The sequence below is a fragment of the Erigeron canadensis genome, chromosome 6 (assembly GCF_010389155.1).
Source record: "Erigeron canadensis isolate Cc75 chromosome 6, C_canadensis_v1, whole genome shotgun sequence".
In the NCBI taxonomy this organism is placed as follows: Eukaryota; Viridiplantae; Streptophyta; class Magnoliopsida; order Asterales; family Asteraceae; genus Erigeron; species Erigeron canadensis.
In genome coordinates, this window is record NC_057766.1 from 32,359,036 (window position 1) to 32,409,907 (window position 50,872).

General features: G+C 33.0%; 5 protein-coding genes across 8 annotated transcripts; 2 read left to right on the forward strand and 3 right to left on the reverse strand.

Moving 5' to 3' along the window:
- Positions 1-338: 338 nt before the first annotated feature.
- On the reverse strand, positions 339-5,026 carry LOC122606092 (AUGMIN subunit 5-like). Its single transcript, XM_043779051.1, has 10 exons — positions 4,526-5,026; positions 3,682-4,191; positions 2,995-3,133; positions 2,630-2,806; positions 1,781-1,990; positions 1,429-1,614; positions 1,132-1,291; positions 840-1,035; positions 629-761; positions 339-548 (listed from the first exon to the last, which is right to left on the reverse strand). The coding sequence occupies exons 1-10, from the start codon at positions 5,017-5,019 to the stop codon at positions 411-413; spliced, it is 2,343 nt and encodes a 780-aa protein (XP_043634986.1). The 5' UTR covers positions 5,020-5,026; the 3' UTR covers positions 339-410.
- An 11,741-nt stretch (positions 5,027-16,767) lies between these two features.
- On the forward strand, positions 16,768-20,034 carry LOC122604064 (E3 ubiquitin-protein ligase At3g02290-like). 2 transcript variants are annotated; one of them, XM_043776965.1, is made up of 5 exons: positions 16,768-16,974; positions 17,560-17,823; positions 17,904-18,342; positions 18,896-19,005; positions 19,836-20,034. In XM_043776965.1, the coding sequence occupies exons 2-5, from the start codon at positions 17,707-17,709 to the stop codon at positions 19,863-19,865; spliced, it is 696 nt and encodes a 231-aa protein (XP_043632900.1). In that variant the 5' UTR covers positions 16,768-16,974; positions 17,560-17,706; the 3' UTR covers positions 19,866-20,034. The 2 variants fall into 2 exon arrangements, with proteins under 2 accessions (XP_043632900.1, XP_043632901.1); XM_043776966.1 differs by lacking the exon at positions 16,768-16,974 and having other exon boundaries at positions 17,543-17,823.
- Positions 20,035-20,603: 569 nt separating this feature from the next.
- LOC122603727 (uncharacterized protein YwbO) lies at positions 20,604-22,841 on the reverse strand. Of its 2 annotated transcripts, none has more exons than XM_043776512.1 (8): positions 22,737-22,841; positions 22,485-22,640; positions 22,264-22,386; positions 22,143-22,186; positions 21,247-21,372; positions 21,063-21,147; positions 20,915-20,971; positions 20,604-20,842 (listed from the first exon to the last, which is right to left on the reverse strand). In XM_043776512.1, exons 1-8 carry the CDS (start codon positions 22,779-22,781, stop codon positions 20,765-20,767), a joined length of 714 nt encoding a protein of 237 aa, XP_043632447.1. In that variant the 5' UTR covers positions 22,782-22,841; the 3' UTR covers positions 20,604-20,764. The 2 variants fall into 2 exon arrangements, with proteins under 2 accessions (XP_043632447.1, XP_043632448.1); XM_043776513.1 differs by having other exon boundaries at positions 22,485-22,629; positions 22,737-22,829.
- Positions 22,842-24,229: 1,388 nt separating this feature from the next.
- On the forward strand, positions 24,230-27,947 carry LOC122603171 (ultraviolet-B receptor UVR8). 2 transcript variants are annotated; one of them, XM_043775804.1, is made up of 9 exons: positions 24,230-24,429; positions 24,927-25,201; positions 25,307-25,500; positions 25,776-25,823; positions 25,919-25,991; positions 26,085-26,256; positions 26,883-27,314; positions 27,390-27,581; positions 27,702-27,947. In XM_043775804.1, the coding sequence occupies exons 2-9, from the start codon at positions 24,949-24,951 to the stop codon at positions 27,736-27,738; spliced, it is 1,401 nt and encodes a 466-aa protein (XP_043631739.1). In that variant the 5' UTR covers positions 24,230-24,429; positions 24,927-24,948; the 3' UTR covers positions 27,739-27,947. The 2 variants fall into 2 exon arrangements, with proteins under 2 accessions (XP_043631739.1, XP_043631738.1); XM_043775803.1 differs by lacking the exon at positions 24,230-24,429 and having other exon boundaries at positions 24,919-25,201.
- A 274-nt stretch (positions 27,948-28,221) lies between these two features.
- Positions 28,222-33,531, reverse strand: LOC122603186 (truncated transcription factor CAULIFLOWER A-like). Its single transcript, XM_043775825.1, has 8 exons — positions 33,347-33,531; positions 29,575-29,653; positions 29,209-29,273; positions 28,981-29,080; positions 28,859-28,900; positions 28,712-28,753; positions 28,475-28,614; positions 28,222-28,393 (listed from the first exon to the last, which is right to left on the reverse strand). Exons 1-8 carry the CDS (start codon positions 33,529-33,531, stop codon positions 28,288-28,290), a joined length of 759 nt encoding a protein of 252 aa, XP_043631760.1. The 3' UTR covers positions 28,222-28,287.
- Positions 33,532-50,872: the final 17,341 nt, after the last annotated feature.

Here is a 50,872-nt window from a genome sequence, read left to right on the forward strand (position 1 = left end):
AGGTTTTTTTTACTTTGTTTTTTGTGTGTGTCTATGACGTATTGTAAACCAGACGGTATGTCTAGCCAAACGCATCTAATGATATCTGGTTTTATTTTGAAGTGAAATTCTGTATTGTTAAGTTTGTTTGTTCATTCGAAACGCAGCATCACAAGAACAAAGTAACATTAACCTTGTTAGTAAAGTTAAGCAAATTATTAGCTTAAATCATAGTTTTTATTTTACTATGATTTCACAAAGCAAACACAAAAGCAACATGTATCTGCAAATTCGATTTCAAGTATGGCTATAACATGAGTGTTCTCCATATCTATGTTTTTGTTCTTGGTTACTTGATTGATCAGACACTTGAGACATACAGAAAATGACATTATCATACCAAAATAAAAATAATAAAAAAAAACAAAAGATTAAGAACTTTCCCGAAGCTCCTTGTCATAATATGTAAGAAGTTGCTTCACATGATTATGCCAAGCCGCAACATTTTGTCCATCTACAGTTACCCAATCAACAATTGTTGATCCTGGTTGCTCCCACCATTCATCAAGCTGCATTAGAATGACATTACCTATATGAGTTTTAAGCAAAGATAGTTTAGGCATTGAGCGTTTACAAATCTACAGATTACCAAAGCATCGACGTATTTGCAATCATTCAAAGATTTCCGAGTATTCGCAATTCCACTCTTGATCTCAGGCAACCACTTGTCCATTATTATCCGTTCTTGTTCAGAAGCTTGGTTTAGTAAGTGACTCGTGGTGCTGAAAGATATAACCACTCTATTAATAACATAAAGCGTGTGTAGTTAAAGAAACCATAGAAGAAGAAAATTTTATTACCTTTTATGTGCATTTTGAGCATCATAAGCATGAGTTAATAATGCATGACCACTATTAACAAGATCCCTTCTTATATGAACCAAATTCACAGCCTTCAATAACTCCTCCAATACGCAAGCCTCGGAACCACGCAACTTCAGACAAAATTCCATGGACCCCAACACTGATGCTAAGCTATCTTCCGAACCTTCAAATCCTACATGCACACCAAACATTAAGTTAGATCCACATAATTAAAGTTTTAGTTTACCTTTTATGATACTTGGTTTTTCATAACACAGGCTCAAGTAACCTGCAGGATACTGGAGGGTGGCAGAAATACGACATATGGAAGGAATCGCAGACGGGTCTCCAGCTCCGGCTCTCGCAGTCAGTAGGGCGGCATTCCTTTCTGCATCAGCAATTGCTTCAGATCCAGTAGAACAGCTGGGACCCATAGACTTCAATAGTCCCTAACGGAGATAAAAAAAAAATCATACATCAGTTGGAACAAGATACACTAGATAGGTTCAGAACTATTACATGGTCCCCACTTTCTTACAAAATAATATTAAAATAGTTTCCGCGAAAAGCATAGATAATTTAGGACCTGCAGTGTTGATGGAAGCACGTAAAGGCTATTGTCAGGACAGCGAGTAAAGGTCGACACTTCTTCGTCAATAAGATCTTTTACACTATTTGTTTTGTTGATAACCACTGTACATGCTGGAATGATGGTGTTTGATGCATGCTCCATTGCCGCTAATGGTTGATGACTCCAGAATGATGCAGCATCCTACAATCCCAAATAGGATGAGCCATCACAACTTTAGAACATAGATTACTAGTCACTGCATAATAATAAAATCACTACGTAAAGACTTTCCATCTGAGATCAAGGAGAATAAATGTGAAACCAAGAGCAAATTATAGAATGCCACCCGTCTACAAATATCCTTTACCGTGTTTGCTCTCATTAGAGCATCAGAAATGGACTTAAGCTCCAATCTTCGAGCATCAAATTCTTCAATTTTCTTCCGCTTCTTATTCAAAGAACTTTCAACTTCCTTCCTCTCATCACGCAACAAGTTCAAACGCTGAACTTCAGAAGTCAATATGGTCAAGCTAGCCTTTCGTCCAGCAGCTTCTCTTTCCATTGCCCAAACATCCAGCTAAGCAAACAGACAGGCATTAGTAACAGACATTGGCGAGGTTTATTGGTGTATCATAAAGCAGTTGACTTTGCTAGCTAGTGGATAACATAGTGCAAGGTTTTCTTTGGTGTATGTGATCATGAAATATGTTTAGGAGTTCTCTGAACTTGTACACATTGAATCATATGGGTAGGGGGCAATCCAAATTTGTTATACATCTGGATGAGTCAATTTGCTTGTGTCTTATCTTAAACAGTCTTACTGTATAAGAAAGAAGTTAGCAACCTCCCACACCCTGACATGGAGGATTTGAGTTTTGTTGTTGGAACACGTGAGAGACGGGTTAAGGAGGATGAAAGTGATCCAGAACCTACTTCTAACTATATAACCTCCATTATTATTCATGCATTTAGGTTATAAGAATTAAAATAATATCTTTTGTAATCATAGTTAACATGTTATAGTCATAAAAATGATCCAACGTTGACAAAAAAAAAAAAAAAAAAGGGGAATGCAGGTTAACTAAATGAGTGAATGCAACCACATCCGTCTTAATCAGCACTATGAATGACCTGTTTTGACTTGTTACCTTACCTTCCAACCCACCCATCTTGCGAACTCTACCAGTGAGTATAGTAAGTATGTAATTTATGTTACCTCCAACTGTCTGAGACTACTCATGCTCTGTGAAGTCCTTCCAAAACTGAATGACAATGAAGGATCAGCATCACTACTTCCATATAAACGCTTTAAAAGCTTTTGACATGCACTTCTAGCCTCTGCAGCTTTGTTGAGTTGATCTTCGGTAGCCACGAATTGCTGAACATGTGCTTTCTGTAAACAGAAAGATGCCTACTATTTATGTTCCCAGAATACGAAACAGGGAAAAACTGTAGTTGTACAGAACTAGGATGTGATGCAAATTTATAACATCATAAAGATAGAAAAGATAGATGAAATAGTGTAATCAAATAAGCATACACATAATAGCTAATGAGCACATATTGTGAGGGCTATAATACCTGTCTTTGAAATTGTAGGTATCGGGTTCCTTTAGATGACATGTCAATCCCATTATTACCATTACCATACAGCTGAAGCTGTAATGGTGAGCCTAAATCAGGAGAAGCATCCATTAATCTGTTATTCTCATACTTGTACCTGGACGAGTTTTAAACTAATCAACAGATTGTAATTACGATCATAGCCAGAGAGATAGATCAACTCAAAACAGAAACCCCTAATTATAACCCATATCTTCTCTAATGCCACAATAACATAAATAAGTGATTGACCATTATCACTTGCTTTAACCTAATTATAGATTTTTAGCTAAGGATGATATGAACAGACTAGCTTTATGTTATAACTTTTAGACTGACCATTATCACTTGCTTTAAATTGTATTGATAATGAGAAGTTGCTAATCACTACATAGTTTCAAGCTTACCAAATTGATCATAATCTAGCACTTTACCAAAATAAAATATAGCAAGTCAGATCCATGGGGACTTTGACCTAGCGGTATCAAGGTGGCCCAGAAACTGAAAGTTTGTAGGTTGAAGTTCCATTAGGGATAAAAGAATAATAAAGGAGCATGAGTCTTTGCCGTTTAAAGATGAAATAATGCAAAGTAACAAGAAATTAAGAAGCAAGGTGACAAAAAAGAATTGAATATAAAAATATTCCTGGTAAAGAAGATATTTAACCTTAATGTTTCTGCATCAGTTATAGCATCATTTTTCTCTGTTTCTTTAGCAATTAGATATTTCAACCGTTGAGTGTAAGCGGTTATGTCCAGAAGCAACTGATGGGGACTTTTAAGACAACTGAGAATCACATCACGAACCTCATTAGGTATATCCCCCTCAACATCAATACCTAAGTTGCCAATTTCTAGTTGCGGGTTCAAATGAATACCAACTCCTTCATATGCAGGAAATAAATTGTGAACCTTTTCAATCATTTGTACTGCAAGTGATTCACATGCCATACGAATATCCCTTTCTTTGCTCGTCTCGGAATGAAATACATCATTAGCAGCTTTCCAACCTTTCTCATTCTCCGCTTGAAAACCATTTACTGGATAATCAATCTCCAGCCCCTGAGCATCCTTTGCTTGATTAACATAGTAACAAAGATGCTTTTGATATTGCGCAAATATCCTTGCTGTTTCATCACAATGTGAATCATAAGCTTCCAGAATTACCTGCTTATGCCTACACTAGCAATAATAATACACCATTACATCCTGTATTGTAACACACATATGACATATGTATTATACTAAAAGTACAAAATTTTCCATTCGACAACACTTCTTCTAAACAACCCGAATAGCAATTAGCAAAAAAATTGACAACACTTCTTCTAAACAACCCGAATAGCAATAGCAAAAAAATTCACCAAGACACAACCTTTATCGCCTTACTAAACTAAATACCTACGATGTTTGGCCCAATAGTGAATATTATACATTATATGTTAAATACTAATCTTGAAACTAAAAGATTAAGCAACAAATCACAAAAACAGAACTTGACAGCAACAAACCTATAATTTGACCGTTCATCAAGCATCCGTTTGCGATCAGCCTCTTCACGAGAAACCTCCAACATTTTCGACTTCAGCTCCTTCCTTTTCCGTCTCACAACGTGCCTCAACCTCTCGACGTCCTTTTGCGCCGTTTCCCTCTCCTGCAAAGCCGTCTCTTTATCATTCTCATTCACAATCTCACTAATCTTTGCTTTCCTCTTCCCTCCTCTGCTCATTTTTCGACTCTCCACACTTTTCGTACCCTCTACACCACCAGCATTGTCTTTTTTTCCATGAACAAGGATATTACGGCGAATGATATCGACCGTTTTCTTGGATTTAACCCTTTTTGTTAAGAATTCAAAAACAGGAACCATGTTTCCTCTACAAACCCTACGAATTGAATCGGGTGATGGCATTGATGAGTTAATGTAGAGACCTGATGGTCTATATTCCATTTCATTTTGTAGCCAATCTATTATTGATTCTGGATGTATCACAGAGCTCTGCATTTTTGCCAGGAAAACATAAAATGAAATATGGGTTTTGAAAATGAAATAATAAAAGTTGATGTGTTTGATTTCAATTAAATAAGTACACCGGTCGTTGGTTGATACATGTATGTTTGGTTGGTTGGTTGGTATGTGAGTGTGAGTGTGACTGGGGGAAACTTTTTTATATTTTTAATTGGGAAAAAAATGAAAACTTATATATCTATTTTATCTCTTTCATCTATTACGAGTACTATGTTATTATCCAAATTGTTTAAAATGTTTGCATTTTTATTTTCAATATCATCACTTAAAATGTAAATCTGCAGACACTTTTGTTATCATATTTTTTCACTACCAAAATACTATTTAGAAGGAGAATTAAGTCGTTCTTTGATATGCAAAATAAAGATTTTTGATATGCAAAATAAAGATTGTACCATTACGCGAGTATCCTCGGATATTTGGTTTGGGCTTTGGATTGACAAACTATTTTCAATAATAATATAATTTAATAGACATGCAAAATGAGATTTTCATGGATAGATTGGAAAGGTGTAAAATATCGCTCGTAATACTTGATTCAATATGGAATTTGAATTAAAAAATGAAGTTAAGATTGTGTGTTTTTAATCAATAAATTTTATTTTTTTTACGTGGGTTCGAGTTGTTGAAGCGTTGGGTGCATCCCTGGTAAGATCTATGGCTTCTGCTATTCTACTTCTTTATTCTATCAAACCTGAAAACGAGGCCTCCGGTAAACAGACTTTTAAATCGGACAAGTCAACCTACTAACATTATATCTTTTTAAATAAAATCTTTTTTATAAGTTAAAAATAGATATACATTTCAACTTATTTATACTACTTTGTAAAACATTTGATCTTTCCCATCTTATTAAAAAAAACTTGATCTATTCAAACTACTCATTTCTTTTATTCGTTAATTTGAATATCTATACATAATGTACTTATAATAACCTTAATGAAATTAATTATAACATATTTCTCTCAACCTTTAAAATAACTATATTATTCCATTTTACGTTAATCACACTATTATCATCACTATCCGTCATCGTCACCACTGGCCGTCGCTGCCACCAACGTCACTACTATCATACTGTCGCATCGTGTGAGTACGTGACTAATCAATGTATAATATCATTCATATTCATAACACTAATTAAAACAATTGACCTTTTCCCCTTAATTTTATTAGGAATAAAAAAAAGTAAATCTACCTATTTTGAGAAATCGCTACGGGGATTCAATTATCACTGATTTGGTGGTGGTCATCGGTCATTACTGACCATGGTGACTTTTTTGTTTTATAAATTCCATTAGGTATTAGGTATCAATAAGAATAGAAAGTTTGAAAAATACAATATAAATAAAGGTAGGGTCTAATTTGATAGTTATAAAATATAATAGAATGTGATAATAAAAAATGATGCTAACATGAGTACATGATAATACTTTATCGGAAAATGATATACCTTTTTAAAAATTAGGCTAAAATTCTTTTTAAAAACATAAGACGGTGATATGTGAGTTATATTAATTAATTTTTCTTTTAAATTATATCCCTTGATTTTATCATTTGTCATCATCTTATGATTAGGAAGGTTTTTAATCTATATAGTTAAGATATTAATGTTCTGGATAGTCATATATTTACAAGGGTGATACAAAAATATGACAGCCAAATAGTTTATCGAAAAATCAACAATTAACAATTTATTTTTAATGAATGTCCTTGAGAAAACTCCGACTCGTGACTTTCATCCACTTGAATTTCATTAGCTCCATATATCGCTATATAATCTGATGTATAATTTGTCAGAAATGTTTAATACGAGTATTAGGCCCCTCCTTATACAGCGTCGGGCCGGCGTCGGATGCGCGGCGGCGAGGAGCCGCTATTAGCACGGTCGCGGCTTCGGCTACGTCTTCTCCGTTCCTTCCAATTCCAGACGCGCGGCGTTAAACGTTTTGTGGGGCCATGTGAACATTGGAGCGGATTTTAAAAAAAAAAAAAAAATTTCAAAGATTTTTTTTAAAACTAACGGCTAGTAGCCATTTTTAAATTATTTTTTTTTCTATTAATACCCCTTCCACACTACCATTTATTTTTTTAAGTGTGTTTTGTTTGTTTGAAGTGTGGACTGTCTTTTACTATTGTAATGTTCTTAAGTATTTTAATAACACAAGTCTACTTTAATAAAAATAAGTTTATTCATAATTAAAATAACATTACAAACGAAAATAAAGAAAAACGTACAACACAACATTAAAACAACTTACTTATTTCTTTTGGGCATAAACTGCTCTGGCCATGCTGATGGACTCATTCAGAGTGATGACCGCACAAGCAATTTCTTCCACAGCCTCTTGAATCTTGTCAAATTTCCCCTGCAAATAAGTAAAGTATTGACACTCAAGCTCAGTACAATGGCCCGTTTGTATATATTTGATTTACTCTTCGCACCATTTCTGTTTCGCTTGAAGTTTTTTACCAATTTGAACATGGTTGTCTTTGCACATTTGGTGGTCGAGGATATCAGTCATGATACTGTCATTCACTTGATCGACAGTCATTTGTGGTTTTAGGTTAGGGGCATCTGATGAAGAAGCCATTGCAGATGTATAAAAGTGTGAGTTTTGAAATGAGATATCTGGTAATGAGACAATATTTATAGCTGAAGTCACAGACGCTCCTCCAACGTTCAAAATTCAAAATATTTACATTTACAGTCCCTACAACGTTCAGTACAAAATATTTACAATTAAAGTCCCTCAAAAATTCAAAACTTTTCATTTAAAGTCCCTTAACGGCTGCCTACTTGTTTCATGTATAAATACCAACCCATAGCATATAACCTGTTTCATCACATTATCAATCTTCAAACTTGTTTCATCTGCTAACTCACTTACCATTCCAAATGGCTTCTTCATCATCATCATCATCAAAAAAGAACATTCACCGACCTCGTTTCACCGAAGAGGAGATGAAAGCACAAATCTTGGAACATGTCAAAGAGGACACACTCCTTCAAAATGAACTTTCTGGGGAACTGCTTTACCTACGGAAGAAGAGACACCTATGCGACCAACACGTTCAGGAAATAGAAGCGCCAGGTCGCACGGTCTCGAAACACAAAGAGACATATTCTTATTATATGCAGGCTGAGAGCAAAACGATGAAGAGGGCGATCAATCATGTTTTTAAGGCCGGTCACACATTGACCGACCAATGCACTTGGGCAGAATCGTTCCACGACAACTGCGGAGAAGGCAAATCAACGTGGGAAGTGAAATGCCCAGAACACGACCTGCGGTGGGCCAATGAAACGACTCACCGTGGAATCGGAAAAATGTCAATCAAAGACGACGAAGAGTAACCGTATCATTATTATGTATTTCTTGTTTTTTTCCAGTACTGTCTTTTTTATTATTATAATATCTTTTATTTTTAAGTAATGTAATGTGTTTTTGTTGGAACCACGTTAGTGTGACCGTCACTGATCATGTGTCATTCCTGATATGATAATTGACGATAATGAAATCCCTATGTCTAAGTAAATATTCGATGGACGTATTTACTCTTAAAGACATATTTTAGGGTTTCCCATTAGGTGATTGGACTTGAGAGGACTAATGAGGCACGAATTAAACACCAGAGGGACTTAATATGAAAATACTCTCCTTATATATAGAGAGAGTAATTAACCCTAATTTAGGGTTAATCACAACGAAATACACAGCCCCCATATCAAATAATTCGTCCATCTTCTCTGTTGAATTCATGAGATCAGAATTCATCACTCCATCCTAAATTAATCATCTTATTTTGGGAACCCGAAATCAATGGCAAATATGTTTAATGCCTTTACAGGTTCCTCTGGATCTCACGGTACGTGTATATTACGAATTGAATCATGTTATATTTTAACATCTGGTATCAGAGCAGGTTTCGAAGCTATCACTTGATTTGATTCGTTTTCGTACCCTAATTCGCGAACTGAAGAAAGCAGAAGCTTAAATTCGTATGCTTCTTACGAACTTAAAGTTCGTTAGAACTCTAACTTCGTGAGAACTTCCTTACGAACTCTAAGTTCGTAAACAAAATCACTAAGTTCGTAAGAACACTCTAAGTTCGTAAGGCTTATATGTGTACAGAACAGAACTTCTGCTCATCTTCGCACTTACTTCCTCACGAACTTACCTTATTTTCGTAAGCTATCTTCGTTGCTTATGTTCGTAAGCTATCTTCGTTGCTTATGTTCGTGAGCTATCTTCGTTGCTTATGTTCGTGAGCTATCTTCGTTGCTTATGTTCGTAAGCTATCTTCGTTTGTTACTTACGAAGATAGTTAACTACTTACGAAGTTAATCACTATTTACGAAGATAGTTAACAACTTACGAAGATAGTCAACTACTTACGAATTTAATCACTACTTACGAAGTTAATCCTTACTATGAACTTAGCTATCTTCGTACCGTGCTTATTTTCATGGATTACTGATTAACTTAGTTGATTATCATGTTTATGCTTACTAGTTTTACCTTATAATTTCGATGGCTAAATTTGTCTCTTATTTTCGAAAATAATTTTTTCTGAGGCATTTTTACCATAGCACTTCAAGGGTAAAAATTTTTGGGCAGGGGCTCTGCCCCTTGGACCCCGCTCCCAGGGGCGCTGCCCCCGGACCCCCGTAGTGTGTGGGGGCTTCACACAAATGTACATGGTTTCAACATCTGTGCCCAAAGGTCAGATGTGATTCTCATGGTGTGTTCTTTTCCTTTTAGATAATGAACACTAAGTATATTGATTCTGCCCAAAGGTGATTTAATATACTCTATGTGCTGAAAGGAACATTTTTCATGCATAAGATACACGATTCTTATTTTTGTGCCCAAAGGTCAAAAGATAAGCGTTGTGACGCATGAACCTAATGCTCATGTGTACTTAGATATTAGTTACTTCTACCCAAAGGTGATGTAAATCTAAGTAGAGCCTTATGTTAACTTATTGTTTTGGTGTTTACAATAGGTTACTTATCACTAGCTTCATTAGTGTAATGGTCTTAGTCTCATTACTTCAGGAACATTACTTTAGCCTCTTACGTAAGGAACATTATTGTTAGCCCTTAGTTAAGTTTAGGCATTACTTTAGTTCCATTAGTTTTATAGATATTACTTAGTCTGCCTTAGACAGCTAATTATGTCACTATAATCTCATTGCCCTTAGTTTTAGGCATTACATTATTAATCTTCTATAACTTGTATCCTAAATCTATATCCTCTTTATTTCCACTATAGTGCCTCCCATTGGCATTCAGCCACTTACCGGTGAAAACTATGCTTCATGGAAAGATTAGTTAGATCTTACTCTGGGGTACTATGACCTGGACTACGCCATTCGTCATGATGAACCCGCTGCCATTACTGCAACCTCTACTGCAGAGCAGATAGCGGCATTTGAGAAGTGGGACAAGGCGAATCGCTTGTCACTTATGACGGTCAAGAGCTCTATTCCTCTTGGTCTCCGAGGAGCTATTCCCGAGTCTGATAAAGTGAAAGATTACCTCAAATCTGTTGAGGATTACTTCAAGGGATCGTCTAAAGCACATGCAAGCAGCTTAATGCTAAAGATGCTTACTCTGAAATACGATGGAAAAAGCGGTGTCCGTGAACACATAATAAAATGAGCGACATGGCGAACAAGCTTAAGACTCTCGAAATGGAAGTCTCTGACAACTTTCTTGTGCATTTCATAATGACATCATTGCCTGCTCAATTTGATGCCTTCAAGATTAACTATAATGCTCAGAAGGACAAATGGAAGATGAGTGAACTGATTGCAATGTGTCAACAAGAAGAAGATCGCCTTAAGCTCGAGCAACCTGAAGCTGTTCACCTTACTACCACTGCTAATTCCAAGAAGAGGAAGGGTAACAACAGTAACAAGAATGGAAAGAAAGCTTCAAAAATAAGCCCTGGTGCAGTTGCCTCTAGCTCTAATGCCTTGAACATCAAGTGTAAGTTCTGTCGTACTCAAGGGCACATTCAGAAAGAGTGTCCTAAGTTCAAGGAATGGCTAGCTAAGAAAGGTAACGTACTTTATGTAATATTTGATTCTTTTACTACTGATGTTCCTGTTAATACATGGTGGCGTGACTCTGGTTCTATGGTCCATGTGACTAACTCAATGCAGGGATTCCATACAATCCAGAAGCTACGAAAGGGCCAAAGAAAACTTAGAGTTGGAAGTGGTGATCTTTTAGATGTCGAAGCCATGGGAACTTATGTTTTACATATGAGTACTGGAAAATGTATTAGACTATTAGATACCTTATATGTACCGAGAATTACTCGGAACCTCGTATCTATTTCTAAACTAGACATTGAAGGTTTTGTAATAATTCATGGTTTCGGCAAGATTACTATTACTCTTAATAATGAATTGCTTGGTCGTGGTTTCTTGGATGGAATGCTGTATAAATTAGAACTAGATCATAATTTCTCACAATCTTTGTTGTCTTTTAATGTTGACGATATAGCTAAGACAAAGACAAAATCACTTAAGCAACAAGAGAATTCCTCCATGTTGTGGCATAAACGTCTTGGCCACATCTCACGAGATCGCATGACACGACTCGTAAAGGATGGAATCTTACCATCTCTTGACTTTAGTGATTTTGAAACATGTATTCAATGTCTCAAAGGCAAAATGGCTAAAGGGAATAAAAAGGAGCCACAAGAAGTTCCAACTTGTTGGAAATAATTCATACTGATATTAGTGGCCCCTATCCCGCTTCCATTACAGGACATACTTCATTTATTACATTTATTGATGATTATTCACGTTATATGCACCTTTATTTGATTAAGGAAAAGTCTGAATCCTTACAAACTTTTACTGATTTTAAAACTTTGGTTGAAAACCAACTTGAACGAAAAATAAAAGTTGTAAGATCAGATAGAGGAGGTGAGTATTATGGTAGACATACTGATGTTGGTCAAGCCGCTGGTCCTTTCCATGACTTTTGTAAGGAACATGGCATAATTAACCAATACACCATGCCTGGTTCTCCTCAACAAAATGGTGTTGCTGAAAGGAGAAATAGAACCCTAATGGACATGGTGAGAAGTATGCTTGCCAACACTAACTTACCTACTTTCCTTTGGACTGAGGCCTTAAAAACAGCCGTTCATATACTCAATAGAGTTCCTTCTAAATCTGTCCCTAAAACTCCTCATGAGATCTGGACAGGGAAGAAACCGAGTCTTAGATATATGAAAGTATGGGGTTGTCCTGCCGAAGCTAAATTCTATAACCCTAACTTAAAGAAACTTGATCCTAAGACTGTTACATGTTTCTTTGTTGGTTATCCGGATAACTCAAAAGGTTATCGGTTTTACTGTCCTTCCCATATTACTCGCATCAGTGATACACAGCATGCCACTTTCCTAGAGAACTCAGAGATCAGTGGGAGCACGACAAATCATAACTTCGATTTACAAGAAGTACAAGAAGCGGGGGGAAACGATTCGTCGGTTAGTATTATTCCTCCGATAATTCCTCTTGTACAGAACGCTACTCCGAATGTCACTGATCCAACTCCTCCTAATGTTAATCATGAGACCACTAATGCTGAAAGATCTTCCGAAAATCCCGAAAATCAACTCAGGAGATCATCGAGGTCACGTAGGGCCACCAATTTTGATGACTTCATTACTTATCTCACTGAAGTTGAAGATGTTGGAAAGCTTATTGATCCTACCTCCTATAAAGAAGCCATTAATAGTGATCAGGCCACTCAGTGGAATGAAGCCATGATTGAAGAGCTTAATTCCATGCAACATAATGACGTTTGGGAATTGGTTGAACTTCCTGAAGGATCCAAAACTGTTGGTTGCAAATGGGTCTTCAAAACCAAATTAGACCCGAAAGGAAACGTCGAACGATATAAGGCCAGATTGGTTGCGAAAGGCTATACTCAGAAGGCTGGAGTCGATTATCAAGAGACCTTTTCTCCCGTGTCTCGTAAAGACTCTTTAAGGATCGTTATGACACTAGTAGCTCACTTTGATCTCGAGTTACATCAGATGGATGTCAAAACAGCTTTCTTAAATAGAGACTTGGAAGAAGACGTATATATGTGGCAACCTGAAGGATTCATTCCAAAAGGTAAAGAGCACATGGTCTGCAAGTTAAAGAAATCCATATATGGGTTGAAGCAAGCATCAAGACAATGGTACCTTAAGTTTGATGAAGTCATTAAAGAACAAGACTTCATAAAGAATCAAGTGGATCAATGCACCTATCTCAAGATCAATGGGAGTAATTTTATAATCCTTGTTTTGTATGTAGACGACATTCTACTAGCAAGTAATAACTTGGATATGTTGCATGAGTCGAAGCGGATGCTTTCGCAGAAATTCGACATGAAAGATCTTGGTGATGCCTCTTATGTTATAGGTATCGAAATACATCGAGATAGGCATAATGGTATTTTAGGTCTTTCTCAAAGGGCCTATATTGAGCGGGTTTTAGAACGCTATAGCATGCAACATTGCGCACCCACTGTAGCTCCAGTAGTTAAAGGAGATGTATTCGGCACTTTCCAAAGTCCGAACACTGAGATTGAAAAGGAGCAAATGAGGGTGATACCTTACTCATCAGTAGTTGGGAGCATTATGTACGCTCAGGTCTGTACTCGTCCAGATATCGCTTATATCGCCGGTATGCTAGGACGTTACTTATCTAATCCTGGATTAGCACACTGGAAAGCGGCTAAGAAAGTTCTACGATATCTGCAAGGGACCAAAGACTACAAACTAACGCATAGAAGAAGTGACAATCTAGAAGTAGTAGGCTATTCCGATTCTGATTTTGCCAAAAGCAAGGAAGATAAGAAATCTACTTCTGGGTATATTTTCATGTTCGCTGGCGGACCTATCTCTTGGCGGAGTCATAAGCAGAAACTGACTGCAACATCCACCATGATGGCTGAATACATTGCCGTTTATAATGCTACTTGCCATGGGATGTTAATTAGGAATCTGGTTAGTGGACTCAAAGTCGTCAACTCCATTTCTAGACCATTGAAGCTTTACTGTGATAACTCAGCTGCCGTAACTTTCTCGAACAGTAACAGTTCAACTAGCGCTGGGCTGTATCTCGATACAAAGTATCTGTTTGTACGCGAACGGGTTGAGGAAAATGTTCTTTGTATTGAGTACATAAGTACAAATGACATGCTAGCGGATCCGATGACCAAAGGTCTTCCTCCTAATGTCTTCGTAGGACACGTGTCGAAGATGGGGCTTACTAAAGACTTAGTTTAATTCAATAGCATATTGTACTTATTTGGTCATTAGTATTACTGTTTAAAATTTTCCTCCTTATTCAGATTTTGTTTGTCTATTAATCGCACTTTGAGTACTCGTATTAGTGTGTTGACATTATCGTGACAAAATTTGTCTTAGTCAATTGATCATTGCTTATTAGTTTTAAATTTGAGTCATAGTTTGACTAGTGGGGGTCCTGAGTTGATGTTCTTCTCTACGACTGTACTTATTGGCTATGATTTCAGTTTAAAACAAAATGAGTATTATTCCGGAACTTATTTGAATACTCATAGATAAATGGTCGCTCGGTCAAGTGGGAGAATGTTGGAACCACGTTAGTGTGACCGTCACTGATCATGTGTCATTCCTGATATGATAATTGACGATAATGAAATCCCTATGTCTAAGTAAATATTCGATGGACGTATTTACTCTTAAAGACATATTATAGGGTTTCCCATTAGGTGATTGGACTTGAGAGGACTAATAAGGCACGAATTAAACACCAGAGGGACTTAATATGAAAATACTCTCCTTATATATAGAGAGAGTAATTAACCCTAATTTAGGGTTAATCACAACGAAATACACAGCCCCCATATCAAATAATTCGTCCATCTTCTCTGTTGAATTCATGAGATCAGAATTCATCACTCCATCCTAAATTAATCATCTTATTTTGGGAACCCGAAATCAATGGCAAATATGTTTAATGCCTTTACAGGTTCCTCTGGATCTCAGGGTACGTGTATATTACGAATTGAATCATGTTATATTTTAACAGTTTTAATTATAATAAAATGTGTTTTAATTATAATTTTGTGTAAAAAAAAAAAGAAATAATAAAATAGTGAATGAATAGTGAAAAAGTAGGGAAGAAGTGGGTAGTATAAGGAGGGGGTGTTCTTGGGGTGTTCTTGGGGTGTTCTTTGAGAAAGAAAACTGAAGAATAGTGGAAGAAATAAGAAAGAAACAACTCCTATAACGAGAGGCCTTATACAATTTGTACGTGTGAGCAAATATTATCTTTTCATTTGAACATTCAAACATTATCTAATACAACTTACAAGTACATCTTTTTATATACATTAATTCGTCATGTATGTATTATAGTAACTACAACTATATTAAATAAATGTAATAAAATGTAATAAAATATATATTATTGGAGAGTTGTACGAGTATTATTTAAAAAGATTCTGAAAATGATTGAAAGCAACCACATTTGTTAATTACAGAAAAAGGAAATGTACCACTAAAATGAGTGCAATGTAGTCGGTGAAACTTTTAAATAAACAAACTCATTAATATTCAATTTGGCTACTAAGACCCTTTGTGTGCATTCGGTATCCTATATATGATCGTCTAACTTCTTTTATAAGATGCTTCATATTGATATTCAGTTTTTAGGTGGGTTGAAGTTGTAAAAAGCTTGGTACGTCGGATCCATAACCAATGACTCATTTGTTCGTCGGGTCATATTGAGATTAGTGAGTTAGATGAACGAGTTAAATTGTTAGCCTAAGATTAATTTTAATGTTTGGTCAACATCTTCTTTTCAAAAGTAAAATGTCTTCTCTTGGTACGTTTTGGCTGGTCTTGGGATAGTAAAAATGATACCATATATATATATAATTAAGATACATTAATAAATATTATATGAACACTGTGAAATTTTATTAACATTTTGTACCCTTAGAAGTTTAAAATTGTAGTATGAATCATGGAACACATACATGGTTAAATAATATCTGAGCAAAAAGTTATCACTTTAGCTGAAATATAACCAAAATATAAGATACCGATAGCTGAATAATTTAATGTTCTGCACACCATAACCTCATCGGGAAAAGGGGGGGTCGTTTTTCGGACATGTTGTGGTGGTCGGAATTTATTATGTTGGTAGCCGAAACATTTAACGACCTCGTAATTTGAAGAGAACAATGTGTTTTGGACGTGTTTAAATAGTCGAAAAAGAGGTCTTAGGAAAAAAAGACCCTAGTAAAAACAAAGATATAGACGAACACAAATAATAATTCAAATAATAATTCATGAAAGAAAAATGTCAGGGCTTCATTTGTCTTGCATAAAAGTGTTGTACATTTTCATATTAAAAGTCTACTTCTGAATTTTATGATAAGTGTAAAACTTATTAATGCACTCGTTTTTAAAATATAATTATTGTTAAAAAAAATATATATTTGCCATTTAATTGGCTTGATTTGAGTAATAACTTTCTTTATTAACGCAAAATTTGGCTATCCATTTATCTAATGAAAATTTTAAAATTCTTTTCTTATTTATTTTAAAGTTTTAAAAACCATACATGCACAAATTTAACACAAAGGACCCATATACTTTATTAAATACAACTTGCCACCCACCATTGACATGAACAATAATGAATGAAATGAAATGGAAGAATATTGATTGATTACCGCGTAGTCTTCTTTCTCGCCGAAAAATCCAACACAAAATTACTCTTTTAACAATTTGCCGTATTATCAAATTATATATACGCATATACAAACAATACATATACAATTCCATCACATCAAAATTTTCCAATTTTGTGGTTTTCTGTTCATAATCATTAAAACCCCTCACTCTCTTTAAGGTATCACCATAAATTCATAGTCTTTTTACGTGTTCATATCATTTATGTTGCTTTTAATTGCTTCTAATTGATTGATTCCTAAATGGGTTTTATGGTTTCTTCAAGATTTGGCAATCTGGGTAAGGGTTTGTTTTTGAATTTAAGTTGAGTTGAATTTCTTGAAATTTGGAATTGACCCTTTTGGTAGAAGATAAAAAGTTCCCAACTTTTTATGTTTTAAAATTTTTCTTTTATTTGTCAATGTTAACAATACACAGGCTAGTGAGACGTAGACAGTCTTAACCCTACCCGCAGTCTAATAGACTGTTTTCATACTGTGTGGGAGTAATCAATTTTGTTTCTTATTGGAAGTAGTATTTTTTAAAGCTATTTATATCATTTTTGAATTTCTTGACTTGGTCATTTTAGGGTTTTATGATTGAATACTATATAGATTTTGATTATTTTTATGGAATATTGAGATGGGATTATTAACATTTTAACTTATGGTTGCAGTACTAATTTTGTAACTAATATGTTATGTTCCTTGATTCTGTAATGTGGGAACCTGTTTGCTAAAAAGAAACAGTCTTTGATCAACTGCAGGTGTATAGGTGATTTGATTTAGTACCCATTTGAGTAATTCGAGTGTAGGTAGAGAGGGTGTATTTGGTTCGCAGAGCCATATCAACGTCTGCGAGCCTTGAGTACTCTCTTAGTTGATAGTAGTTGAGCTACATTAAAGTTATCATCATGGGTGGTGTTTGCTGCTGCTTGCATTATGACTGTGAAGATTATGTTAATCCCAATAGTTCGGTGTACAGGAACTGCATTTGTCTTAGATGCTTTCTTCAGAATTTCTTATATATGGTATGTAATTAGTAGTTATTCGGTGTCTCATGATATTCGTTTAGATAAGTTTAACTTATTCTATGTTTGTAATTGAATAGTACACGTCGTTATTCCAAAGAGGGGAAGAACAAACTCGGCTTCCAAGCCCTTCATCCATTCAAGGGACAGCGTCTTTTAGCTCATCAGCATCACTTGATAACTCGTTATCTGGAGTGTACCGGTCTCCTCCAAGACCATTGCCGTATGATGTTGACCCTAGGTATATTCGTCTGCAAAGAGATGGTCTGGTTTTAAGAAGGGAGAAAGGGTCAAGCCGTTCACAGGAGGAAGGTGAATCTTTAAGAGGAAGTGATAGTGATACGGAGACAGATCTGTTATGTGCTGGAAGCAAATGGAATAGCTCAACATGTGAAGACGGAACAAAAGGGTTACAAACGAAGTATTCTACCAAGCTTTCGACCCCGAAAGAGACATCTGGATTTGCACATATTTTTGCTTCATCGGAAGATGAAGATGTTTGTCCAACATGTCTTGAAGGTATTTACTAAATTATTGCTATTTGTCGAGGTGTGCTTGATACCCAAAATGACTCTTAACAATTAAGCAAAAAGATATCATTCAAGTCTTTCCTTGTTATCAGTATGCTATATCTAATCTTTTATGTGTCATTTTATCTTGTGATTTGGACCAATAATATAATCTAATATGCTTCATCAGTCTCTCACCTTGTCCTCTGAAAATTGTAACATATCTATGAATTATGACCTGTAAGTTAGGACTTAGGACTATCTATGTACGACACATGCGATAAAAATTATGTATTCGTTCTATAAGATTTCCATCACTTGTCATTACTTAAGGGTTTATATATATATATATATTTTTTTTGTTCTCACTGGTCATTATGTTTAACTATACTGTCTGCGTTTCCATGACAAGTATAAATCCTAAAAATGGGATTCTTTAACATTGGTGTACGATTACTAGATCACTATCCTGTACTAGTCAAGATTCCCAATCGTTGTTTATTAAGTATCCCATATGTATAGGGCATTGATACTCATTGCTTTTCTATTTACTATTGTTGCAGAGTATACTGTAGAAAACCCTAAGATAATTACAAAGTGCTTGCATCATTATCACCTTGGTTGTATATATGAGTGGATGGAAAGAAGTGAACGCTGCCCTGTTTGTGGCAAGGTATGGTTTCAGTATATGTTCTAATCTGCTTGATTAGGAAAGGAACATGAAATATCATTTTTTTATATGGGTTCTCTTCATCATTTACTACTGTATATGTCAAGTTAATGGATCCCATGACCAAATTACCCGCTTTGTATAATTGGGGACCCATAATATTAAAATGACTTATAGTTCACTTTTAGTTAAATTTTCTTTAGTTTTATTCCTGGAGTGCAACTTTATCTATGTGAAATGGAAGAATGCTTTTTTAGTGTTCTAGGGCATAGGGTCTTCGGGGCTTTTTGTGCTAATTAGCTGGATAGGGGACAAGATCTGGTTGATATTTTAATCAACAATTTACTAGTAAATAAACCATGACCACCGAATACTTGTAATCTCACTTATCTAGGATCTCTCTCTGATGGTTTATGGAAATGTCAAAATTTCTATATGTGGCTTTATAGATGACTCACATTGTTGATAACTTGATAAGTTTGAAAGTAGCGTAGCACATAAATCCTAATGTTAGTATAAAACGTGAAAGTTGATGTGTGCCTAGTGCATAAAATTGTCAAGAAAGTAACACTCCTTCCTAACCAGAATGTCATGGTATCTAGAATTCAATGGACGACTTTTAAAAATTTAAGAAAATACCATGTACAAGACTTTTTTCTCAGCCCTAACAAAGTCAATGAAACATGGAGTCTTAGAAAGTCAAAGATCTGTGGCTTCATGATTCCTAGTATCACATTAGATTTCAACCCTTTGGACTATAAAAATCTCTCTTGGCCTAGTTTTGCTTTACCATGTTGGTGATCTCATGGTGATTTTTTGGATGTTTGGCATAGGTGATGGCATTTGATGAGGAGACTGTTTAGGCCTAACGTGAAGTGTTCTTGCTGAAATGAGAACCGGAAAGAAATGAATACGGTAAAGAAACAAAGAAAACACATTGTAAATTCATTGTGAATACCCGCATGTTACAAGTGTTCTATCGTGTAATGGATAAGTGTTCAATATAAGCTGTCACATGCTTCATTTTTCTTATCATGAATATTGCTTCCCCCCCCCCCCCCCCCCCCCCCCCCCCCCCCCCATTGTAATATCTAATGTTTACTTCAAAGATGTTCCAAGCTACACTTATACCCGATTAATGAAGAAACTTCCTGGAGTTTTTCCGACATAGTGTGCCCATTATAGGGGGATGATCTTATACTCTTTTAGTTGTATGAATTTTGTTGTTGCATAGTGTTCCAAAAGAAAAAGGCTCTGTTTGTGATGCAGATGACTAATTTAGAACTCTTGTTAGCTAGTCCATTTTCATTCAATGTCAATCTAGGTATCTTCGTAATTTTTCATTGTGCAGTTTTATCAAAACAGATCTTGTGTAATTGTGTTAACATTGAGGTTCAATGGAGTCTACCACTTCTATTATCAGGATTGACATGGGTTCTGTAGATATCCAAGAAAAAAGATTGTTCGCTATGATGAACTTTCCAGTCAGTTTTGAAAAAAGTCGTGCCAATTTGGATATGGAAAGCACTCTGTCCCATAGGCCATAGGTCAAATGGTATTTTTCTAGATATGTTTCACACTGCACAGATCTGAAATAAGAGTAGCCAGAACAAGAGAAATTAATTCAAATGAAGTTGCCGAATTCGAAAAGATACAATGTGCCAAGTTACTACAGAGAACATTTAAGGAGCGTTATTTATTACATATGTGTATGTATGTAGGTATGAACTTTTAAGAATTAAGACAGGCTTGAGTTCACTTTTCACTTAGCAGCCACTTGAAAAGCTCTTAGAAATACTTCAGAGGGTTGCCCACCACTTAGCTGATGCTTTCCATTAATCTGCAACAAAACCATCAACTTAGCCCTGAATTCAAACAAGAACTTGCAGTAAATGTCGTCCCAAATACTTACCACATAGTGAGGGACCCCTGAAATGTTTGCAGAGTACTTCCCAAGTTCTTCATTAACCTATAAACATTAACAAACAAACCAATTCATAATCCGGCGATAGAAATGCAGTATTTTCCTTTGTAATTATTATAAAGTTGAGGGTGCATACCTCCTGAAGTCCGTTGTTTGGGTTGTCAAGATACTCAGCAGCTCCTTCTAATCCAACTTTGTTTGCACATTCCAGCAGAAAGTCCCTGGATTCAAGTTGGAATGTCACTCACTCGGTTCCAGAAAATAGTAAATACAAATCCTTCTCACTGTTTAAATCTACTATAACAAACATCTGAAATTACCTGTCACCTATAAACTTTCCCTGCGTGAAATACCCAGTAAACAACTCCTCAACAAGATTGTGCTGAATATCAGACCCTTGTTTCCCAGCAAAAAGTATGAGCCTATGGCTGTCCAGGGTACTTCCCCTGTTTGCCATGAACATCGTTAGCAAGTTTTTGAAGTAAGTTCTATCTATGTAGTGTTTGACATAAGTACCAAACTGCTTAATTTTAGAGGGTATTTGGGAGTGCATATATTCAAGTGTTTATGGGGTAAGAGCTTTATCTACTACTCCTTTATAATGATTATTCACCCTCTATTTTAGGAAAGGGTTAGAAAATAGTTAGATGTAAAATTACTAGATTGCCTTTAATAAACACCCCTTAAGGAAAGGGTTATTAGATATTACCAAAATTACCCTTAATGAATTAATTTACACTTTAAACCTTCATCTTCTAAAATATCACTATCACCATTGTATCAACTTACACGGTTAGACCACTCGACACCAATTGTCGATGTCATCGATCACCACCCGTCACCGACACCACTAAACCACCATCGCCGTCACCGCCGCCGCCTTGCGCGGGTACAATGCTAGTTCATAATAAGCAGTATTCGCCTCAGTAAAAGTAAGTGTGTTCGCTTTAAATAAGCTTTACACACCTTCTATTAGCCAAACAGTTAAAACTGCAATTTGGATTTCAAAAAGCACAAGAAGATATATGCACTCCCAAATGCCCTTATACAGTTTCACCCAAATAATCAAAACTGCTATAAAACAATCTCAAACACCCTCTTAAACTAACAAACAATCTTAAACACCCTCCTAAACTAAGATTATCGCTTAACAAAGGTAACATGTAAAAAAACAAATGGACTGAAAGCACAAAATATATGACAAAAATCGACTTACGTGAGGCCAGACATGTTATATTCCAACCCAACTCCTTTAAAAACCTGCAAATATTTATAGTGTCAATATAGTAGCTGAAAAGCAAAAGCAAATAGACGAAACTAAAGCCAGATACAGATACCTCAGTCATACGAGCAATTATTTGATTCGCTCTAGCAGTACCAAACTTTCTCTTATAAGTATCTTCCTTGCTAACCCCTTCTTTAGGTAAAGAAGGATCTAGGAAAAATGGGTGCCACTTAATCTGCCCAAAAAAAAATAAAAATACAAACTTAAAAAAAACACACAAGAAAACAATTGGAAGTGAGTAAACTTGAAAAATAGGGAGTGAATAATAAAAACCTCAAAATCATATTGATCTTTAGATTGAGCTAAAGCTTTGTCTAGATTCTTTTTGCCCACAAAACACCATGGGCAAATACTGTCTGAACTCACATCAATTGTTATAAGTTTTTTGGCAGTTGATTGAGCCATTGATTTTGTGTATCTGCAGTATATCTATACATGATCCATATATGTATTTTAAGTTGACATAAACCTATAAAAACAAAAAGTTCAAGAAAAGATGGTTAATAATATGATAACGAGACTGACCTCAAAACTTTTGGGCTTGAAAGTTGTTGAACGAAGAATGAACATTAAAACGGATATAGATATAGATATATATACATGGGTCTATATAGATTTATAGATACGTACCAAACATTTTGGTTGTTACTGTATTTGTTTTTCCAGAAGATGTTTGTTTGACTAAAGATTTGTCAACGGTTAACCTACCCCCATTTAATGATGTCATAGATGAAGTCATGTTAAAGGAGGCTTCTATTCTATTTAGAAATGCAAAAAGTAGAAGTTTCTGCGGATTCTGCCTGATCAAATATATTCATAACAAAACATTTGGGAAATATAGAATTTCTGCCTGACCAAATATATACATAACAATCTTAGCATCATAGTTCATAGGTTGAGGGCATATAACCATTAGTTTCTAGTTTCTACTCACTAATTCATAGTATTTTGATAGTTATCTTAACAACGTAAATGTTCATATAATCATATTAAATATTGATTTCTTGATAACTAATACTGTGTTTTTATAGTTTTTAACCGTACCCATAAGTATACCACCAAAGATGCATAATATGATTATACTATGCAACATGTTAAAGCATATTTGGTGTGTTTAAAAATTTTTAGTACACATATCATCCTCCTTTTACAATGAGTGATTAAGTTTTTATTGATATTAATCTTTAAAAAAATTCACTAGCTTGTTAAGATTTAATTGACCCCGCCCTATCTAAAATATTATGTTAAGTTGCTAACCTCGTTTAACAATATGAATGTTATGTACTTATGTTACATCTTTAAGAATCACCTGGACCGAAAATTTGATCAAAATTTGAAACAAATAACTGAATATCACCACGTATAACTTTTTTCTCTTTTTAAAGGTGAATTTACCTTGAAATTTCGTGTCGCGATTCGACAACAAGAGGTGTAACATACGTTATCTTAAACAGGTTCACTCTATGTAGCCCTATCAAAGTAAAAATGTCTATTTTAAATACCCGAGTGGAGAAAAACCCCTACTAATTCGTCTGAAGACACAACGATTAATAAGGGTAAACTCTTGCATTATCCAAGATTCAAACCTGAAGTTACCAGACCCAATCCTCTTCAATGGGAGACTGCTTTGTCACCGAGGTTTCACTTCAACGACATTAATCTACAGTAACTAAGTAACTTCAAAAAACGTTTTGCATACATGTCAAAAAACAAACCCATTTGAAAGTTGATAAATGCGTATTTGAATCATCGTGAATATCATCGATTGACCAAGCTAGTAATGTAAGATGATAAACTTGGCCCACAATTTAATTAAGTTATTGTGCATGATATGGGTTCTGTAAAATTTGTATATTATCGTTTATTTATCATACGGTTTAGTAGGTTCATCCAATTTTTCATGTAGTTAATTAACATTGTAGTTTGTACTTTGTACGAATACAAAGGGCTTAAATTAGTAATTTCTTTCGAGGGGTAAATTTAAATACTACACGAAACAAAAAGGGTCTAGAAGAATCTTTATATTCGAACGGCACACATTTTTTCCGATCAGTGTCAACACCACCATCCACCGAATCTATTACACCCACCATTTATCCCCCCCAAATTCCTCGGACCTTGAACAATTCTTCAAATATAATAACTCCCATTTTATTTATATTTGTTGATAATTTGATATCATATCTTATCCTTAATTGATCTTCTTCACCGGTCAAAGGTAATTTCTTCCTTGCTTACATTTTACTCATTTCTTTGATTTTATTCAATAATAAAAAGTCAAGATTCTTTATGGGTCAATATCTAATCAAAAATCCCAGATGGAAAGTTTGCAACTTTCTCAAAAAAAAAAAAAAAACTTGATTAGTTTTGGTAAAAATTTGATCATGGATTAAGAAAAGTTAAGAAATTTAAGGTGAAAACATTGAAAAGTCGTTAAATTTACCATCTTTTGGGGGATTTTTGGATGATGTTTTGATCTTTTACAAATGTTGTATTTGGGTTTTAGATCTTTATATATGTTATTGGATTTGGTTCAATAGCAATTGGTAAATAATCTTCTGTGTACATCCCATTCCCATCTAGCAGGATTTGGTATTGTTGTTATTGTAGATTTAGTAAGTTAATTTGAATACATAAATATTGAGAATGTGACTAAAAGTGAAATTATTGTGAAATGAAAGTGTATAATGGTTAATGGTTTCCTTTTATGATTAGGATAATTAGGGGTTGGGACAAAATGGCCATTGATGAGATATTTGGGGAAACTCGACCGGTGCTCTTCCCAACCAAAAGTGCACTTTACGTTTGGGGTTATAATCAGTCTGGTCAAACGGGTCGAAAGTGTAAGGAACAGAGTTTGAGGATTCCGAAACAGCTTCCGCCTGACCTTTTTGGTTGTCCAGCCGGAGCCAATTCACGGTGGTTAGACATGGCTTGTGGTCGTGAGCATACTGCAGCGGTAGCTTCTGATGGATCGCTATTTACTTGGGGTTAGATTCTTGTTTCCTCTTTCGTCTTTGGTTTGTGGTATTGGTAGCATATTTGTATTCTGTAAATATCAACCTTTACTTAACTGCTGTTTGATGGTCGGTCAGGGGCAAATGAGTTTGGTCAGTTAGGGGATGGGACTGAAACGAGTCGAAAACATCCTAAAAAGGTGAAGCTATTGCAAGATGAACTTGTGATATCCGTCTCTTGTGGAGCACATTGCACTGCTGCTATTGCTGAGCCACGCGAAAACGATGGAACAATATCTACTAGAAGACTTTGGGTTTGGGGACAAAATCAGGTTTATGTTCATTATCTGCTAGACAATTTACATGGCTTTATAACGACAAACAAACCACTTTTTTTATTTTTTGCAAAACATTTATTATGAAATTGTGTATGGGTATTCTGTGTGTAAAATCTTTTATGCTTGCTAGCTATAATGTCTTATAATAGGCGATGATGATGTTCGATAATTGAATAAGCCAAATGAGATATCTTAATAACTTGGTCTGTTTTACTTATAAATCATTCTCTTTGGTATGCTCATAATTTGGGTTCCTTTAATATTTTCAGGGATCTAACCATCCTCGAGTATTCTGGGGAGCGTTTTCTCCTAACACGGTAAGAATATACAGTATCTACTTAAGCTATAGGAGGATGTTTAACATAATACTCTTCGTGTTTTAAAAATCTTGACAAACATAATTGCTAATCAGGTTGTTCGTCAAGTATCCTGTGGGGCTGCGCATACGATAGCACTATCAGAGGATGGTCTACTGCAAGCTTGGGGTATATATGCATTATATTTTGAACTTTTAAGTATGAAATTTTTTTAATTTCCGAAATGCTCTTATTTATGAAAGTAGTTACATGATAACCTAGGCTACAATGAATACGGTCAACTTGGGAGAGGTGTTACATGTCAAGGGCTTCAGAAGGCTCGTGTTATTAGTTCATATGCTAAGTTCCTTGATGAAGCCCCTGAGCTTGTGAAGATTACTCAAGTATCATGTGGCGAGTACCACTCAGCAGCCGTATCAGAGGATGGAGAGGTGTAAGTTTAATAGAAATGGACCTTATGTTGATGAAGATAGGTTCTAGACACAAGCGGATTTTGCTTGGAGGTCACAGCCTGTATCAAGGCAACCTCACATCTAGTCATATTTTGATCGAAGCCTCCCATTTTCTTCATCAATACTATCTGCTAGTTGATTCTTAGGTGTTTGGTCTTGCGTTTTGAAAGTGATTATTGTGATATGGGAATATGGAATAATCAGAATAAGATAAACAGTAACAACTTAGGCTACCAAAGATAGTGTTTTGACTATTTAGGTATTTCAGTGTCATCGATACCCAAATTCTCCATGAGCTTGCCCCTATGGGGGAGGTGGGATGTTAACGGCCTTGCCCCTACAAGCTGGTCAGTGATCCATTGAATATCTACATATAATGTAAAATGCCTCTGTATAATCAGATGACCAGAATCAAAATTAGATACTTCTAAACTTGGTACATGGTCCCTAAGTATTCAGATAATCAAAATTAGTTACATTAACCCAGAACACTAAAACTGAACATTTGCCACTTGAAACACAATAATCTCATAGTCACTCTTATGCCACAATGCCAAACGCCCACACAGTTTCATGGTATATCACTCAGGAAATTCTCATTTTGCAGATACACTTGGGGATTAGGAAACATGGGCCAACTTGGGCACTATTCTGTTCAATCAGATGACAAAGAGTTGATACCACGGCGTGTTGTTGCTCTTAATGGGATATTGGTGAAGGATGTAGCATCAGGTGGAATGCATACATGTGCTGTGACTACAAAAGGAGCTCTATATACATGGGGTGGGGGTCAACATGGTCAACTAGGACTTGGCCCGCAGAATTTTTCCTTTTCATGTGTTGCTAGTGACGCTGGAACCATGGTTCGTAACCTGCCGGTTTTGGTCCTGCCATATGGCGTGAAACAGGTTGCTTGTGGGCATTCTCACACTCTGGTCTCCACTCAAGATGGTAGAATCCATGGATGGGGTTATAACAACTATGGTCAAGCGGCTAATCAGAAATGCACTTATGCTTGGTACCCATCCCCAGTTGACTGGTATAACTACCCCACTCCCTCCTTTGACATAAGTTTGACTTTGAAATAGTATTCTAACATGTCTTCTGTGAACAGGTGTATTGGCGAAGTAAGGAAACTGGCAGCCGGTGGAGGTCATTCTGCTGTACTTACAGATGCGTGTTCCTTGAAGGAGTTGTGCGAGTTTAGGCTTGCTGACTGCGTGACCCCAGGGAATGCTTCTATGATTGAAGATGTTGCTTATCGAACTGGCTCAGATGCTTTGGCACGCCTTTGTGAGAGGTTAAGGTATACATGTTATATTTGTCTTTAGGTTTTGTCAGGCCTGCTTGACCATAGTAGTCTTCTACCTGAGAAGAAGCTTTTTTTTTTTTTTTTTCTGAACATTTTTTCTTTTCATTAATGTAGGGAATATCCCCATGATAATGGAATCTGTGAGTGCTAAACCAACCACAAAAGGACTCATTGGCAAGCTCCAACTATTGATGAAGTCAAAAATGATGTTGTATAGCTGGCTGATGTCTTGCTGTTATATTTAGTCCATAAATGTTGTATGTTAACATTTGTAGAACATTTGTGTCTCAACTTGTACAAACATCTGTTATATGTACTTGCTAATATAGACTTGTGCAGCATGCATTATAGTTATATTCATACTATAAGCTGATTTACAGATTGATACAACATCCATATTCAATATAATTTCTTATATGATAGATAAGATCAATTGCGTCACCATTTGAAATTTCGACTTATAACACCACTATAGTTTTGTGACAAACACAAGTCGTCTAGTGATGTTGCTATATATATGGCCTTGTAGGCTGTACTTTTCAGAATGGGGTTACAAAATGGCTCAACAAGTCTTACGTAATTATGCTACAGCAATGCAAAATATATAATCATTCAAAGGCACCCAAACCTGGACAAATACATACTTTTATATCATTCTATAAATACAATCAACAGATTGAGATCAATTGCCATAAGCTCTTTATTGGTTAAGGTGGCGGATCATCCACGGTGGCATCATTGTTCCAGAAACTGGATGAGCTCGAGATAATTCCTCCTCTCTCATGGCTGATCCAATTAACACTCCACTGCAAAAAGTCACAAATCAATACAATGGTTTATGCACATACACACACACACAGACAAACAGAAAGGCAGAGAAGGAGAACCTGCTGGTTGCATATGAAGGATCCACATGTGGTTGCTGTGGTGGTGGCCGAGGTAATTGTGGCGGCTGAGATAGCTGTGGTGGCTGAGGTAACTGTAACCTTTCATTTTGTTGCTCACTACTCTTCTCATTCTCTTTCAACTGTGCCCAGCTCGAATATGTAGTTCACAAAATGTTATTCTTATACATGTTACAGTTATAATGTCTATAGACTCTACAATTTTATTAGTAAAAGTACCTTCTTTAAGAGTGTGTTGTTTCGCTCTTGCAAAGTCCTCTCCTGTCATCAAACATGGTGCATTGAATTATGTTTAGAATTGAAGTTACATCTTTCATTAGTTTAACTCTTGCTAAGAATTTGGGAACTTAAGGGTGTATAGGTTACCTTCTTATGGAGCTGGGAGATGGACTCATGCATGAGTTGGTTCTGCATAAATTAAGCGAAGTATAGTGACAAAATAATCATTTGTATACTATGAGAAAACATATTCTAAATCTAGTAATTACCTTCTTCGTACGCACTCGTTTAAGAGCTGTTTCGAGTTGTTGATCCACATTTTGAAGCTCTCGTAGGTTTAATTGCTCCAGGTCTTCCCCAACATAATGCCTGAACTTATCAAGTTCATTTATCAGCCAAAGATGAAATAACATCAACATTTAAATCCTAAATAAGTGAATTGTACCAACTTATATGCATACTTGATATTGTTGTAGAAGTTCATACAAAGATTCTACCTTATGTTCTTTTCAAGAACTTCAATCTTTGTCTTGAGTTTTGAGGATTCAAGAGTCCAACTTGCCTGTGCACATACTATTTGTAAATCACCGGTTCAACCTGATAAATCTTATCCCAATTTTGTAGCATATGGAAGTTAACATATAAACCGGATCAAAACTAGCCAGCCTACTACATTTTGTAAGAGAAAACCTCGGAGAATAGAAAATTTCCCAGTTTTCCATCTTTTTTCATTTAGTTACTAGTTATCGTCTCATAGTAGCGGGGCAGTCTTCCTAATGTGAATGTTTTAGCATATAAATACAAATTTCTTGATATAAAAGATATTTATAACAGAAATGTTTCATATTTATGATTATGCATACCTGTGTCTCAATCTCAGGAGCAGTAAGCGATTTTTCGGCATAAGAATACCTTTCATACCTCTCAAGAATAGACTCCATACTGCATGTTTCAATTTAACAGTTGTAATTAAGATTCTTTTTCTTTTCTTTTTTTTTTTTTCACTTGTGCTGTTTGTATAAATATAAAACTTTAGCAATGCTAGAAAAAGTACTACAAGGTACAAATAAACATAATAGGGGGATTCTCCAATCAATCAGACTAAATTTACTATTTTTTGTTCAATTGGTGAATAATGGTGACCCAATTGAACGAAAGTAACATATTTTGTCAAAGAGAGCCTCAGTTGTAGGACAAGTAATGGAAGGTGCCATGCTAATGCTTGTGAAAACATTTACAAACAGTTGTAAGATTCTGTATTCAACTCCTTGAAAAATAATCTTCTTCTTGAACAGTTTTACTTTAGATTAATTAAATCTTTTAAGAATTAGAATGTAACATTCAGAATAAGACAGATTAAATGCTGTTAAATTTGATAATCTGAACATTTATCGAAAAAACGATTTAGCTTATAGCAGCTTCTATGATCTTAATAAAATAAAAGTACTTGACTAAACAAAATCCTTTAACTTTTAACAGCGAAAGATGAGTTCGTTACGTATGAAACTATGGAGCACAAATTACATATATATGTTGTGCTTGTGCATTGGTGATACAGACTTGAAGGATTTGCAGGTGACCTAGGAATTATAGGAGGGTCTAGTCAACTATAATATCATTTATTTCATGATACTACAACAAACATGGGTTTTAATTAGTGTACTGGGAACATACATTTCAAAGCTGAGGTTGGTTTAGTGGATGCATTTCACAAATTTTCTTTTCGAGATTGATACGGACTAATTCTTCATATTGCAATTTCGGGCGAGTAACTAAAAAAACTACTTTCAACGCTAGGCGCAATAACATTAACTGTAAGTTGATTTTTTAATTTCCTGTATATATCTTCGTCTTAGATTTCAAGGTTAATCTGTATACTATTAGTCTGTTATATTATTGATCAATTGAGAGAGTGTATATATACTTAGATTGATTTTTAGTGTGCCTTCTGGACACCAACAAACCATTTTTAAGGACCGGTTCGTAGCATTATTGTTAACCCTTAATTAATGAGGGTATACAATACTATTTGAATAACGTACTAGTTAATTTATGTGTAGGACTCATTTTCTTTGTCTCTTCAAAGTTAGACACACGAACTTTCTCTTGATGAACTTTTATAAACTTGGCCAAACAATGGAGAGATTCATAGTGACTGATCACATATGAAGACCATGTCATCATGGACTTGTCTTGTGAACTTCCATTGGCAGTGTAGCATAAAAACTAACCTATCAATAATTTGTTTTTTATTATTGCATCATGATAGTCAAGAAGGTGACCATCTTTTTTCTTTTTCTTTTCCAGAAAAGCTGATAAAGAAACATCTTATCACGAAAGAGATATGACGAATTGGAGTAAAGCTTGATTTAACACAGAAAATCTTAACGACGCTGAACACTTACATTGCTGCAAACTGCCCTTTGAAACGATACCAAAATAATATGGCATGCACCCCCTATTTTAGATAAGATATAATCTTTAAATTGGTGCCATTTGTTTGTTGGATTTTGATGCTTATTTATCTCTGATCACTTGTTGCTAATTAACAAACGTTAAGTTGTGAGCTTACTAATTAACACATAATATCACAACATTATTTGTGGTAGCAGTTTCTTGGTAAATATGTCTTCAATAATTCAATGATAACATGTGTTTTCATTGTTTAGTGTATATAATGATCTACCATAATGATCTACCATCTTTGTATTAATTCATTAATAATTAAGATATGAACCTTGCTAAAACAGCCCAACACTTCCTAGCTCAGTTATGTACCGGCTCAGGAATTAGATCGCACGTGCACGATGGGAAGCCAGCCCAGACAGTCAGTCCTATCTATGTATACAGTCAAATTAATGTTAATGTTGCTGCAAACTAAATCATACATTGAAGGATATATAAAAGAAGCAATTATATAAACTAATTAACGCGCAACTCATGACTGGCCTTCAATGGATGAATTCATTGAATTGAACTTATGTGTTAGACATCTAGATGGCGGTTTTACTAACTAGTACCAGAGATCTAATTAAACCTCTGGAGTCATTAAGATTAATGAGGTTTAGTTAAGTTTCATTCATGATCGACTTGCCATGGCATTTTAAATAATCAAAGACCGGTCACTTAAACTTGATAACTATTAATCTATGAACTCAAAGATTAAGCTATAAATGAAGAGAAAGCTTATGAAACCAATTAGGAATTCTCAAATCAAAGACATATTAATGATTTTTGTTCAATTAATTACACATATTGTGATTATAATTATCTCAATAGTTGCAAAAACATTTTTCAAATATTACATGACACTTTTAAAATTTGTTCAATTGAAGGTTTCTTCTTAGAACGATAAGTATTAAATGTTAATGATTCAAACGCAATAGTAAGCAGTATATGAGATTAAGCGTGTAACTGTATATTTTGTTTTCGAAAAAATAAAATAAAGAGTAAAATTAACCCTAAAGAAAGCCACACGCCTCTTAAGATTTGAATTAAAAATTTAAGCTAAGAAAGTACAGCAATAATCTTATTCTTAAGCAGTGTAAAGAAATCTTTAATTTGAACCAGTAAAGCACCACATAACAGCTAGTCTAGGATACATAAAATCTTTATTAAAAAAAAAAAAACTTAGGATTATCTTTGTGAGTCTTAGGTTGTCTTTGTTACTTATGTACGGACAAAGTTAATGTTTCCTGTATTCAGCTCATAAGTCTGAGAAAATTTAGTACGACAATGCTTAAGGCTGATTAGTAGTGTCACACAGCTCAATAAAAACTCTCAAGTTCCAACATCCTATCCAATGCTTTATTTTGGTCTACTTCTTACACAACTAATATCATACTTAAAGCTTTTTCAGACACACATATTATTATAATAATAGTATATACATTTTAATCAAATACACACCATATAATAAAACAAAAAATAATAATAAAAGTGAACATATTCATATTCATGTATATAGTACTAATAAATTAATAAATGTTTTTATTATATAAAAATGGATGCATGCAGAAAGGATCCATATTGAAGATAGATTGAGGAATTGTGTCAGAACATCAAAAAAAGAAAATAAAAATGAATCACTACTCTAGATCACCAGGGTTTTGTCCAGATAATATGAACTTAAACCAAAAAAGAAAAACTTGGACTTAGGGTTCATATATAGAGTCTACTTTTTCTATAAAGTAAAAATAATATATCAAGAAAAGTATACAATAACTTTATTTTACATAACATCAAAAACTTAACCACCAAGAATTAAGTTCAATTCACATATATGTACACATGTGACAATTACACATGTGATATATCTTAAACATATGGATACTGATTTACTTCTAACCATTTATCTAAAATGTAAAGTGATATATTATGTACACACATGTACTACTATATGTAAAATGATGTTTGGATTATTTTTTTCAAACTAATTAATCTGAACCAACTAAACTTCTTAATTAGCTTTGGTTGCATGTTTTTAAAAGCATACACATATACATTTATATAAATGGATGGTGTTTTAAAGGAGATTTGACTCATAATTAAATCAAAGAAAATAATAATGATAATCAGAAGAAGAAGAAGAAGAAGAAGTGATATATAGATGGAATGAATGAATGAATTAAAAACCTGGAGTGAGTAGAGTACTCAAAGATTTTGCCTTTAGTAGAGAAAATAATAAGAGCAACATCAGCATCACACAACACAGAGATCTCATGAGCTTTCTTTAGCAATCCTGTTCTCCTTTTTGAGAATGTTACTTGTCTTGTTATCTTGTTCTCGATCCGCTTCAGCTCAACTCTCCCTCTTCCCATCTCTTTTGTTTATAGTTGTTTCTGTATATATATGTAACAACTTTTAGGTAGATATGGTACTACAGAAACCCTAACAACAATAAGTTTGTTTTCATTAAAGTGAGCTAAAAATAGAAGATCTAAGATGATGAGGACACAAGAGAAAATGTTTTTATCTTCCTAGCTAGCTTTCTAATTTGGTGTAGGCATTAGATTATTATCCTGCCTTATCATACCCATTTAATGTTGTTTTCTTACTATATATAATATGTTGTTGATGTATAAATTAAAAAACATTATATATTATACTTTCTGTTTTTTTTAGATGATGATTTGACCTGTCGCATAAACACTAACCAAGGGTTTATTGTGATTTTCGATTTTAATTTTTTCTATTTGAGGGAAAATCCCCTAGTAATCCATCCGGAGACACAACGATTAATAGGGATAAACTCTAACCCTTTAAACTTGAACCCAAACTCTCATAAATAGACTTTTTATGTCATCCCCAAGGCTACACAAGACCTCTTGAATGAGAGATAATCTTTTAACCATTGATTTTTAATTTTAATTACGAATACTTTAGTAAAGTTAAAAGAATCTACCAATATACTAATTAAAACATGATTGATGTATTCTTTGATCGACACATAGAATAATTTTGAAGTGTCACGTGGGCCAAATTTTTTTAATATATATTAATATTATAAAACTAATTAAATAATAATTATTTAGTTATAATTTTGGTATATATGTATTCTAATAAATTATTCTTTCTAATTATCCATACGTATTTAGTTATTTAATGTAATGTAATTGTGTTGTAAACTAATAAGGACTAGTTATTCCAAACACAATATTTAATTCGTGAATTTCGATCTTCAACACATGTATATGGTTTCATATCATGTACTTTTCTTTATATAATCTACCTAAAACAGGATTGAAATGTTTTTGAAACGACACATAGTGTGTAATCGTTAATCGACATGTGCCCTTTTAATTTATTTATTTTATCAAATTAGGTTTTTTTAGTTGTATATAGATTTAATTTCCTTTTTAAACTTGAAATTAAACTCTAATTATTGGCTTATATATACAAAATGCGTTATAACCTTATTTGATTGGTGTTTTTTCAATAATAAAATTGTTTCTTTTTTTTCTCAATTGTTCAACTCCTATTACTTATATTACTTATAATAATAAGTAACATACATTACTTTGAAATCACAAGGTTATTTGTCGTCATCCACTATATTTACAAGTTTCGATTTTATGTGATTGTAAAAATTTAAGGTAAATGCAAAACTAAAACTAAACATATATTATAGTTATCATTACTTTTTATTATAACTTAACTTCGATCATTGGTTTACTTTAACCATATAAATCAAGTATAAGACATATTTGAATTTCATTATGATACGATCTATATAACTACCGTATATCGTACGAGTATTAGGACTAGTATTGTATATAGAAAGTGCAGAGAAATAACCACAGGACAATATGCACAAGTTGTTGAGAAAACCCATCAACACTACTCAAAACAACTAAAGAAAAATATGTAAATTAATATAGGACTAAATATTATTAATTTGAAGTAACAAATATTATTGATAGAAAGTAACAACGTATGTGCAAGGGGCCGGAAATATTAAGCATCTTGATAATAAAAATAGTCGGTACGTTCCTTGACCACGAGAACTTGTAAAAATATTAGACAAATTGTCGGCGCAATGTGACGGTGGTGGTGGCGACGATGGCTGATAGTGGCGATAGTAATGATGATAACGGTATGAGTATTAATATAAAAGTGACTACAAATTATATTGCATTTATCTACACTTTTAGTTAGTGTAAACAAATTAAAAAATTTGTCATGCTTTTTTGTGTGTAAAAATATGAAGAACTAAAATTGTGTACAAATTAATCCATACTTAAAATTGTGGTATTCTAAAAGTTCACACTTTTAGTGTGACCTTCATATTCAATTTGTCGTACCACATTTGTGCACGCCATATATTTAGCTAGTGTAGAAAAATGTGGTGTGACAAATTAAATATGAAAGTTTACACTAAAAAGTATAAACTTTTAAAATACCACAAATTTAACAGTGAATTAATTTCTACACACTTTTAATTCTTCATATTTTTAAACACAAAAAAATATGATAAATTTTTTAATTTGTTCACACTAACAAAAGGTGTGAACAAATAAAACAATAATTGTAGTGTGATTGGTGTAAAAGAAAAATGTATATTTATTAATTATTAAAGTTGAAAAATGTATGTTATAAATAATTTTATTAAAGATATTATACGTATCTTTAGTGAAAATGTTTATATTAGTGAACAAAAGAAAAAAATATTTTGGGATTTCAAAAAGTTATAGAGAATAAATTGTTTATAATGTAGTAAAGATAATGCTGATTTAATGTTTTAAATGAAAATTTATATTGTGGATTAGATTTATATAAATGGGTATTGTTGTATATATTTTGGAATATTACGTTTATTTATGATGGGTAAATTTGGGAAAAAATAATAAAAAGAAAAGGAAAAGGATGGTTAAGGGGGAATGGTTGCATATGAAATGGATCTAAAACCAGGGTTGGTTGAGAGACAAATGTGTTGTCCTGCTCTCATTGGATAGTGTCTTCCCCTGTCTTGTTTTTTGGGCACATGTTTTTGGCTTATCCAGTCTGTTTGGAGTAATTAAATCTACCAAATCACATCACAAGCCGTTTGACAATTTCTTTTTAATTACGTCAAACTCCTTGTGCGAACATCTTTTAAAGCTACACTTTAAGATAACACGCGAATCATAATTATTAACTTTTGATCAAGTGCTTTCTTCATTGAAATGTATGTAATAGAAAGATTTATATTCAATTGATTTGATAACTAATGTTTGATAATATAATAACTATATGTAAAATACTTACAATGCAACTTAATTATTAGCATAAAATCGGAAAGATCAAATGAGAATGTGCGTTAAAAAAAGAAAGTTTTTTAAACTAAGCAGGAGGTGACATATGACTTTTTTAATAATAATAATAATAATAAAACGGTGGTAAATCTGTAAACATTTTGACTTCAAACCCAAGCTGACCCAACTCACCCCCAAGCTGATCCAACTCAACCCCAAGCTGACCTAACCAAACCTCAAACCAACTCAACTCCAAGTTGACTCAACCCAACCGCAAGCTGATGCATTTGTGTTGTTTTTTATTGAACATGTGTTACAATCAAATGCATTTAATGAAGTTTTTATCTTCTAAATAATTACAAAATACAATGCTTATTAATTCAATCTAATAATTATCATTTTTATACGAATCATAAATTTTTATATATTTGAGAAATCGAGATGCAGGATAAGTAGTGTCGCAGAGACACTAGTGAGTAAATCCCTTCTAAAAAATAGTGATGTCATCAGAATTGCTTTATTTGTGTAAGAGATTCAGTTTTGCTAATGACAACCCTATATTTGAGTTATCTTTTACGTTCATAGATTAGTTTGTACTTTTACCGTTAGTATTTGGTCTTTTAATATAGATGGTACAAACTTTTTTTGTATATTTAAGAGCTATCATTAAAAAAAAATCTAAATTATAATTATACAAATAGATGAGCATGAATAAGGGTGTTTGAAATCGTATCTATATTTAGTCATTTTGAGATCCAATTTCATATTCGAATTTTCAAATATATAATAGTTGCACACCTATCATAAAAGTTAGAAGGTGGACTTAATATGAAAAGTATAATTTTTTATGCACGTAAAATAGCCTAAAGACCTTATATATTTAGCATTTTTTTTATTTGTATGTTGAATACATATATTGGATTATCCAAATAGTCAAATTTTCAAATAAGATATGCTCTGATAGAAACCTGTTTTATCAATAAAAAGAAATACTTTGTAATTCGGATATCCTTATAATTTTTAAATTGGATTATTCGAGTATCCTAGTTATCAAATAAATGCCCTAGTTTTATTTTAAAGTTTAAAAAACCTAGATATCTTATCTTATCTATAGTATAACTAAAAGAGGGGATTGGGGGTACACTTGACACCTTAATCCCCCTTCTATAGCCTAATATTCTCTTCTTATTAATTCTCTATTTTTTAATATTTATTTAATAAAAAAATGGTTGACCTTTAATAAAAAAATATTTATTATTATTATTGTTATTATTTTAGAACAGGTTATTATTATTATTATTATATATCACCTAAAAAAACCCTCACATATTCTCAACCATAAGAAAAAACCTACTGCAACAAAACAAAACTAGGATCAACTGCCAAAAAGGTTTTTTTATTTATATACTTTGTTCATATTTAATCATTATTATTGATGAATTGGAATGTATTTTTTAAATTATATACTCTACACTTTTTGTTTCTCTTTTTATTTAAAAGAAAAAAAAGGGTAAACTGGAATCAATTATATATAAAGTTAATTTTTATATGTTTCATTTTTATTTTTCGTATTGATTAAGTTGTAATATTGGTTATACACCTTTTGTTTCTCTTTTTATTTAACTAAAGTTGAAAAAAAAGGTAAGCTGGAATCAATATTTATGTGGAGTTAATTTTCAAATGTTTCTTCTTTAGTTTTCGTATTAATTAAGTTGTGATATTGGTCATACATTTTTTGTTTCTATTTTTATTTAACTAAAGTTGAAAAAAAAGGGTAAACTGGAATCAATATTTATATGGAGTTAATTTAATTTCATATGTTTCTTCTTTAGCTTTCGTATTCATTAAGTTGTTATATTTGTTATACACTATTTGTTTCACAATTATTATAAGATTTATATATTTTAAGACTAACCGTCCAATAGACGAGCCTAAACACTAGTATTGATATATAAAGAACGGATACTTAACATTTAAATATCTAAAAAATAGAATATGTTTTTTGTACAGGGCCTATTCATTAAAATGGAATAGGATAAAACAAATGCATAACAAAGAGCGTCGACTGTGCCCACAAAAATTACAAATATTATAAAATAACAATAATTTTAATAATTGACATTAATATTAAAGTGCTCATGACGTTGATACTAGTATGTAAAACTAGAGTATCGATCTATACTATCTTATAATAATTATCATTTTCTCTTTCATAAAAGTATTAAATGCAAAATTATCATTTTACCCTTCATTAATTAATTTACATCATCAATCCCTTATCTTTTAAAATATCTCCATTATATCTTTACATCAATTACTTAAACCCACCAACAACAATAGTTTGTCACCACCACGACCACCGTCACCACCACAAGTCGTCGTCATGACCAAACCGTCGCCTCATCGCGCGGGTACAATGCTAGTAAATTTCAAAAAGAACTAGAACATATCATTTATTTTAACGCAACAAATGTTGATTTTAGGAAAATACATCACTCACCAATATAAAACTAGCGCAGTATTCACACTAGGCAATGGCGATAGATGCAACGTAATGCCGATGACAGATGTTGATGGTAGTGACGGCGTCAAATGATATATCACATATTTAATTGAATGTTATTTAAAGGGGATAATAGTAAAGATATCCTATAATAAAAATGATTGATGGTATAATTTAGTATAAAGATTGGTAGTGATTTGATATATTAAAGAGTATTTGATCAATTTGCATATATGTCATTTTTTTTTTTTTACTTTTAAGATGACATTATAGTTTTTATATAGTGGTGTAAATAGTTAATGATATGATAAATTACTGTATATAAATATATATTGATATCAAAGTTTACACATTAAATAATAAAATAACAGTTGGTCTTAGATCAAATGGACACATGTGGCTTTCTTTGGGGGTTCTAGGGGAAGGGATGTTAACTTAGAGACCAGAGATCAAATCTCAATTTTTTATGGTTTCGGGCATTTACCTCTTTGGACGTGTGTTGGTCGTGTTATCACACCCTTGGTCTTCATCAAGGGTGCTGTCGGGTTTCAACCTCTAACATACTGCCCGATTGGATATCCATGCTAGGTTTCGAGTCACTAACCAACTAACACGTTGTTTTAAAATATATATATATATATATATTAGATAATAAAATAGTAATAAACAATATAAATGTTGATTGATATGAAAGTTTATATTAGAGATGAGCAAATACTGTAAAGGATGAGACTAGTCCTAGGCTCCTAGCCATGGCCAGCATGTGATTGACCATAATTATATTAATGTATCATAGTTCAACTCCCTTCTGTAGAATCTTATCTTCACAGTTTCATATCAATATATTATATATTATTTATTATTTATAATCGATTATTTATATATGTTTAACAAACATTTAGGGAGATAAATATTCATTCTATGCGATTATGCATACAAAGTGTGAAGAAAATTTTGATCATGTACATGATATTAACCAACTCATTTAAGTTTGTTGGTTATTGGTTTATTTTAAGATGGTCATAAAGAAGCTTTACTTTTCAAAATCTCAAATTCGATAAGATAATATATGCTAGGTTTATCAACATCGCCAGTAATACACACATTAAGAATATGAATAAATATTATTGCGCTAAAAATAGAAATTAGAGTAAATTACATGAATGCTCTCAGATAGTGGTTTGTCCAATTTCGTCAATATTACTAAAAATTTCACCAAAATGTACTTTTTCAATTGGACCGTCCCTTATCTAAGTGCTCTTTACAAATACTTGCATACCTTTGAGACAGTCTAAGTGAAAAAGTGTAAGGTTTGTGGACGGTATGGAGATAGGAACGATCCTAGTGAAAAAACACATATATAAAGCATATTCGGTGTAACTTATAAAAATACGAACGACAGTAGTAATGTTAGACAAATTACGTGAACCATCCTTGAATTTATTCAAAAGATAGTACAAAGAAAATGAATTCGAATATCACTTTTATAGAGTATCATGAGTCATTTAGCCTACTTTTTTTTAATGGTGAATTTCATTTGAAACTTTGTGTCACGATTCGACAGCGAGAGATCTAGTATACGTTGTCTTAATTGAGTCTGCGCTAGAGAGCCCTTTCGAAGCCAAAATGCCTATTTCAAATACCAGATAGGGAAAAACCCCTACTAACCCATCCGAATGCACGACTATTAATAAGGGTAAACCATGTCCCCTTAGACTTGAACTTAGGTGAACCCATGTCAAACCCACATATGGGGACAACTATATCTCAAATTTGACTGAAATAAAGATTCGAACTTGTAACCTATAAATCATCCGAATTCTAAACTACACAAACTCATCATTCATATTAGCCTGCTCGTATCAACACCTTTCTCAAAACTTGTTAATCATAAGCCGAAATGTTAATAATTAGATTGCTTTAAAAAAACGGCATGTTCAATATAACTTCATTTCATTTTTCTGAAAAATCTTAATTATAACCAAAGAAACAGACAAGTCACGGTACCGTTTACTCTCCTATTTTCTGTAACAAAAATTGAATTAAAAGTAGAGTTCGATTTATTTATGGAAAGTAGACAATGTTTGATGTTTTGATGTGAGGAAAGTTTCTAATGATCATCATTGATCCCTTCTTTTTAGGATGGACAGATATGTCATTTTAGCATTGATACCTTACCTGATGTGATTGAGACCTTGCCTGATTGCCTCCTTTCATCATGTACTCTTTTTGTGAATTTTTAAGGTTTAATGTGAATATAGGCTTAGAATTATTAAATTTTGGTAATTGTTTTATTTTTGATCAAGGAAAATGTATATACTCCATAGTTTTTATTTAATACCACTAGTATTTTTGTTCATCTGGTGCTGACATAATATGAACACAACCATCGTCTTTAATTTCAACAAAAGAGAGAAAGTAAAGATGTAACAAATTAATTTACTATTATCAGTAGAAATTGTTTTTAAAAAGGCAAGTGTGACCAAAATATGAGTTGAGAAACTACTCTTGTGTTGTGTATGGCATGTAATTTTATTATGGTATCTATTTTTTTTTTAATATGGAAAATACTACGTCAAATTGTCAATATATATTAGCTTGGTGACTAATTTAACATATCAAAAGATTATACATTTAGGTTTTGGGTAAAATAAAAAAGGTATTAAAGTAAACAAATAATACAATAGGTTTATTTTCACTAAAAATCAGCGTGCATTATGAAAATCATTGTGTATCAACTGTTTCATTAATCTTCGTGCATTAATTTAACCATTATCTAAAGTTCAAGATGTTATCTTATTTATTTTACTTAATAATTGTTTTACAATATTCAACCCATATACATCTATATTACGGAGTACTATATAAAATAAACTATCTTCCTCCCTTTAAACAATTAAAATTTTGAAATGATCATATTATCCCACTTTTTTATTTACAAACTTAAACATTTTTATCTATAGGCCTATAATATCCTTAATGAAATAACTTACGAAAAATTCCCCGGTCCATAAATAAACACATTAACCCCTCTTACATCAATTAATTTTACATTCACCACCACACCACCACCGCTACCACATCGCCGTAACTACCACTATCGCCGCCGTACCATGCGAGCATACATCTAGTCATCCAAATGTAATTCGAAACAACTAAAAAGGTTTCTCATGTCTAATATAAGAATCCATTATGCTAGAGATATTCATGCACAAATGACAAATCTAAATAAGACAATATATGTTAGGTCTTCTATATTTGCAAACAAATTACATATAAAACAACAAGGTATACAAATAATCACATATTTTGAATAAAGTTAATAAAACTAAATATAAAATAGCCGAACAAATTTATATTTTGAATACACTACAAAGACACTTCGCACAATGCAACGATCTTAATATAATCTTAATGGAAAATGATAAATTATCCTAACCAAATAGTTTAATAATCCTCTTAATACATTAAGATGGTGGCATGTGTTATTCACTAATTCTTTTTCATAATAGCTTGCCTCCTGATTTTTCAACATGTAATCATCTTATATTTAGGGGGATTATTAGGCTATCTGGTTAGGAGGATTACTAGGCTATCTGATTAGGAGAATTAATCATTTCCCAATCTTAATATATAATGAAATATGTTTTTAATATGGTGATGGCGAATCAAGGGTAATAGTAATGACGCAAATTACAAAGATAAATGTATATATATAATAGCATGGTACCTGTGTTGCAACGGGGATACCATTAACAAGTGCAAATGAAAAAAAGAGAAATATTGAAAGAGAGTTCCGTGTATGTGAATAATTACAAATGAAAATGGAAGAATTTTCTTATAGAGGGTAATTTAGACAGTTCCCCTATGTAACTTTCAACTTGAGGCTATTCTTATTATTATATAATATAGATATAGTCATATAGATAATAATAACAACTTGCTAGTTCAAAGTAAAAAGAAAAGAAATAGAAAAATGCTCTTGTTTTAACTTTTTTATACTACAAATTACGTGTCATCATCAAATACAATTTATGTACACTCCCACACTAAACAAAATAGTTTGTCCTCTTCGCGATGGAGTCTTTGCCGAGTCCACTGACATCATCGCACCTAAAAACCGCCGTCTATTCCTCTTTATTAACGTTGTTATGTAATTGTCGCAACATTTTGCGACGACGGGGAACAGAAGGATTTGAGGTCGTATGACTCGTCTCTTACGAGTTAATTATGACAACTAAGCTAATTTTGATTTCCTGAATAGTGATGTGGACGGAAATTTTGGATAAATGATCGAACATGTTGATTCAAATGAATAACAAAAACAATTTTTTGTACATTTGTTGATTTAAAAGAATACCGAAAATCAAGAGTTTCACGTCCTAGTGAATAGGGGAAAAGTGAATTTCATAAAATTAATGAACTGATCAGTCCCCTATGATTACAACCATATGAATAGACATGCAAAATAAAAAACAAGCCTAAAAGATTAAGTGAGCCGAAAGTTATTACAAAAAAAATATAAAAAAAGAATCCATAAACATAAAAAAAGTTCCATAACTCATATAACATGGTGTTTTTGGGCCTGAAGATTGACCCAAACTGCCCTTGGTCGTTTGCAGCTTGATGCTCTTTAATTTGTTCCAAGTTTTTGATTGGTTGCTCGTCGAAAACAGAGCCATGTAGCAAAAGTTATGACCATTTTAATGAGGTCCACTTTTTAACTCTATCTTAACCTTCTAAATACAAAATAGTTTTTTCATGGGTCACATCAAATCATGTTTCGGAACTAAAGATCCTATTAGGGAAGAAGGGAGGGAAGATTCATGATTATCGAATTGAAACCAGAAAAGGTATATCTATATCTATCTATACTCCTTTATAAAGAGTATTAGATTTATTAAAATTCAGCACTTTTTTTCTTCCCAAAATACCTCTACTTAAACATAATATCCCTATATAACCCTCATTTCTCTCATTCCCTCTAATCATTACACACTCTCATCGACTTTCTATCACCCTCCGCCGCCTCCCTCACTCTCCACCACCGCCTCCTTATTATATTGTCATCACTTTCTAGCCGCCGCAACGCACAGACACTATGCTCGTATTAACAAACACAACAATATATATAAAAAAGAAAAAGAATCTTAAAATAAATGACATAAATTTCTATATTGTAAACATACTTAAGCTGAAGCTTAACAGTTGAATATATAAAATCCTAATCATTATAAACTTAACATCCAATAATCATATCAAAATGTCACATAGCAAATAGTAAAGTATTGAGATACATAGAGAGATATGGATATAGATATATGTTCATATTCTGTCTAATAACAAAAAAAACAATTGTACTCAATCGGCAGAATAAAGTAAATACGGGTAATTATTTCCCCCCCTAGCTAGAAACCCAATTAAGCCTCTTTTTCCAAATTAAGTAATACAAAAATCATGTTATTCTAGCATATGATATGAGGCATGCTTAAAGTTATAACTAAAGCAGATATATATGCTGTACGTTCAACTTATTTCAACCAATATTTGTGGCCACCTTTTGCCTATATATTCATACTTAGAATCATATGCTCCACTATGATCAGAATTTCCAGGAAATACTGCTTAAATTCGTTAGAGGAATCAATGCTAATTGTTTAATAGTAGTTTAGATTGCTTTTAAAGTGTGTGCAATCAGTATAAGATCAAATTTGTGCATTTGAGAATGAGAATGTTGCAATGTTTGTAACTCATTAGAATAATATTAAGCAGTACTTGATTGGAGGAATTAAAGGGTAAAAAATGAGGTGTTTTAATAATCGGTATTATAGTTATATCCATGGGGTGTCAAAAAGAGGCCCAATGGTTGGGCCCGGTGTATTTTTGTAAGAATCTGTATTTTTATAAAAATGCTATCAAAAATTGATACATTTCACTAAAATAATAATACTAAATTGTTATGATAAAAATACACTCCGTCTAAGTTTTAAACTCTACAATTAAACAACCTAAAATAATAAAATTATATAAATGCTCATATCAAACAAACAATAACATTTTAACAACAATAAAATTGAAAATGACAAGATTAAAAACTCAAAGTTATCAAGGTTTTTTTAGTTTAAAAGATTCAAAACAAGCAGAGAAATCAAAACCTTGCTTTTTTTACCAATTGGCTTCTTTTTTTACCAATTGGTTTAGCAGGAAAATTCAAAAAAATGAACTGATTTGACTGTTTGCTGATTTAATAATTAAAATACACCATGAATGATCTGGTTTGAACTAGTTTTTAAAAGATTATGCCCTTTAAACACCACATACAGTTGATTCGCGAAACCTCGTTGTGGGTGTTATGGTGGAATAAAAACAGAAACGACATTGTCTTCTTTATGGATCCTAAAAGTGCAATATATCTCTCACTTGGGGACTATGTTTCAAGCTACTTTCATAGCTATGGATTAGCTAGTAAAAAGTGTAAACTCACCAATTGGTTGGGATGTATGGACAAGTGGATATGCATGTAATGTAACCCTTGTCAATAAAAAAATTAACCTTTCCTTGTGTTGTCTGATTGCTAGCTTTCTTATTCTTAAAAAATTTGGAAAGCTAAAAAGGAGACCAAAGAGTCCTGGGTTTCGGATTTAGTGTGTTGTTAAAAAAAAAAAAAAAAAAGTAGAGAGCCAAGGAAACAAAATCATTGACAATTACGCTTACTATCAGGTTGTGATACATCATCTCAAATTAACAACATTCTTGTCTACATATTGCAGAAATATCATTTGTATTCATTTACTAATGAGTAATAAATCTCAAGTGTTAAAGATGAATAGGGCGATTCAATTAACTTAGTTAAAACTTCAGCAAACATCAAATATAACCTCAAATAATTTGGTCACTACCTAAGCTTTTTATATAATAATGAAACTCAATTTGAGATTCATATATGTTTGGCGATTTTGGATAACCGATCTATTATTGTTCTTTATTAACCGGTCTTACAATCATCTTGAAAATGACAAATTAGGTTACACTAAACGCTTGACATAAAAGCTTTGAGCTGGAGTTGTGGTTAGGAGCTGAATATTGGAGAAGGGGCTATAAGCCGGGGATTCTATTTCAACATTTCTCATATAAACTTACAAGTTTGAAGACCTTTCAGGGTCTTTAAGAGCGGGACCTTTTTATCAATTTATATCCAAACAAGCTACCATTTTAAAAAGGGTTTATTTTTTAAATGTCGGGTTTTTTAGGCTCCTAAAAACCTCTTACCAAACAGACCTTATATTTAGTTGGACATGAGATCTAGATTTGAACGTTGAACTCTGTATTTATAGTATATGTCTTCTACTAGTGGTCAGATACTTGTTTGGCGATTTATTAACCTCTATATTGACAAAATAAAGTAATCTTCATCTGTACTCTTTATACTAGAATGATACCCTTTCAATGCGGTGGTGTAATGGTGGCGGTGAAGGATGGTAGTGGTGTGCGGCGGTGGTGGACGTAGCGGTGGTAATGGTGGTGATGACGCTGGTGGCGGTGACGAGTGATGGTGGCGCACGACGGTGGTGGCGGTGATTGATGATGGCGACGGCGGCAGCGAGTAGTGTAAGTTATTGATGTAATGTGATTTTAATGAATTGTTGAAAATTAATTGTTGAAAGTTGAAACTTAAAATTTGGCGGTGGCGGTGGTGACGGTAGCGGTATCGATATGGTTATTAATGTAAAAATAATTGATATAAAATAGTGTAGTGTGGTTATTTAAGGGTTAAGGGTAAATGTTGTAAATTAAATTTATTAAGGTTATTAGTTATTATATGTATTTTAAGTAGATATTATAGGTATTTCATATAAAAATCTTTAAAATAGTTAATAAAAAAAAAGAATTTAGATTTATCCACAACTTAGTTGAAAAAATAGAAGGAAATAAATATTTTGTTCATTGTCAATTTCAAAAAGTCTATATATGTATAGGTGTAGATGTAGATGTAGATAGTATAGATATATAGGATTAAATTAATTATTTAGTTCCGATCATTATTTGATTTATCTCAATAAATTCACATTTATAGAGTTGTGGTCGAGAAAAGTCACAATTCAAATTACTATTTGGAAATGCTCAAAACGAAAGTGTACGCATAGATTATAAAGAAAAAAGACAATTTTACACATCAATATATAAACGTCCAACCGTAAAGGCCGGGTCCCTTGTTAGTTGTTATAAACAAAATTCAAAGGGAATACGAGTACATAGTAAACGTAGGTCGTGTACTATTATTCTTAACACTAGAAAACCAACTACTGTAAATAAGTGTGACAACTTAATTCTTACCCTTTTTGTTTGGTTATATATATATATATATATATATATATATATGTCTCATCTAGATTATCTCGGGCTTAATCAAACATTTCTAGTGAACAACACTCAAAACATAAAAACTCACGCTTTGTATATAATGAATTATGTTGACTTTTATAATATATGTGTTGACACCTATATTTATACAGATATTTCTAACCATTGTGACTCTCCATGAAAAGTCAAAACTTTCCGATAACTTCTATTGTGAATTTTACTAAAAGTGAAGGAGTTGGCTTCCCACCACTCATCCATTTTTTCACCACTCACTTCTAAACAATCACCTTATCTCACCTCAACTCTATCACTCATCCAAATTTTGTTGGCATCCGACCACTCATTACAATTTTAAAAAGGTAAACTTGAAATTAAAAAAAAAAAAGTAAATCACAAGGAATCTACCATGCACTCTAAAAAAAAGTAAATCATGATGCCTCGTAAGCTGCTCCCATGGAATATAGAGTGTGTGGTTTGACCACGCAAATCATCCCCACCACGCATGAAAGATGCTGGAAGTGGTGTTGAGGTGCCACACCCACCACTCATTGAACTTCCAACCGTTGCCAACCCCCTAACAAACTTCCTATAACCGAAAACTACCATTCGGTTATAAACTTAATTCTTAACATTTTAGATCACTAAACTTATAGATATTACAAACTCGATCCTCAATACATAGACCAGTTACAGGACGACTTATAAACATAGATTAATGAATTACTATCCAACGATATGAAGTTAAAATTTAAAAATACTGGAATGACAATGGTGGCTTTTCGATCCTAAATCTAATCTTTTGTCCTATATATGTGGATGCTGATTCAATGCCAACTTACACACCCTGTGTCTCTCGCTTGTTGGAGTTGACATGCCTTTTGACCCATCCTTTATTGCTCATTTTTCTTCCATTTCCAACACATTTATTTGTATATATATAGTTGAAATTGATTGATTTAGAGAAGAGACTTAAAGAATATAATCATGCTTTCTAGTGGTCGAGTAGTACGTTGTATTATATCCTTTGTAACGTATCCGATGACCAAAATTTCTTTCTGTATAACTTTAGTATAATTAATTTAGAAGAATATTCATACAAACTTTTATTTGAACACTTTGATTTAATCCATAAGCCTTGATCATTTTATAATATGAACTCACTCGACCACTTTTGTGTTTTTTTACAGGTTTTTGAGTTTATTGGAAATAACCTTTTTAACGTCCTGGATCTATGACACAAAAACATGTAAATGTTCGGTATTATGAGTAATTATACACGTTTGGAATAAAATCATGAAATAAATTATACGGAGTAATATTTTATAGAGTGAAAGAATAGATAAAATTATAGTGTTATTGTCTTTTCTTTAGCCTTTAATATATATTACTCGTAGTACTCTTGAAACTTGTGTGGTCTCATGAATAATGTAGGTTCGATTTATCAATTTTTGAATGGCTTGAGCACTATAAGAAAAAGACCATTTAGTGACATATAACGACAGAGTTGAAGCTAGCGATGTATTTTGCGATGACATCTACGTCTAGTACATAAACAAGTCTTGGTGACTTCTAAACATGCATCGCTAAATATATTAACTTTAGCGACATGTGCATAATATGACACAAATATATCGACAACAACTAGGTTTTGTACATAAATAGGTCACAGATTTTGTGACTTTTAAACATGCATCGCTAAATATATTGAGAATTTTAGCGACATGTGAATAATCTGTATGACACATATATTTGTGATTATGTGGCCCACTACACAAAAAATTTAATAAATTTTTTGTTTTGAGCATATAAGAACAAAACAAAATATAAAAAACCTTTATTTTTATATCCAAACTAAATTAAGAAATAAATACAATTTTTGTCACTAATGAAAAAGGAAAAAACGTAATCACACATATGAAAATGTGCAATGTCAAATTTCTTTAATTTTTTTTATATTTACATTATAGGATCCTCTATACTAAAAAAAACAATCCCGTAAGACCTTTGAATAAGATCATAATGTGTAACCATAAAATCGATCAATCAAAACATTACTAGATCTTTACATAAACTGAAATATTTGGTTGCTATACTTCACTTTGTATAGCACTATAAAATTCATTTGTAATATAAAAAGATAAAATGAATTTCAAATATTATAAATTGACATATCATTAAGTAAAGAGAACAAGATAATCATTTTTTTTTTTTTTTAACGAACCTATAGAAGTTAGGGGACCTTATTGTGGACCCCTTAATGTTCGTAAAACTATTTAATTTAGTTTCATAAGATATTCATGTTCTGTCTTCTTTTTTCAAGATTATTTTCTCGAACCATTCGTTTGACACATTTGGCTAAGCATGCTTGTTACAGAATATGATCTTTTTTGTATTACATAATAAACTGAATAACGAAAGATAAGCACTTTATATTATTCGATTCGTCTTCTCTCTTTTTAATGTTTTCTTTTTGTATTTGTAGTCTTGTAAAAATGATTTATTTGGATATGCAAATATGGTCCCCTACTAAAAGCCCTGTTTTTCGATGATTAAGTATGTGCAAAATTGTAAAATAGATGTGATAATGAATTTTAAACGTTGTTCTTTTTGTATGTGTAATGGTCCCCAATTACCACACCATTAATTAAAACTAGAACCAAATATGATAACATTAAGATAACAAATTAAAGTACAATCTACAATGTACCACATATAATTTAGTATTATTTTCCACCCATACATCGTATTACTTTTTTTTTTCTTTTTCCTTTTTAACATTTACCAAATACATAATAGTGTTATCCACTAATCACAAGGATAAGAAAGATGATATTTTATTGTTCTATAGGTTATAAAATAGTCCAATTCTTATATTATTATTTAAACGAAAATAAAATATCTTTTCAAATAGTAGTACTTCAATAGCTAGAGAACTATTAGAAGCCGCCTTATGGCAAGACTCGTTTTTAGTAGGACTACTCTTAATCAGTGTCACATTAGTAAAAAATCATCCAAGGACTAATTCCCTTAAATCCAACCTTATACCAAAGATTAGTTTTTGGACCCACCTTTTTTTCTTACTATACACTCACAAAAAAAAAAAAAAATTTAAAGAAAAAATGCTTAAATCATTCGTCCATGGGGGATTAGTGGGGAAGGACAAGTCCAACGAGGCTGTGTTCTATGGAGGACGAGTTCAAGTACTAGTCTTGGACAAGTACGTAAGACAGCTTCTTAAAAAATATTTATATGGTCATTTTTAATGTAAACTTTCATAATAGTTTTTCTACACTATATGGGAAAAAAAAAGTACCTTTATTTATACTAAGTGACAATTGTTTATGTTTTTTTAAATGAGGCTACAAGATAATACGATTTTAAACAGGATTGTTATAGGTGAGGATATAGTTTCTCTTTTTTTGGGGGGATATCGTTTTCTATAATATGTAAATGAACCTTTAAAAAAACCACATAACTTTTAATTTTTATTTATATTTTGGCTCCGTCTTTGGGGGTGTGCAAAATACCTGCCAATTTAAATTGCCGTATAAATGCATATCATTT

Bases quoted from the DNA above. Each gene is read 5' to 3' on its own strand.
- LOC122606092 (XM_043779051.1), bottom strand. From the start codon at position 5,019: ATGCAGAGCTCTGTGATACATCCAGAATCAATAATAGATTGGCTACAA. The intron at 4,192-4,525 runs GTTTGTTGCTGT...TTGCTAGTGTAG, and splicing joins GATGAACGGTCAAATTATAG to GCATAAGCAGGTAATTCTGG. The intron at 3,134-3,681 runs GTTAAATATCTT...AAACTCGTCCAG, and splicing joins ACTGATGCAGAAACATTAAG to GTACAAGTATGAGAATAACA.
- LOC122604064 (XM_043776965.1), top strand. From the start codon at position 17,707: ATGGGTGGTGTTTGCTGCTGCTTGCATTATGACTGTGAAGATTATGTT. The intron at 17,824-17,903 runs GTATGTAATTAG...GTAATTGAATAG, and splicing joins TTCAGAATTTCTTATATATG to TACACGTCGTTATTCCAAAG. The intron at 19,006-19,835 runs GTATGGTTTCAG...TGTTTGGCATAG, and splicing joins GCTGCCCTGTTTGTGGCAAG to GTGATGGCATTTGATGAGGA.
- LOC122603727 (XM_043776512.1), bottom strand. From the start codon at position 22,781: ATGTTCATTCTTCGTTCAACAACTTTCAAGCCCAAAAGTTTTGAG. The intron at 22,387-22,484 runs GTTTTTATTATT...TTTTTTGGGCAG, and splicing joins AAGATCAATATGATTTTGAG to ATTAAGTGGCACCCATTTTT. The intron at 20,843-20,914 runs GTAAGTATTTGG...GTTTTGTTGCAG, and splicing joins CAGGGGTCCCTCACTATGTG to ATTAATGGAAAGCATCAGCT.
- LOC122603171 (XM_043775803.1), top strand. From the start codon at position 24,919: ATGATTAGGATAATTAGGGGTTGGGACAAAATGGCCATTGATGAGATA. The intron at 25,992-26,084 runs GTATATATGCAT...ATGATAACCTAG, and splicing joins TGGTCTACTGCAAGCTTGGG to GCTACAATGAATACGGTCAA. The intron at 27,582-27,701 runs GTATACATGTTA...TCATTAATGTAG, and splicing joins CGCCTTTGTGAGAGGTTAAG to GGAATATCCCCATGATAATG.
- LOC122603186 (XM_043775825.1), bottom strand. From the start codon at position 33,531: ATGGGAAGAGGGAGAGTTGAGCTGAAGCGGATCGAGAACAAGATAACA. The intron at 29,081-29,208 runs GTAGAATCTTTG...TGATAAGTTCAG, and splicing joins GTTCTTGAAAAGAACATAAG to GCATTATGTTGGGGAAGACC. The intron at 28,754-28,858 runs GTAACCTATACA...GTTTGATGACAG, and splicing joins TCTCCCAGCTCCATAAGAAG to GAGAGGACTTTGCAAGAGCG.